We start from the raw sequence: 67,070 nt of genomic DNA, 5'->3' as shown, positions 1-67,070 counted from the left end.
CCTATAATGTGAGTGAACTCTGATGCTGGAAAGAAATTTTTTTTGGTCTGGATATTCTGTCCATTGATGCTGGCGGGATGCTACAGTCTCCCACTATTTCTCTTAGTCTTTCTCCTTGCAGATATGAGTATATAAATTTGGGTGCTGACATCAACTGCACATGCACTTATATTTAATTCACTTTATTGATCTCTTTGATTATATATCATGTTCTCTTTTTACAATTTTTATTTTAAAGTGTATTGTTCCTTTCTGCTTGCTTTTGGTTTCCATAGGCATGGAAAATCTTCCTGTGCTAGCACTTAATTAATGTGTGCCTTTATGGAAATGAGTTTTTTTTTTTTTAAAGATTTATTATTGGAAAGCCGGATATACAGAGAGGAGGAGAGAGAGAGAGGAAGATCTTCCGTCCGATGATTCACTCCCCAAGTGAGCCGCAACAGGCCGGTGCGCGCCGATCCGAAGCCGGGAACCAGGAACCTCCTCCGGGTCTCCCACGTGGGTGCAGTGTCCCAATGCATTGGGCCGTCCTCGACTGCCTTCCCAGGCCACAAGCAGGGAGCTGGATGGGAAGTGGAGCTGCCGGGATTAGAACCGGCACCCATATGGGATCCCGGGGCGTTCAAGGCGAGGACTTTAGCCGCTAGGCCATGCGCCAGGCCTAAGTGAGTTTTCTTGTAGGCAACAGGATTTACTTATTTCTACTCAGCTAGTTCTCTTTTCAATACTGTGCTTGGCCCATACCTTGTCTTTTAAAAAGAACTTTTTTATCGGGCCAGCACAAAGGCCCAATTGGTAAATCTTCACCTTGAAAGCACAGAGATCCCATATGGGTCCTGGTTTGTGTCCCGGCGGCCCCACTTCCCATCCAGCTCCCTGCTTGTGGTCTGGGAAAGCAGTCAAGGGTGGCTCAAAGCCTTGGGACCCTGCACCTGCATGGGAGACCCGGAAGAGGCTCCTGGCTTCAGATCAGCTCAGCTGTGGCCGCTGCGGCTAGTTTGGAAGTTCTGTCTGTTCTGCTTTCTGTAAATCTGATCTGTCTTTCCAGTAAAAATAAATACATCTTTTTTTTTTTTAATTGGAAAGGCAGAGTTACATAATGAAGGAGATCTTCCTCCACTAGTTGACTACCCAAATAAGTACAAGAACTGGAGTTGTGCTCACTTGAAGCCAGGAGCTTCTTCTAGGTCTCCAATGTGGCACAGTGGCACAAGCACTTGAGCTATCTTCTGCTGCTTTTCCCAGACAAGGGAGCTGAATTAGAAGTAGAGCAGCGGGGACTCAAACTGGTGCCCATTGGTATGCTGGGGCACAGGCACACACTTAGCCACACTGCCAGCCCCAAATGCATCTTTTGTTACTGTACTAAAACTAGGCACTGCCATCTCTAACCTGGCTTCCTTTGCTGTTGAGAAGTAGCTTAGTATGTGACACAGAGTTCAAATCGGTATTTGTAATTGCTGGAGTGTTTAACTTATTTTGCTATTTTGCTCTGCTCTCTGACTAATCAGAATAGCTTCCACACTGTAGGGGAGCTAGGATAATTAGATGTATGAGTATATGTAATCATTTAATACCAGCAGTTAATACTATCACTTGGTCAAAATGTATGCCAGGCTGGGGCTGGCACCATGGCATATTGTATAAAGCCACCGTCTGCAGTTGTGACATTCTCTACAGACAGACTCAAGTGCTGGCAGCAGCACTTCTGATCCAGCTCCCTGCTCCTGGCCTGGGAAAGCAACAGCAGATGGCCTACATGTTCGGGCCAAGTCCAGCTGAGCCCCATCCGTTGCAGCCACATTTGGAGGTGAACCAGCAGATGCAAAATCAATCTATCTCATTCTCTAACTCTGCCTTAAAGTAAGTATATCAGGAGAAATAAAAAGAATGTAAACTGGTCTGTTGTTTGTCAGGCAGAGAAAATGTTAACTTTGGAAACAGAAACATTTCCATTAAGTACTGGTACGTGGCCTTTCACTGCACGTCTCACTCCCCCGTTTTTTGTGTTTTTTTGAGATAATATTTTAATTGGAAAGTCAGGATAGACAGGAAGATCCTCCATCCGATGATTCACTCCCCAAGTGTCTGGAACTGTGCTGATCCAAAGCCAGGAGCCAGGAGCTTCTTTCTGGTCTCCCAAGTGGGTGCAGGGTCTCAAGGCACTGGACTGTCCTCGACTGCTTTCCCAGGTCATGAGAAGCGGGGCTGCCAGGATTAGAACTGGCACCTATACTGGATCCCAGCGCGTACAAGATGAGGATTTTATCTGCTAGGCTACTGCACTGGGCCCTCCCCACTCTGGGAGGTATGTTTCATGGAAGCAGAATAAAAAAGATTACAAAGAGACTCCTAATTGGTGAAGAAGGCCTGTGTGGTAGAGCTGTATGGGCACAGACTTCTGCCTTCCTAAGCGCCTGTAGTGAACCGCTGACAACCAGGAGATGGAGCCTGTAACTTGTGCAAACTATGGAACATCTATTGCTAAATAAGTGAATGTTCCTTACTCAGCTAAAATTCAGTATAGATTGACTTGTTTCTATCTGCTTGTCCAGATAAAAGCAATTCCTGCAGGGCTAATCTGAGGGCTCCCCAATCCTCACAGCACAGACAGCTCCCCAAGAAATGGATGGCCTCCTTCCAGAGATCATCTTCCCAACGTGAGCATCTGTAGCTTCCAGGTAGAGTCCTGCTGGGAGGAGGGCTGGGTTCTGCCGAGATCTAGCACCCAGTGTCCTCAGGTCTTTGTGCAAGAGACCGATTCTACTTGAATATGTAGCTGTGTGGTCTCGAACCAAGTCTGTTTGATTCAACAACAGGAGTTCTGCCTGCTCTCTTTCTAGTACTCCACAAATCATATTTCAGGCACTATATGTAACTAATGTAACAGCCACAGCAGAGTAGCGCCTGGATATTCAGAGTGGGGCATTTGTTTTTCAATTTAGTACAATTTGCAACTTCACCATACAATATAATGAGACAATATTCCTAGAAAAGTAGCACTGTTCAAGAGCAATTAATATTTTTTCTCTCAATCTACTGTTCTAAATACCTGAGGAGGCTGAAGGGTGTTGACACTGTGATGTAATTTCTCAGACATGAAAAAGAATTCCTTAAATATCAAGCCTCTTAGAAGATGGATTTGTTACACTGCACAAAGGCTAAAGAGAATAGCTCTATGAAACATTAAGTAAGGAAATTTTAAATTAAAAAAATAATGCAATTTACAAAGGCCTTCTTCACATATGCACCGTCTCATGCAGTTGTTGCAGAAACAAGTATTCTCATTTAACAGATTAATATCTGCCCCTTGTCCCAGGTGATAGTACTGGATTGTGGAGAACCAGGACTACAACTTGGTTCTTTTGAGTCCACTGCCCTTTCTCATGTATAGCAGACCACACCTGAAGTATAAGATTTTGTTCCAAAGCATTTCTGTTACTTTTCTTTGAAGTGAAAAAAAATTTTTTTTTAATCTTGCACAAAAGTTCACAAAAGATAAAATTACTTGCTATCAAAGTCTTACCAGTAGTCTACCTGATTTCTGGAGCCACAATGTCATGTCTCTGCATGTTCAGCGCAGTACAGGTGTATTCTACACCCCATACAATTGCTGCCCCACAGCTTCCTGACCAAATCAAGAACATTATGAGAGAGGCAGGATAATACATTACCAGAGACCTGAATAAGTGACCTCACAAAGTGAGACAGACCTTTCAGAAAGCACACCCGGGTGCAAGCTGTTCCATCCTCTGACTGGGAACTGGTAATGGAATATTAAGAAGCAAAAACTGAGACTCCTGCTATGAAACTAACAACACAAAATACTGTAATTTTATAAAAGTTTGTAAAAGATTGCTGATTTGCTATGTTGAAACTATCAGTGCCAAGAAGCTACATATTGAAAACTTAAAATACCTGACATCCACTTCAACTTTCAGAAGTTAGGGAATTCTGAATGTGGGGGAGGCAAAAAGAAAACCCAGACACCTACAGCCCGAAGTCTAACAGGTCTGAGCACACCGGCCTTTTTTGAGCAGCCTGGCAACATAGGACGATGCAGTCTTGCAGCAGACATCTGGTGAGAAAGGGAGGATCTTTTGGTTTCCTACATAAGAAGTGCAATTGGAAGTTATGATACTATACAAACTATCAGCTGGGGGCAAATAGAGTAAAATAAATTAAAAGATTGTTCCTACACCAGGCATGGTAGTCCAGTGTCTAAAGTCCTCACGTTGCATGTGCTATCTCATATGGATGCCAGTTAATGTCCCAGCTGCTCTAATTCCTAACCAGCTGCCTGTTTGTGGGCTGGGAAAGCAGGAGAGGATGGCCAAAGCCTTGGGACCCTGCACCCGCATGGGAGACCCAGAGGAAGCTCAAGGCTCCTGGCTCCGGATTGGCTCAGCTGTAGCCATTACAGCCATTTGTAGTGCACCAGTGGCCAGAATATCTTCCTGTCTCCTCTTCTCTCTGTAAAACTGACTTTCAAATAAAAACAAAATGTTTCATTTACTTATTTTTAAAATTGGAATGTTAGATTTACACAGGAGAAAGATCTTTTACATACCATATCTCAAGCAAATCATCTTCTAACTAATAATTTTTAATGAGTCAAAAATCTATGCATCTATAGCCAACTAATTCTCAACAAGATAACTGAAACATACACTGGATAAAATACTGTCTTGAGTACGTGGTGTTGGGAAAACTCAATATACCCAGGCAAAAGACTGAAACTTAACTACTATCTTTCTAAATACAAAAATCAACACAGGGCCAGGCACAATGGCTTGACTGGTTAATCCTCCCCCTTCCAGTGCTGATATCCTGTATGTGTGGTGGCTCATGTCCTGGCTGCTCCACGTCCTATCCAGCTCCCTGCTTGTGGCCTGGGAGAGCAGCAAAGGATGGCCCAAAGCATGGGAGACCTGGAGGAAGCTCCTGGCTCTGATTGGCTCAGCTCCAGCTGTTGTGACCACTTGGGGAGCCAGTGGATGAAAGATCTTTCTCTGTGTTTCCTCTATATCTGCATTCCACGCCCCCCCAAAAAAAGCTAGTCTATTTTGTGTTGATTTTTTTGTTAAAAGAACTAAAGACCTGAGGTTGTGACACCACTAAGAAAACATAGGTGAGACACTGGAGTAGGTGACAAAGGCCTCTAAAAGCAAAGAAGTAGATTATCACACTAGGATGTTTCTGCACAGTGAAGATGGTCTACAGAATGGCAGAAAACATTCGCAAAGTATTCATCTGACAAATTTATAGGGCACCAAAAGAGCTCAGCAAATTGAATGAAAAAATGGGCAAATGATATAGATACTTCTCAAAAGAAGAAATTCCAGAGACAATAAATTTATGAAAAAAATATTAGCCAAAGCCATAACTAATGCAAACCAAAACCATAATAAAACCTTATCTCACCCCATTTAGAATGGCTAACATCAAAAAGACAAAATAAATACTAGTGAAGGTATTTGAGTAAAGGAACTGTTGTGTACCATCGTTATTATTCACACATTGTGGAGAACACCATGGAAGAGTTCCTCAAAAAATGAAACATAATGTAACTACCCTCTTCTGATTACATATCCAAGGCCTTGCATTTGGTGTATCAGATACCTGTATTCCCACGTTACCGCTGTACTGTTCACACTAGCCAAGAAATGGAATCAACCCTGATGCCAACCCACCCACCACAAAAGGAAATATTATGAAGACATAAAAAAATATTCACAGCAAAAAGGATGGAACTGGAAGTCACCATGTCAAGTGAAATAATTCAGATACACAAGGACATGTATGCTTAAAACAAGGTTGCTCTGAATGTGGAACAGTGGCTGATCAGAGGCAGAGTGACAGGACAGGCAGACAGAGGGGCTGCATAACACATCAGATAGAAGGAGTAGGTCCTAGTATTCCAGAGTAGGGGGACGTAGTTCAGAGTAGCCTATATACGTCTTATATGGAGAACTGGAAGAGAGCAACACAAAGCCTCTGAAACTGTGTGATAAGGAGCTAGAAATACTAACTATCCTGGTTTGATCAGTAGCCACCCGTGTATGTGCTGAAGTATACTAAATCCTGTAAATATATACAATTATTACAGGCTAATAAAGATTATAAAGCTCTGGGGCTGGGGCACAGTGGGTTGAGCTGCTATGGATTTGAGTTCTACCTGCTCGATTTCCCATCCAGCTCCCTAATGGCCTGGGAAAGCAGCAGATGGTCCAAGAACTTGGACCGCCGCTCCTGTGTGGGAGATTGGGAGGAAGCCCTGGGCACCTGGCTTCAGCCTGGCCTTTGGGGAGTGAACCAGCAGATAAAGGATCTGGTTCTACTTGGGAGTACTTTCCGCAAATCTGGAAATTCCTTTGGGTGCCCAGCAACCAACAAGGTGATAGCAGGAAGGCCAGAATGCCTTCCTTTCGTCTTGTAGTTTAGATTAAAACAAAAACCTCCATGGGAACTCCACTAGCAAAACAAGCGAAGTCCTTGGCTTGGTCACTGAACTATACCGAAGATTCAAGCAAGACACCAGCAGGCTTGGCAACAAGCACTTGGAATTGTAATTATGGTATCTTTACATACACTTATACAGCTTTTTCTGTTTAGAAAATTATGATGCCACTGCTGGAATATTGAGGTTGTGCAAGACATTTAAAAAGGTACTTCCCAATAGAAAGGATAAAAACGATACACTTCCCAGCAGTCCATTTTTTTATCCACTCATTCAAGTCCTTCCTGTCCATGTTCCAAGTGCTGGAGATCATCGTCCACCTGTTGTGGTTACAGAACAGAACGGACCAACACAGCACTGGGAACGGTTCATTCCTACCATTGGGAGTCTTCCCCTAAATTTCAAGCTACAGTACCTCGGTCATAACGGCAGCATGTCAGGTAAGACATTTCCTAAGCTTGCTTTGGAATAATCTGTAAAGGGACAGTGTCTATCAATGATTATTTGGGAAGTTACTTGATATAAGCATGATTATTTGGGAGATTTACTGCAAGTCAATATCTCTTAAAAAAAAAGTGTTTTTCCTCAACAAACAAGAGTAATGATCTTTAGCTTTCCATTCAAGAAGAGGAAACCAAGAACAGATTTTTCCCAAACAAACAAACAAACAAAAAAAAAACAAAAAAAGAAAATAAAGTGTAAAATTCTGTACATTATATGGCTTACATTTCTAAAAGTTTTAAGTCACTAGTTGTCAGTTTCATCTCATCAGAATATCTGACATCAATTTTGGCAGTATTTTCTGTTTTGATATTTTATCAATATAGCCAGCTTTAAAGATGATGCAAGAGAAATTGAATGAATAAAGCTCAGATTTACATGTTTGATGGGAGAAGTTATTTTCAGAAGGCAAAAACATTTTTGTTAAGTATCTTGCAAATACTTACCAATTTTTGTGCATTGCTTTTTTTTTTTCCACTATAGAAATCAAATACAGTATTGTATCTGTCACCATCTCTTGGTTTCCAACCTAAGTCATCATTACATTTTAATATTTATGTTTACCCTCTTTCCAGTCATTTTTACAAACTGAGGACAAAAATACAGTAACTTTAGTACAGTGAGTATATGAACTGCTTTTAAAGATTGACTTATTTCAGAGAATCTTCCGTTCCTTTTTTTTTTTTTTTTTTTTTCACTTGCCAAATGGCTGCAAAGGCTGGGATGGAGCCAGTCTGGGACTGAGACCAGAGTCCCATCCAAGCCTCCCACATGAGCGGCAGGGGCACAGGCACTTGTCCCATCATCCACTGCCTTCCCAGGTGCATTAGCAGCGAGCTGGATGGGAAACAGAACTGTCACGACTTGAACCAGCACTCACACGAAACTAGTATTGCAGGTGGTAGCTTAACCCACGTTAAAACTTGAACTTCTGACTCACAGGCATGGGTACCATGAGTTGTCCTGAGTATAAAATGGGCAATTACGGGGAATCTATTTAAGAAAACAGTATACAAAAGTGGAGCACCATCTGATGTAATTATAAATAATAATTTTAGAACTACAAGGAAATTTAGATATCATCTAATCCAAACTTAATTTCTAGACAAAAGAACAAAGCACAGACAGGCTAAAATCACACTTGTTGCAACTGCCAGAGCTAGAACTAGAGTTTTGGTCTAGTATTCCTGCTCAATTATTTCTTGCCCTATATAGTACTCAGTTAAGTTTTAAAAAAAAAGTTCAAATTCTGATTTCTAATCTTTTCCTAGTTTATATTCTTTTGAATAAAAAATAGTTAAGTTTCAGAAGAACCAAAGTTCACAATCAAGGAAATGGAAAATTTTAAGTGGTCAAAATCAAGAACTGATCATAGTCTTTGTTTTAATTGTAAAATCAGCTGACTTCAGTACTAATTCTTAGGTAATTATCACCCACCTTTCAGATCTGTAGGTGGGCTGCAGTAACAGATCTCAAGATGTGGAGTTGACTCAATGGCAAACCAAGGGTTTATTTGAGCACTCTTCCTGCATAATGACTGCAAGCATGAAGTCAGTTTCTCTTAAAGGAGGTCTTCATCTCAGCCCACATTATCTATGATCTTCACACACACAGTAATCTCCATCAATGAAAATAACTGGCAGTTTTCTATTTATTCTTTTAAGGAAGCATATATTAAATGGAAAGAAAATAAGATGGCAAAGCAAACATTAACCCAAAGGAAATTTTTTTCAGATTATCTAAGTATCAGTTAATAATGTATTAGGAGATCTATACTACACATGTATGATATATTTTAAAGTACAAAGGTTTACAGGATTTCAAGTGGCTGCTCACATAGGAGCTTAAACAACAGCAAAAAAAACCTGTATAAAAGAGATAGAAAATTTCAAATTACAAAGAATAAAATGAAATTTTGAAAACACATTTATTTTTATTTATAGATAACTACCTTATGACTTTTAATAAAGGGGGAAAGAGGTCATAATGGAACTTGGATAGCTGTGTTCATGCTATGGCTAAGCATAAACAATGTTCCTATGTATTATGGCTAATGAGAACCTCAATATTATAATAGAGAATTGTGATTATTTAAAAAATATGTAGAACTTATTTAATCTGTGCTTTAGAAATAATTGCACATAGTGTTAATATGGGAAAAAAGAATGAAAAAAGAATAATACCAGATATACACCTGTGTCAAATTCAGAAAAAACTTGCATTGTGTAAAGTTAAGCAGCTGTGTTAAAAACAACACATATCCAAAACAAGACGACATTGTGAAGAGTTGCTCGCTACATTACATCCATGGTTTAATCCACGAAATTCGCTCTTAGTAATCATTTAGACAGGAGCATGCAAATAGAGAGTCTTCCCCAAATCCACCAAAGTTACACTCTCCTTTTTAAGGAACTAAGCAGGTATTCGGGTAGCTGCTTCCTCTTCTGCATCAGCTCGATTTGCATTGATTTCTGCGAGTGTCCGGCCGAACCGCGCCCATTCATCATTGCGAGGAACAGCAATCTGCTGTTAGGAGAAAGACAACATTTGTACTCTGAACTAAGATCATTTTACTCACTATTATTCAGCTGTTTTCAAATAGTTTTTCTGTTCATTAAAAACAGTCGACCTGAATGACCTTTCGGTAATTACTGGGAATATAACAATAATTTACAACATTTCAGAACAAAGAGTAGGATTTGCAAAGTGTGTTGTGACAGTGTCAGAAACGACTTTGGTTGTATCGCCAACAGAGAGTGCTAACAATGCTGCTTTGTAAAGAAAACTGCTGTGAACCAACTCACTAATTTTGCTGGTGGACAAGAATTCCTTAAACAAATTCTCCCTTTATCCTTGTGTGTGATTTGTTTCAAGATTTATTTATTTTTTTTTTATTGGCAAGTGAGATATACAAAGAGGAGGAGAGACAGAAAGGAAGATTTTTCCATCTGTTGATTGACTCCCCAAGCAACTGCAACAGCCGGTGCTGGGCCAAGCCGAAGCCAGGAGCCCGGAGCTTCCTCCAGGTCTCCCACACAGGTGCAGGATCCCAAAGCTTTGGGCTGTCCTCAACTACTTTCCCAGGCCACAAGCAGGGAGCTGGATGGGAAGCAGGGCTGCCGGGATTAGAACCGGCGTCCATATGGGATCCTGTGGTGCGTTCAAGGTGAGGACTTCAACTGCTACTCTATCGTGCCAGGTCCTGGATTCTTCTAAATATTTCTGTGCTGATATCTTAATTTCTTCATCATAATGTACACTACTGCAAAAGGTGAAAAGCAGCTAAGGTGAGAGTAGGGGTGGGTGACACTTATACATCAAAGAGATAGTCCCATGACAAAAAGATGTCACAACTGCCATGGAAGACCACGGGTGCTGAACACTGCTTGTCAGAGCACAAGTCACTCGAGTGTGGCAAATGGGCATGCTTCCTCTAAACCAAAACTCGCCATTACCATAGCTTACAAGCCACAAGGTGACTGTTTACATGTCAAGTAACTAATACTAAATAAACTAAAAAATGCCACATAATGCTTTAATTGTCTTAACTACATTTTAAGTCTTCAGCAGCCATGTAAAGCTGGTGGCCACCTTACTGGATGATGAGGATACAGAACATCTCTAGCTGTGCAATTCTACTGGCTGTTCTAAATTCATCCTGCTTCTTTCCAAATCCACTTGGTAGAGGTTGTGGGGTACCAGACAAGATGGGGAGTCATGAGACAGAGCAAAGGAAAACACGACTAACGTATTAGTTACGGCTGAGAAGAAGGAAATCAATCCTAAGTATTATGAATATAGTCAATGAGGGCCCAAATAGGAGAGAGATACAACTCTTGTCTGAGCTACAACTCAATTAATATTGGCTTTGCACCAAAGAAAGATTTTCCATCTGCTGGTTCACTCTCCAAGTGGCTGCATCAGCTGGAGCTGAGCTGATCCAAAGCCAGGAGTCAGAACTTCTGGGTCTCCCCCATGGGCCATCCTAGACTGCTTTCCCAGGCCACAGGCAAAGAGCTGGATGGGAAGTGGAGCAGCTGGGACAAACTGGGGCCCATATGGGATCCTGGTGGATGCAAGGTGAGGACTTTAGCCACTAGGCTACTGCACCAGGCCCAATAAAATATTTTTTTAAAGAGCTTTATGAATTGTATTGCACAGCCATCGGGTAACAAAGGCTACCACTTTTGGACTGGCCTCCTGCTCTCCCTCCAGAAATTAATGTATGAAGAAAAATAAAACCTCAACATCAGTTACATAAAGCACCAAGCCTATCCGTATTTCCCAATTTCTTGTTTTGACCAAAGAACTGACTTCTAGAAACAAAGCTTCAAGAAACAACGTTTTGCCAACATACTGTTTTAACCTGCTGCCTGGGACTCAGGACATCTAGTTTAGAGAAAAAGCAAGTCTCACGAGTGGCCTCTGTGTGGGGAGTGAGGCTGACACAACCCACGGACTTCTAGAAAGAGATAAATACAAAGCTACTTCCACTACACTGCCACTGAACAGATGTGTCCAAACCGTAAGCAGTAGGCCCCGTACCTCTCCCACGTCATATACAACAATCTGTCCTTCAGAATCGCCCACGGCAATCTCTCTTCCAGAATGGGTCCATCTCACGCGATTAAGAGCAGGATTACCTTCCACAGAAATGCTGGCCGTTGGTACCTAAAGTTATTTAAAATACAGTGCAGTGTTAAAAGTTTCATCAAGATTCCTATAAACATGTGAGGCGAACGTGACAACCACTGCACTACGGAAACTAGCTAAGAGTCCTATAAACATGTAAAACAGTAATTCTTATTCCAATCTGGCTATGTTTTTTAAAACAAAGATGAAAACAGATAAAGAATTTTCCCAACTTTCTTCTGCTCAGTGATATATTCTGAATGACATTTATAGTCAATTCTTGCACAAGCTTTAGGAAAATAACTTAAGTCCTTACATAAGAAATTCTCCCACGGCTGGATACAACTGTTTGAAATGTTTCCTTTTAATAAAGGATTCTTTGTTGTTTTAACTTCTTTAAGTCATGCTGTTTGAAAACATAACCAAAATCCATTTAAAAGAAAACATTTCAAAAATCCCCGTGAACAGGTTATGTTTCGATTATGCAGGACAGAAATGACTTTTGTAGATACTGTCTCTGTTGGCTGAAATCGGTATTTGATCCACATTTGTTGGAAACAATAGTACACTGAAGGTGCAAGTATCAGTCTTTCCAAAGTCCCTCTTCCCAAGACCTAGCTGGGAGGAAGGCGGGGTCAAGGGCCAAGGCAATGGAATAAAGGCCTTTGGAATATGATAAAATGCCTCTCCTACGCTGAGGGAAAAGGTACATATTTGCCACACATTCAGCAAATAATCAGTGTCTAACTCAGACTTAAGGCACAATGCATTGCTCATTCCTAAACAACTGAGTTAACCCCCTTAAAATACCAGAATTGATATAAAAATTCTTACATACATTCTTTGAGTTCACTGTTACCAGCAATATCAACATTTAATTGCAAACATAAATCTTTAAGACCAAAATCTAAGCTAATAAAACTGGTACCATTCCTAGGTTAAGTGGGAAATGTGTAATCAAATCCAAACATCTAGCTAAGGGCTTAACACCTTTTCCAAGCCACATTTGAAGGTGACTTCCCAAACCACTTACACTGGACTAATGTTCACATTCTTACATTTTCAATGCATCATACTGACCTCATAACCTTCAAGAAATTTGGAAAGATGCCACCCAGAAATATGAAGAGATGTGAAAAGAGGCACCAAGTGACCCTCTCCTCCACAGCTGTTCAAAACAGAAACACTAACTTTATTCCCAAGAGCAACAGGGAAGTATAAGGGCATGTTAACCCTATTGATAAAAATAAATGACTAAAAAAATTGATACAGTTCACTGATAATGAGTCTAGTATAACGATTAGGAAATCGGTTGGTTTCTACATTCACTTTAAAGTGACAACACATGGATTTCAATCCTTCATTGAGATAGTTATCAAAATATATTTTTCTTTCATTGAAACACATCAGGGTAAACCTAATGTTTATGGATGATACACAGTTCTATCAAGAGCAAAAGATCATTTAGAAATTCAGAATTAATGTTAAGATACTCCCAGCAGTCTCAAAACTGCCTTCTTCCTTGCTTGTGAATGCAAATTATCCCGGCTCCAGCTGCCTGTGCCGGAGACCTTACCAGCAGGGCAGGGAAGGGATGTGGCTTTGCACAATAACACGAAAGGCCACACTGCTGTGGGCAACATTTTTTCTCCCATCAGCTCTGCACAGCTGTTATTTAGGGTACAAAACTGATCTCTTTGTGATGAAGCAACAATCATAGAGCCTTTTACATTTTATGAGATGAAAGGAATTTCACAAATTATTCAATAAAGCTGATTTATCTATTCCTCAGTTACACTTCTCATTGTTTTCCTGCTCACCTCTGTATCGTTATTGAGATTCCACAAATCCAATCTCCCCATGCCATCCACACAGGCAAACAGCGCTGGATGGGTGGGTGACCACATAACATCATAAACATAGTCTGAATTATCTTCAAATGAGTATAGAGGCTTGTTATTCTGAAAGGGAAAAGCTGGTTCTTAGTATACTGAAAATATAATGCACACACAAATCACAAATTACTTACTTTGCTAAAAAAAATACATCACATACATTCAATAGGTACATTTTATGATATGTAAATCAGTCTATAAAAAGTTCCTACAATTGATTTCACTACAGAATCACCAACAGTTATAAACTAAGAATCAACTACTGATTGTATTTCTTTTTAACTTATCAATGCTTTAACTTACAGCTTTACCTAAGAAAGAAATCATATTTTTAAAAAAATTCTCATTGCGAGCTTCTAGAAAGATAAGAGTGGTAGTGTACTTTCAGAATCATCTCTACATCTCTCCATAAACCAGAAAAAGTGAGAACAGCAAAAGCCAAAGATTCAGAGACAGTGTTTCCAACAACATGAGAAGTCAGAGGCCTCTAGCACTAAGCTGGTGGAAACCTCTACCACCAGACCCCTTCAGTGTAAGCAACTGCTGGGGAGAAGAGGCTAAGAAGGCAGGGGATTGAGAGTTGAACTGAAGAACCCTACCCTCCCCAAGCAGAAGTTCACAGGGCAGCAGCACAGCAGGCCAAATTCAGAACGGCAACAGAAATGAGGAGGAAGTATGGCACCTATAAACAAATGCGAGCAACTGCAGACAGAAGTAAAGCCTGATGGTTCAAGGTGTGCCCCAAACGCTCCAAAGGGCCAAAGCAAAGTTCCCTTCCAAGCAAGGTCTCACTGAATGAACTGTTGGGGGTCAAACCCTAGATGTGAAACAAAAGAGGGATCAAAGGGGTAAAGGAAGAGACGGCTCGAATAAAAGTAGTAGACAAGATCAGAAAGGCGTATCTGAGAAAATATAGGACATTTTATACATGAACTGCCATTCAGAAAATATGTGATATACACACCAGCACTAAGCTCTATAAAAAGCACTGATGAGTCACAACAGACTGAAACTTGGAAAGGTATCCTTGCCCATTCCCTCCTTAAAAAAAAAAAAAAGCCCATTTCACCAGTAAACAAAAAGCAAAAGAATCCCAGTCAAATTCTATATAAAATTGTGGTGTCACAAAAATTAAATGGGGAAAGCACAATCTTTCCAACAAGAATAAAGGTAGACCTCTCTCCACTCAAACCAGACACAGAAACTAACTCAAATGTATACCATCTAAACAGAAGAGTTACAATTTTAATAAGACACTTAAAAAGAAGCAAAGAAGAAAATCATTGTGATCTTGGTCTGGTCAATGGCTTCTCAAATATGAAGGAAGGGAGAGAGAGAGAGAGAGATCTGCTCACTGGAGTTCTTTTTCAAAAAAGATGAAGTCACAAGGAAGGACAGGAAAATCAGATAGACTTTAGACTTTCTGATGCTTTTTCCCTGGGGACAACAGAATAACATATTGAAGGTAAACAAGACAATTTAAAAAATTTAAATTCATTTATTCATTTGAGGGAGACAGACAATGTAGGCTGACTACCCAAGTGCGTGCAATGGTCACAGGCTGGGCTGAAGCCAGAGGCAGGGTGGTGAATTCAACCTAAGTCTTCCTTGTGGGAGGCAAGAACTCAGTTACTTGACCAGCCGCTGCTGCTTGCAGGGTCTGCACTGGCGGGAGCTGGGAAATAAACCCTGCTCCTAGCAGATGAGATGCGGATGTCTCAACTGCTCAACTAAATGCCCTCACCCAGATTTGTATAGATGACCAACTCTTCATGTATTTTCTAAGAGATAAGCAAACAATTCACCCATGAGCATCTTCTGAGGATTTATTACAGAATGAGCTTCAGGTGTCCCAAGACTGCACATCTGTCAGCATCAGGAGTTAGTGGACAGCCACGTGATTTGTGAGAGGAAGCTTCTCTTAATGCAAGTATAAACGACCTACGATTTAAAGGGATACCAACCATACAACAGGAAGGTAAAGGCCAGAGACCTTCTCTATAGCACAACCAATCAGCTTTGTTTGTTAAGAACAGAAAGGAAAAAAACCAAAAAACTAAGAAACCCTATTGTGAGAAGCCCGAAAGCTATACTAATCACCAATGCAGACTTAATTTCGAGTCTCTTTTCAATAAATTAATAGTATAAATGGAATACTGACTTGCCATTTGATGAAGGAATAATTGTTTATATTGGGGAATATAATAATAATGACAGGATAGCTTTTGTTTTTCTAAATTTTTTTTTGGAAAGGCAGATATACAGGGAGGAGGAGACACCGAAGATTTTCCGTCTACTGATTCATTCCCCAAGTGGCCACAACAGCTGGAGCTGAGTCAATCTGAAGCCAGGAGCCCAGAGCCTCCTCTGGGTCTCTCACTCAGGTGCAGGGTCCCAAGGCTTTGGGCCATACTTCATGCTTTCCTAGGTCACAAGCAAGGAGCTGGATGGGAAGCAGGGCTGCCGGGATTAGAACCAGCACCCATATGGGATCCCGGCATGTGCAAGGTGAGGACTTCAGCCACTAGCATTATTTAACAGGCTGACTGAAATCAGCCTAAACACCATTAATTGAATGGATAAATTAGGATATATTCACATGATAGAATAGAATGCAACAGAATCTGGAAAATACCTGATGGAGACGAAGCTCACAAACATAATTCCAAGCAAATGCAGCTAGAAACAAGTGAGTACACTTTGCATGGCTCCACTTTGACAGAATATAATATGGTATAAATTAAATAAAGTTGTGTTTGTAAGTTAAAAAAAACAAGAATGCCATCTAAGGAAATATATCAAATACTTAATCCACTCAGTGGACTGTCATACAGCCAGGGACAAAAACAGGATGTGTAATTCATTTAAAAAATATTGCAAAATGAAAAAGCAAAATGGCAATTTATTTCCAAACTTTTAAAATGAAACATATATGTCATATTTGAAAAGTGCAATTTTAAAATAAGTGATTGAAGGGGGCTCGGCAGCGTGGCCTAGTGGCTAAGGTCCTCGCCTTGATCACATATGGCCGCTGGTTCTAATCCCGGCAGCTCCACTTCCTCTCTATCTCTCCTCCTCTCAGTATATCTGACTTTGTAATAAAAATAAAATAAATCTTTAAAAAAAAAAGTGATTGAAGGATTAACCAATTTCCCCTCATTGAGAAACACATTTAGCATTAAATACTGATTAATAATGTATTATGAGGACAGTAAGTTAAATCCTTTAATTTAAAATGGCGTTTCTTCTGTGAAGACAGTAAGCGTTCCTTGATGGTGGAGAGGCTGGTGAGGAGAGTGGAACAAAGGTCTGGGACCTGGCATGCTGTCTCAGCACTGTGAGCAACTAGCTAGCAGCCTGAGGAAAGCCTACGACACCATTCTAAGTCCCAGCTCTCTATAAAAGTTCAGTAGTAGTGGTTCTAAACCCTAAGAAGCATAACACCTGAGATTTAAAAAAGAAAAAAAAAAAAACAAACCCACACTCTCAGTGGTTGATTGTAGCACAAGGCTTTGTAATGTTGGCATCCCATGGCATCCCATATGAGGGGGTTGGTGCAAGTCCTGGTTCCTCTATGCTTTGAATCTACCTCCCTGTTAATGCCCCTAATTAGGAGCAGAAGATGGTGCAGTGCTTGGGCCCTGGCTTACGTGGGAGACCCCTATCAATTCCAGGCTCCTGGCTTCCTCCTGGCCCAGCCATGGCTATTAGGGCCATTTGGGGAAAGAACCACTGGATGGAAGATCTGTCTTTCCTCTAACTCTGCCTTTAAAAACAAAAAGACATCTAAAAACTAAATATGTAAAAAAAAATTAACGTACGCTATTACTTGGGTCTCTCAGATATTCTTACTTAATTGGTCTAGGCTATCAAGTGGGCACTGGAATTTTTAAAATTGCTCTGGTGATTCCAATATGTGCCCAACACATAAAACCACTAAACCAGCTCTTAAGCTCTAACATCTTCACACAGAAAAGGTTTATAAAACACATCTGTCAGAAAGAATAAGTCAAAATAAAGAGCTTCTAAATTTGAAAGTTGCATCCTGCTGGAATATACAAAAATGCTCATTTTAGGTTAGTGGTAAAAACAAACATTGTGGGCCTGGCGCAGTGGTCCAGTGGCTAAAGTCCTCGCTTTACATGCACAGGATTTCCATATGGGCGCTGGTTCGTATCCTGGATGCTCCACTTCTCTTCCAGCTCCCTGCTTGTGGCCTGGGAAAGCAGTCAAGGATGGCCCAAACCCTTGGGACCCTGCACCCACGTGGGAGACTTAGGATAAGATCCTGGCTCCTGGCTTTGGATCAGCTCAGCTCCAGCCGTTGTGGCCACTTGGGGAGTGAACCAGCAGATGGAAGATCTTTCTGTCTCTTGTGCTCTCCATATATCTCACTTTCCAATAAAAATAAATCTTTAAAAACAAAAACTAAAAAAACCCATAATTTAATCAAGGGACATGCAATGTTTTCTTCTAGCTTCCTAAAGGTTTATTCAATAGATCAAATAATACCCCTCTACTTTCACCCCCCAAAATCAAGTCCACCTGGTATATGTAGATATGTTATCTGGAAAGAGGATCTTTGCAAAGGTAATCAAGTTAATAAGAGATCATACTGCATCAACATGAACCCTAAGTCATGTAAGTTGGTGTCCTAAATCAATCAAACAAAAGTGTGGATACAGAAATAAGGCACGACAAATGGCAGAATGCCATCTGACGATAACGCAGAGATGAGAGTGAAGCACCTGCAGCCATGAAACAACAAGGACTATTGGCAATGAGCACAAGTTACAAGACAATCTCCTGCAGAATCTCCAAAATCAGCCTGCCTGCCACGAACTCTACAGACTGAGACAGAACACATTTCTGCTGTTTTAAGCCACCCAGTTCATAACTTGTATGGCAGCCACAGGAAACTAACACAGATGAATTTTCAAATGTGGAGAGTGCTCAAGTAATAGTAAAGAGAGCCCCCCATAATAAATATGTGAAAATAAGAAGTGAGGAACTCCCCTTGAAACTGCCAAATAAATCTAAGTATGTCCTCTACGGGGATCAGGAGAGAAATATGCAGATTCCTTAAACACAAATGGTTCTAAGGTCACAAATAACTTCTTATAAACCTGAATAAAGATACCAATTTTTTTGAGATGAAATGCGACTGTTAAAAGCATGGGAAGAGTGGCCCTGGTGCAATGGCTCATTGGCTAAATCCTTGCCTTGCAAACACTGGCATCCCATATGGGTGCTGGTTCATGTCCCGGCTGCTCCATTTCCCATCCAGATCCTTGCTTGTGGCCTAGGAAAGCATTAGAGGATGGCCCAATTCGTTGGAACCCTGCACCAACATGGGAGATCCAGAAGAAGCTCCTGGCTCCTGGCTTCAGATTGTCTCAGCTCTGTCGACTGTAGCCACTTGGGGAGTGAATCATTGGATGGGAGATCTTTCTCTGTCTCTCCTCTTTATAAATCTGCCTTTCCAATAAAAATAAATCTTAAAAAAAAAAAAGATGTTTGCATCCTACATTCCAACTATGTGGGCTTGATTCTCACAGTTCATTCTCCTGGTTCTAGCTTGCTGCTGAAATTGATGCAGAAATGCTGGGAGGATACAGTGATGGATTAAGTAATAGGGTTCCTGATGCCCATACGGGATACCTGGATTGAGTTCTCAGCTCACAGCTTATGCTCATACTGAGACAACTGCAAGCATTTGAGGGACTGTACTAACAAATACATAAGTAATGTTTTTAAAAGCATGGAAATACAAAGTAGTCACCTCACCAGGATCATGAAGACAGTAGCCATTCAAGCACTGTCCAGGAGAGGGCAAGTACAAGCACTGCTTTTGAAAATTACTGTTCCAAGACAAAGCTTTGTCTATTCAAAGATGAATAAATCAAGCTAGCTTAGCTTGATGTCATTAAACATTCAAATAATAAAACTTCTTTTGTTCTAATTCTTTGCTCACTAAGCAATCTTCTGATTATAATTTGGCTTCCCATGAGGGTTGTCCTCAGGGAAACGATGAGCTGGTCAGGCAGTATTGAACATCTGTGCCTTCGATAGTTATGTTGCTTGCTGTAAATTAATAAAAGCACATTCTCTAACGTATCAGTGTCTTAGGAGCCTGCTAGTTCCATTTGGCACTTCCTGTCTAATCAGCTCTAGTGGACTGACAAAATTAAGTTTCTCAATATGAAGAGGAGCAGCTGAACCCTAGCAAGGAGAAAGCTGATGAGATAAACACTACTTCATAGGAATGGGCCCAGTTCACTCAGCCTTTCCCAAGAAATATGCCAACCTTAAAGCAGTCATTTAAACTTGTCTAATGTATATACTGTTGGCAAGTAATAGGATCTTTTAACTGTTTTCAGGCTGGTATCTTCAAGGAGTTACACTATTTTACAAGTGGGTTTTGGGACACCAGAGATTATAAAACATTTCAGGTACTTACAAACTGCAGAAGTTTGAAAATTACCTATTCTAAGTTGTCACATCAACTAACTTGTACTTTGAGACTAGAATATTCTATACACACATCAAAAACTTCTGTCTTCCAGATAAATAATCCTACATTTTAAGAGTAATCTGAATGAATTCATGTAGGAGACCCCTGAGCTCATTTCCCAGGCCTATCCCTACTCAAGTTCTTACAGAATCTCCAAGGCTATTCTGAAGGAACTGTCACTCCCACTCATTCGTGCTATAATTTTTCAGACTTGCCAAAGTACTTTTGTTCTGAATTTTCAAATGTGCTATTCTGAGACAACTGTGTCTTCCAAATCTTCTAAATGTATTAGAAATAATGCCTAGATTGATATAAACTTCACCCATATATGAAAAATGTTATTTGCCTAAAAGTAGCTGAGCTCCATAAGGTAGTGAAAATAATTTGATGAGCCAGAAATCCATGACTGTGTTTTTAATTCCTGAGAAAGCTGGCTACAGAAGTAGATTACTTTAAATTTGAGAAAACTACAGCTTGGAATTTCCAGGGAATTTAAAAATTTTTATTTATTATTTTTATTAGAAAGTCAGATATATAGAGAGAGGAGAGACAGAGGAAGATCTTCCATCCACTGATTCACTTCCCAAGTGGCCACAAATGGCCAAGCTGAGCCAATCTGAAGCCAGGAGCCAGGAGCCTCTTCCGGATCTCCCATGTGGGTGCAGGATCCCAAGGGTTTGGGCCGTCCTCCACTGCTTTCCCAGGCTACAAGCAAGGAGCTGGATGGGAAGCGGGGCCACTGAGATTAGAACGGGCGCCCACATGGGATGTCAGAGTATGCAAGGTGAGGACATTAGTGACTAGGCTACCATGCCAGGCCTGGAATTTCCAGGGAATTTTAACTGACATACAGATTGCAGTTTCTGAGACAGGCTGAGCTTAGCTCTTGAGATGCCTGGCTCCTTACTGGAGTACTTGGGTTTGACACCTGCACTGATTTCAGTTTCCTGGATTGAGCTCCCAGTGCCTGGCTTCAACCTTCCAGGGCCATGCGTGGTTATTTGGGGAGTGAGAGAGTGGATAGCAGCTCTTTCCATCAAGCAAATCTATAGGCAGAGGAGCAAAACACAGTTTATTAAATGTACAATGTTATTGTAGTTATTTTAAAAGTTTAGATGGAATTACAATGATTTTTACAGAAATTAATTAAAACCATTGCCTACCACTCATTAATACTCAATAATTAACACTGCCTTTTATTCATTATTATCAGACAGAGGCATCATCAGGCTTTTCATAGGGCAGAAATAAATTCCAACAACACATTTAACCAGGATGTGTAAATTCAGCAAGAATAACAGGATTTAATGACACTGGGAGCTACAGTTCAACCAAAATATAGTTGAACACATTGGTGCTGCTCTATTTTTACTCTTCACAGAGTACAACTATTTGTATCCAGGAAAGTTAGAATAAAGTAAAATTCTTCTAATAAAGTTGTACAGGGAATTTTGAGCCAAGTCTGTGCTGCTCTATCATCTCACCTCCCCCACTGGAGATGGCAGAAGAAAAGGAAAGGATGTTTCACAATTTAATGAACAAATGGATCTTCTATATGAGGTTCAAGGATGAAACCGATGCCTAGCGTAATTAGTAAGGAGAGATACCTTTGTCTGTCATTCTAATTTGGAAGGCACTTCTATGATAAAACACAGTAAGACACAGAAGCAAAGTATCAATCACTACCCAACTAGCTAAGCAGTACCACCCAAGTAGCACAAAAGCCAAGTATGGATCAGTCTATCACACAGAAATTATTTTCTTGATTGCGGACGATGAACTTCAAATGTTTAAACCCTGTGTCAATGTACATAAAGATAAAAGCTTCTACTTTAAAGCCAAAAGGAGTTTGACAAATTGAAGCTTGAAGTACTTTTTAAAAGAAACCTACCAACAATAGATTCTTTTTAATCTCTAAAAACCAGGGAAATGGCTACAAAATTTACTAAGATGCATTCTCTCCTGTGAATATATACAGGACTGGTCAGCTGAGGGCACAGCCAGCAATCTTGCAGGTTCCAAGGTTATCAAGGGACAGGAGACACCATCTTCACAGACTGTCCTGCTTTGGCTTGACCAGCATGGTTGTATGCTTTCTTTGATTGCGGTACTGACAATCTTCTTCCTCTAGCTTTGTGTATTATATAAATCTCATTAAAGAACAAAAAAATTCAACAGTTCAAAGAGAGGAAACATGATTTACTTTACTGATCCTCATTAATAATAAAAAGGGGAACTGAGCATTGGTAAGTCTATTACTTGAGGGACTCTGTTCAGTACTTTTCCACAAGGCTCCTACTTCAGAACTGATAAGCTTTGTGCCCTTTAGGTTTCAAATGCGTACTCCACCAATCCTTATTTTATAGCCTTACTGCTCAGGACTTAATTGTAAATCAGTTTCTGCCTCTTCTCCCATTTTCATCAGCTCTGTGAACTAGCACAGTCCTGAATAAGCCCCTAAACACTCTTCAAAGACCAAACACATGGTTTCTGGGCTGAGCCAAGTGACAACTGTATGAGGTGCCATGTGAAATACTCAGGAGCTTTCTCTCTAACATACCTCAGAGCAAACAGTTCTGTGCTCCAAGAGCCTGAGTGGTGGGCATACTCGTCTTTGATTACGAGCGGGGTTCTCATATTTGTCAGTACACTTTTACCAAAACTACAACGCACGGCAGCTCACCTACACTCTGTATAACTTCTAATCAGGTTGAATCTAACAGTAAACCACTCTAAGCTCGTTAAAAGGCTTTTTATCTTTCCTTTGAAGTATTAGAGCACCACCTTGTGTCAGAAACCTGAGTAAATGAGCAGACATCTATATTTTTAGATACCTTAGTTGTCCACAGTTTTACTGTCCAGTCAAATGATGAGGTGACAAAGAGATGTGAGAAGTCCAGTGCTCCAACTGCTGCATGGCAATGGATGCCAGTGATCGGCCCTTGGTGGCCCTCGAACATTTCACTGATGCCAGCCTTGCTGTGTCATAAACACAAAAACATCAGATGAATCTGTTTGAAGTAGACCACTTAAAAACATGTTTTACTACAGATTTTTATATTGATCTTGACTTAATCTCAACAAACTTAATTAGTACACTATAATAACTTATCCTGAGTATTACAGCCAGATTTTATAATCCTACTACAGCAACAACTATGCTTTGGAACCACAAACATCAGGCCACTGACAAAGAGCTCAAAAGATCAATATGCAGGTAACGGATTAGGGACAAAGGATGCTACATGAATGAGACAATCTAGGCAACTTTTAAATCAAAAGCAGTGAAGTGAAGGTGATGATCTGTATTTGAGATGAAATCCAGACACTCCATTTTTTTAAGGAAGCAACTGATAAGGTACAGCTAGACAATTTCAAAACAGATTGAACAGCAGGAGAAATACTAGTCAATTTAAAAAGTGGATGTGACATTACTGTACAGTTATCAGGAGGACCGAACTAAAGTGTGGAGTCCAAATAAATCCAAATGGAAAAACAGCAGAAAATCTTATTTACAAATTTGAGGGTATGTAACACGTGCATAGTATACATATAACTGCTGAGTTTTTTTTTTAACCAGTAACTTTGCTTAGCGTATATACATAAAAAGCCACAATATTCTACAACTCATGAAATCTAGAACACATCATGAATCCAAAGTGATTTTAAAAAAGAAAGGGTTTAAGTTTTAATTTATATGCTCGAATTCAATCTGTCACAAATAACAAGTGGCTGCTGCCCAGATTTCTACTGAAATAAGGAACAATTTGTTTCAATGAGATTATTCATACACAAGGAGAATGTTAAATAACTGCTAATTCCAGTTGGGCTTTACCTGCCATGGCGGCATGCTGTGTACACAGAACCTTCTTCACTCCCAACAACAAAGTTGTTGACGTCTCCGACAGGGAAGGACATAGATGTCACAGCTACTGCTTTGGACTGTTTATGAACCAACTCCATACTATCCTGCACAGAAAAAAATTGAGGAAGCCATTTTGTAAATTTTAAATTTTTGCAGAAAAACTTCCAGTTTTAAATGGTTAGTTAACAATTCCTTTGTTATACTACTCGCATAAATGAACCTTAAGTAAATGAAGTTAAGTCTGAAAATATTTGTAAACTGTACTTACGACACATTTAGGTTTATAAGCTATTACAAATAAACTTATAATACTACCAGAAAACAGTTAATGAAATATATAAGTTGGGGTTTATAAATACACTTAAATAGCAGCAGCCACAAAATTTCACAATTTTCCATGTTTAGCCTACCTGTGGATGAGAAAGCATGTCCAGACTCCACGAACAAATTTTTCCATCAGTAGAGATACTAATCAAATTGTGAGCATTCTGTGTTCCAACAACGTTTACACAATAGACAGGGTGCTAGAATCATTAAAGAAGGTTTTAAGAGATCATTTTACCAAAAAGTGAAACAAAATTTTCAGTCTAATAACAGAATAATGCTATTTTGCTGACTAACTAAAAGGTGGTCAGAAGATGGTCAGGAGAGAAGTTCTTGAAAAACTTTGCCATTTTTATTTCTTACAGGAAAGTCTTAGTACTTGGTTGCTAAATGCAGAATTCAGACATCAAAGGCAGCAGGTCCCGAGACTCCCCTGATTGCTGACACTAAGTAATTAACGGGCAGGTTCCCAGAGGTCCAAAGGAAACAACTCTATTTACTTACTGTGTGTGCAGCAGCTGACAGCGGAGTTCTTTGCACAGGAGTCCTTTTATTGCTACGGTTATCCCAAAGCACAATTTGGCCTGAATATGTACCACCAACAACAAGATTTGGATGAAATTTTGCAAATGTAGCAGACATCACAGCTGACTGCAAATAAGATTTTTATACTTAACTTTCAAATGGAAAAAGTCTGAGAAGTTATAAAAATAAATCTGTTCTTCAAACTAATTCCCTCTTCACTTTAGGGCATTAGGGGTTATAAAACAAATAAATTCATTAAAATTTTTCACTTTGTTTCAAACATATAAAAGCAAGTCTTTAGACTATTTTATGCTTACGAGTCAAGTATAATGGTTGTCGACATAAATAAATACAAGCAATTTATCAAACAATTATTTCCTTTGATTCCAGTATTAAAAAGATACCTGGCTCTGCTTTGACCTCTGACAGTAATCTACAGTAAGCTATATACTAGTTGTGATTCAGTTAAGTGTTTATTCAAGATTATATTATAAAAATATTTCCTATATAACCAGAAAAGGCTTGCGAATTCCAACCATCTACTAAATTCACTTAAAAGTTATTGCATCTGTTTCCTACTTCATCCATATGTTTCTACTTAAAACTATCTCATTGCAGCTCCTCAGGCCATGTGTAAGTAACTCAGTGGGCCAACCGTCAAATTGTGTATTCACCAAGTAAGTTCCTGAGAAACTCAAAATAGAAAAAACATTTTAGAAGAGATTTCTTTCATATAATCAATCACAATCGCAGAGAATCCCAACTGCAAAGGACGTTAGGTGTGATTCAGCATTTTAAGAGATGTCAGAAAAGCTACAAAAGGCAGATCATGTTGAACTAAAAAGACTGGTTTTCTGTTAACATCTGTTTGCAAATATGGAGTGGTTTAGTAAATGCCAATCCAATGAAATCATTATGTTGACAAGAAAATAAAAAAGCCACTTGTCTACATGCATTAACGTATTCCTCAACTTGAGGAAGACTGTTAGGAGACCACCTTACCTGGCAATGAAACACATACTCTGGGGTAGTTTTTTTGTATTTCATGTTCCATACCAAGGCCACACCATCGGGCTCATGGGGAGCGTCTTCGTTGTTATTATAGGAAGCCACGAGTAACTCTGGATACTGTGCACAAGCATCAAAAAGAAAAGAAATGCTAAATTACGAACTGTTGGATCATGCTTCTTCAACTACCTTTATCAGTGTATCCTGAAAATACAAATATCTAACACTTCATCAAGAAAGGCTATCTCCAAAGGTATACTCATCAGCATACCAGTGGCATTTTAAACTGGTTTCATACATTTATTTTGAGTGTTTTAACATTAAAATATCTAACTGAATTGTGTTTTAAAAAGTTTTACACAAAGGATCTGGTGAGTAACTGAAACGAGTAAAACAAGACTCGGGCACAAAAACAATTCTAAATTTTAAACGCAAAAAAGTTGTCTGTTCTTTTTTTCCATAATACACAAGACGAAACAAATATACTAACTTTAGAACCATTAGTCATTAGTATTTTAAATCACACATTTTAATTATACAAACTTGTATAACTAAAACTACCTGCTAACTGTAATACAAAACCAATTTTGTTATTTTACCTGAGAAGACCAATCCAAACAACTGACCACCCGATGCTTTGACCAACGTTCATCAAAAAACTGCCGATTTAGTGATAGCTTAGCACCTGCTTGAATCTCTCTAGTGAAAGACCAAACCCAAAAAAGATTGTTACAATTTACACGTCAGTCTTAATCTGAAAGTAGCTGAACATTGCTAAAGCTATAATCTTAGCAACTAAACATTACCCTTCTTTGTCTTCCAAATCTCTACCACTGTAGTCAAAGAAGATGTTAATCTGCTCAGAAAGAGCTCTTTCTACAATTCTTGCAGAATGGTCAAAGAAACTTAGAAATTCCTCAGAATGCAAGATTTGTTGCTTTTCTTCTTCAGTCAATTCATGAGGGGGAACTGGAAAACAATTTTTTAAAGTATGATTTATGTCAGTCAAATCATGTCCGCTCACTATAAGATAGGATTAACGAACACCACACGTTCGTTTTTAAGCAGCTTTACCTCTGACTTTGGGCACTACTACTACTTTAATATGTAAATAACAAAAGGAATTTTAGAAGGAAGCAACATAATTTTTGGATTCTTTATTCTTAAAGATTACCTTTACTCTCATTTTCTTCCTCTTTTTTTAAGGTTTTCTCTTCTTCAGGTTCAACTGGTGGTTTAGGAGCCACAACATCATCTTCTTCCTCTTCATCTAAGGAAAAAAACACAAATTTTTATGAATACAAGTGATAACTTCAGAAACAGTATTTCAGAAGGTATCAGAACTTTTAAAACAAAAGCAAAAGCAAATCAGTGATAAGACACATTGTAAAGATTTAGGTGGAAGTGCTTAGCTTATATACATGCATATGTGGTGCCTCATCAGCTGTCATACTAAATTCTGCAGCTACATCAATCGAAGGCACACAAGCAAGTAGGATGAATTCCTCATGAAAGTCTTTTAACGCTGGCAACCATTTATCACTCCAGACAGAACATGCAAACTCCTACATAGCTTTATACAGCATACTGACCCATTAACGCTGCAGAATGAAGAGAATCAAATGCCTAAAATAGCCTACAGAGATGTTTGCTTACTTGTGATCTGAAACCATCAGCGTCTAATGGGTCTTCATAAGGCATAAAGACAGCGTATATTAACTCAGGTTTGCTTACTATTTCAGAGGCAGATTTTAAAGATAATAGCTATGGGATCACATTTTCTATTCTCATTTTAAATTACAGTCTCCTTAACTGCCAAACATGATATGGCAAGAACATTAAATAATTTCTTAATTTGAGTAAAAATATATTTTGAAATACATACAGTGTTTACAAAGGTTAAAGCCTTTATCTAAATTGGTAGATCTCTTACATCCCCAAATAGAAAGTAACTTAAAATAATTTAAAAAATGATATAGGACATAAAATCATGTGTTCTCTTTCACTATATATTGAAGAGGATTTTGATGTAAAAACAAAATACAAAGAGAAAACCAAACTTAGCTTGTTTTTATTGCCTACCCAGGTGTTTTCTGTCTGTAAGGGAAAGGCAGCAGGCATCCGGAGCAGAGTGCACCTCCAGTAATGAGAGCCCATTCAACAAGGAGACCTTACTTGCTACCGTCGTTTCCCTGAGCCACGCTCAAAATGATCTAAGATACACACACAGAGGAGATACATGCACAAAAGAATGGTCGGGATGGGAACCAGCTGCCAAGTCATGGTCCCAGCAGCCAGGCCAGCTGACCAGATAGCAGCAACCAGATGGCACTGCTGGGGTTGTGTCTTTCTGCTACAAGGTGGCAATGGGATGGCATAAGATTCTTCCGCTTGACTGCTTCCAATCCTGTGTCTCTCCCCAATGGAGAGCCGGTGCAATTACCCGCTCTCCAGGAGGCCCACAGACAAGTCTTTACCCTGCAAACAAAATGCGGCTTGTAGGCCACACCAGCTGCCAAACCACACACATAGTGTTAGGTTTAGAGAGCTACAAAAATCTTTCTAACTCTATAGTATAAGCAATATAACTATAACTGTACCTGTGGAAAGCAAGCAAGCTTTAAATGACACTGTATAATGCACACAATGATACAGCCTCCAACTTAATCAAAATGATAATGACGTATGCCAATCCTACATTACTTGAAATTGAGCGATTTTTACGTTCTGACAAGTTTACAGAACTAGGATAAATGGCACGAATGATTTCAATATATGCTCATACTTTTGAACCAAATGGTGAAGGTTAAAATTTTTCCTTTCAAGGGCCTCAATCAGCCACAAAGGAAAACAGTAATCACTGTCTTTTCAGCCAGCCCAACCGCATTTGTCAGCCCTTTCCCCGTCAATGCAGCCAGAGCAATCAACCTGCCAAACATTCAGAATGGAAAAACAATCTGAAAATACAGGGTATAATGCACCTGCCAGTGAAAATGGCCATTTCAAGAAAAGCTAGTGATCTCAGTGACCCTGCTGAGGAGGCGGTGGTGCAGAGGGGAAAGAACACGTAAAAGAATTCTTGGTGATCGCCACTCTCTTGCACATTGACACTTCCTTACAAAGCATGCCAATTACAGCTTTTGTGCTACTTAAAAAAATGAAAGCTTTTTCGGGCAAAATAATCGCATACAGAAACAGAAAGACACTACTCCTTTTTAGATGAATTCTCATACAATGGCTTATTAATCTGAAAACAATATAACTAGTCGCAATTCTATATTGTATTGTCCAAACATTAGGATGAAATTTTGCCATGAAGATATCTGCAGGTATAATGTAATAAAATGATTTAATGACATTTAACTTAAAATTTGACTTCTACAACAGGACATTTATTTCAATTAAAACTCACTATGAAGATACATACTTTTTTTTAAATTTTCTATTGGTACTCTCCATTATCCTAATTTTGTTTGCTGGTAGGGTTCACTGAATGCAAATCTTAAAAATCAAGGATAGATATTTCGTATCACCTTGGACAGGTCATTCTTGAGCACTGTAAATTACAAATTACAGCCTCCTAGGCATGCTTTATTCCCTTCCCTCAGCTCTGTTGTATTATGTGGCTTCTAAGTATCATTTCCAATGACAGGTGTCAAATTCCTGTCATAATGCACATGTGTCAGTACTTTAGTGCTAAGTGATCTCTTAATCTACATACTTAACAGGAAGGATCTTAGAGATATTCTTCCTCTTGAAATTTAAAATGTAAATATGTAGGACAGTAATCTGTATCAGTTTTTATACAGCATATTCTCTGATTCTTTGCATATTTAAATTATTTTAGTGGCTGTCCAATAATGAGTAACGACTATTTAACCACATAGTCTCAGGATTTTCATTTGGCTTGACTATTCATATCACCCATTCTATACACATTAAAATTTTATTTTAAAACTATCGTTGGTACTCAAGACCAACTTTCATAAAAATGATTAAACTAAGCCATGAAAACAAATGATACAACGTTCTTAAAAACTATAGCATGTATTATTTTTGTTATAAAGCTGAACATAAGCAATTACCAACAAAAACCAAATATTTGGAAAGTGCCTAATATCAGATTACTAGGAATTTTCCTTTGAAGCAAACACACTTCTCTCATTATGATCTCATATGATAACTAATAAAAGAATATAAAAATGGGCCAAACCTTACCAATACAATTTCAAAGATTTTCTAAGCTAGTCCAAACTGTATGATAAGTTCTAAGATATTTAAATTGGAAAAGACTAAGAGTGGGAAAACTAAAAAATGCGAGTGTGATATCACAATAGTTTATTGACGCATATTCATTACAATATGCTAAGCAGTTAACTAAACTTTTTCTGGCAGGGATTCTAGGGTTATACACTGATATGTAGAGTACAGAAAAGTAAGTTACTTTTAAAATGACAAATCTCTTTTTGGTGAATGTTAAAGCTAGGCTTAATGAAACACTGAATTTTTACTTTTGTGTTAACATTAAAATTATGATGTATTTTGCTCAGATGGGAAAAAATGCTGTTCTGTAAGCTGTACCTAGATTTGAAACCAAAGAATGAAAATACAGTTGGTGGAATACTGTACTATAATGAAGGCTCATCTATTGGTTCAATCATCTGTGAATGGGTGGATTTGTTAAACTGAAGGAATTTTCAGATTAAGTTTTCCCATCTGTATGTCATATTACGTTTAACACATACTTAAGTAGTAAGATTAAGCCAAAAAGTATACTTTATCTTAAAATACAATATATTTAAAGGAAATGTGCAAGATATCAGAAGACTATTACTAAATCAATATGGCTGCTTGTGAATTTCTCACGGAACCCTCAATATGAAGTGAAAAACAAATCACATCATTAGTGCATTAAGAAATCTACTTATAATGCATCAATTCATCATGTAGTTTTATTGTAACTGTGTATGTACCATGTTTTAAGATAATTCAATATTCGATGATGAACTCTTAACTTAGAAAGCAGACTGTTTACCCACAATATAAAAGAGGTTGCCACTAAGTTCAAATAATTAGGATATTCCCTGCATGTAAAAACATTCTTTGTCAACTAAGTTGATGAATATCTATGAGAATATTAGGGGGAGGTATTTCAATCATTAAATCTGAAACACTAGTTGTAGACTTTTTCTGTCATATTCTGCAGTAATTATCTTCTGGATCAACATTTTAAATGAGTCAAGTTCAATCCATTTGTCCTTAATTTCCTGTTCTTATACCTTACTGTTTACAACCAAATGCATATGTAAGCAAAATCTCATTGGAAGTTTTACAAATGTTAGTGAAATCTATCCTTTTTCCTTTTAAGATAATATATAATCTGCAAGGTTACTAGGATTTCTCTAAAAATCTGGATCAAGGAAAATGATATAGCTGATTTTTTTCATCAGAAAATATTCTGAATACAAGTATCACTGATGTTAATAGGGAGGGGGAGATAAGAAAAAGATTAAATTAAACGGTACCATTCAGTTTGGTTTACCATAGAATTTGTCTTTATAGCCTTCTTTACTTCAAATTTGAACCTTTTTTACACTGTTAATATTGTTCCTGTGATCACAAATTTTCCTGAGGCCAGTTTCAATATGCTGATTAAAGTCTTTCAATAAAGATTAAAAAATGAATGTCAATTTTCAGTTAATTTACGGTCTTACAGTTTTTGTTTTTTAAAGTCAGAGTTACACTGAGAGAGGGAGACAGAGAGACCTACGAGCTGTTGGCTCACTCCCCAGGAGGCTACAAAGACCACCACAAGGTCAGGCCAAAGCCAGGAGTTTCATCTAGATTTCCCACATGGGTAGCAGGGGCCAAAACACCAGGATCATCTTCTGTTGCTTTTCCAGGCCATTAGCAGGGAGCTGGACTGGAAGTGGAGTACCCATTAGGGATGTTGGTGCTGCATGCAACCATGTTACCCACCACCCTAAAACACTGGCCCTTCTTCTCAAAATCAATGTATTGAATTTTATTCCAAAATTGTTTAAACCTCCACTTTAGACACGAACCAGAAGACTCACAAAGATACTATAATGGGGGCTTGTGGATTCCAAATGTAAAGATCACGCAACCAAAGATAAAAAGAAATTTACACATATAAATTTTTCTACACATGATAAATGTTAACACATACTGAGGAAAAATACCTGGCAACTAAACCAATACCAACAATAATTTAAAACCGTCTCACAGCTAATGAAGTGGAGAATAGGGAAAATGGCACTGTGCTGGAAATCAATGCCAGCTTCTGCTTGTAGCTCTTAAGTCTTGCAACTTCCCTGCAAGTCAACTGACTCAGATATAAATAAGCTCATTAGACATCCTTTAGAATTTCTTCCTCCTCTAAGAGAAAAAAAAGAAAGAAGGAAAACCTACAGGAAGAAATAGATAAGAAAAAATGTCTAAGCTTTTTAAAGGTAAGGGAAGAAACTAACTTTCAAAGTCTGTCTGTGGGCACCAGTTCTTGCCAGAAACTGTTTACCTACTGTGAAGGAAATTGACTGAGGTCACATGGTCCTAGTCAATTTCCTTCACAGTAGGTGCTTTAAGACAGCAAAGCACCTCTTCTCAGAAACAGTTCTACCCAACTTATCAAGTAAAAGTGAAAGCAAGAAGATGGCTAGAAAAACAGAAAAGAAAAAGCAAAAGTGAAATAAAATGGTCTTCTAGAGAATGAGGTTCACTCAGTTTTTTTTTTTTTCTGAAAACACACTAAAATCAGCATAATTATGGATTTCAGTATAGTAATAACAAATTCCTGGCCTTTTAAATTCTCACCATGCGAGGAACCACTCAGTTTTTAGAAAGGAATCATATTTATTTTGAAGGCAGATGATAGAGAAGGGAGATGAAGATTTCCATCTACTGGCTCACTCCCCAGATGGCTGCAACATCAAAGGCTGTGCCACACTGAAGTCAGGAATAAGAAACCCCCTCCTGGTGTCCAACTTGACTTGGGCTATCTGACACTGTCTTTCCAGGAACATTAGCAGGAAGCTGGATCAGAAGTGGAGCAGTCAGTACCCAAACTGAGACAAGATATGGGTCGTGGATGTAGCAACCAGCAGCTTAACTCACTCTGATGACACTGGGTCCAGCCATTATTTTAGGAAAAAAAGTTAAATCTAAGATCAATTTTTATATTGACTTTGGTAACTCACATTAGTTCTGTACTCATTATATTATATTTACTGCCAGTCTCCAAAGGTGATTCCTCAGGTTTTTTTCACTGTGAACTTTTTGTTAGACAATTCTTGAATGGGTGCCAACCAGACTAAGTTTGAGAACCATATTAAAGCAATGAGCTTTAAGCATTTTCATGATAAAAATTTCAATCTCTTTCCCTTTTCCAAAAACTTCCAGAAAATGAGAAAAAGAATCCTTGCAGCCTCAGATGTGAAAATAACTGCAGTGATCTAGAAAGGAAATTATTTCATTTTTGTAAATAGTTCCAAAAGGGAAGGATGGCCCCACACTAACAGAACACAATTTTCACTGTCCTTTACTTACATATCCCATTTAGCATACACTCACTACACTTACAGAATCAACCAGCTTGCCAGACTGCAAATGAACACACAAAGGTCTTTATAAAGTTAACAACTAGCTCCAGACTACCCAGGCAAACAGACGACAGAGATGCTGATGTGGACACACCCAGCGCACACTGGGCTCTGTTCACCAACCTTACGGCTTTCACCCTCTATCAGTGACGAACAGAAAAACTCCATTATACACTGAGAAAAGCTGCTTGTTCATTACCATGAGATTATCACTAAAACTATTATCCTGATACAGGTACAACAGTAAGCTAACAAATTATGTTGTTTTATCTGACAGTCAGATATACAGAGGAGGACAGAGAGGAAGATCTTCCTTCCGATGATTCACTCCCCAAGTAACTGCAACGGCCAGAGCTGCGCCAATCTGAAGTCAGGAGCCAGGAGCCTCCTCCAGGTTTCCTATGTGGGTGCAGGGTGCCAAGGCTTTGGGCCACCCTTGACTGCTTCCCCAGGCCACAAACAGGGAACTGGATGAGAAGCGGGGCATCTGCTATAAGAACCAGTGTCCATATGGGATCCCAACGCTTGTGAGGTGAGGACTTTAGCTGCCAGGCTATCGCACCAGGCCCAAATTATGTTATTCTTTAATGAAGTGCTTTTTCAAGCTACAGGTCTAACCAATAAATTTAATGTGTGCAGTCTCATACATCGAATCTACCGTACTAAAACAAATATATAAAGGAGACTAATCTATTTGTGCAGGACTGTAACAGAAGCTGAACTCCCTATTTGCCCTAGGTTACCACCATTAAGGCACAAATGTTGTTGCTTTGGTGACAGTAGAAGCAAACAGCACAGCTGAGAGCTGCAGCCGCTTGGTGTGCATCAGAGCTGCTCATAGGTGACCCCGGATGAGGCACACCAGCCTTGGCTTCTGCACGTGGATGAGAACATTAGGGATAAATCATCTCACAATACACCCGATATGCAGTGCAAACTCTTAGCAGTTTAAACAAGAACTTTGGAGAAGGGTCACAGACAAACTGAAAAACTGTCACTGGGTTTAGCTTTGTTCAAAGCACATCAAGGAAATCAGACTGCATTCAAGGTAACAATAAAGGTGAACATATAATAGTTTCAGTTCTGAACTTGAGTAAATAATGACTAAAATGTAAGTTACAATTAAAATCAAGAACTAAGACTAATCACTTTTCATCCAATTTCACCAAATCATATTACAATATTAATATTTGAAATAATCTGCCCTGGCAGGGTGGGTTAAGCCTCTACCTGCTGTGCCAGTATCTGATATGGGCACCTATTTGAGGACCAGCTGCTTCACGTCAGATCCAATGTCCTGCTAATTCCCCTGGGAAAGCAGCAGAACATGGGCTAAGTGCTTGGGTCTCATCACTCAAGTGGGAGACCCCAAGGAAGCTCCAGGTTCCCATCTTTGGCCTGGTCCAGCACTTGCTGTTGCAGCCACTTTGGAAGTGAGACCAGTAGATGAAGATCTCGTCCTCCGCCTTACCTCTCTTTCTCTGTGAATCTGCCTTTCAAATAAACAAATCTTTAAAAAAACAAATTAAAAATACATATTAAAAAATCTATTTTCCCAGTAGTTACCTCCAGAGTAGAAGCATGAAAATAAACAACCTAAGAGGGAAAATCATTGAGTAGAAAAAAGCAGTTGATTTTTTTTTACAGATTTATTTATTTTTATTGGAAAGGCAGATATACAGAGACGAGGAGAGACAGAGAGGAAGATCTTCATTTGATGGTTCACTCCCCAAGTGGCTGCAACAGCCGCAGCTGAGTCAATCTGCAGCCAGGAGCCCGGAGCCTCTTTCGGGTCTCCTATGCGGGTGCAGGGTCCCAAGGCTTTGGGCTGTCCTCGACTGCTTTCCCAGGCCACAAGCAGGGAGCTGGATGGGAAGTGGGGCCTCTGGCATTAGAACAGGCAAAGCAGTTAATTTCTTCATCAAGTATTAATTGAGTGCTTACCAGGTTCCAGACACTGTTTTAAGTCTTTAGTACTTATCAAGGCCAGGCTGTACAGTTACGAAGAATAGTTCCTGTGCCTGGTACAATGGCTCAACTGGCTAATCCTCCCCCTGAAAGTACCAGAATCCCATGAGTGCTATTTCATGTCTTGGCTGCTCCACTTCCCATTCATCCACTGCTTGTGGTCTGGGAAAGCAGTGGAGGACAGCCCAAAGTCTTGGGAGCCTGCACTCACAGGAGAAACTTAAAGGAGTCCCTGGCTCCTGGCTTCAGATTGGCTCAGGTCCAGTTGTTGCAGCCACTTGAGGAGTGAACCAGTGAATGCAACATCTTTCTCTGTCTCTCCCTCAATGTAAATTTACTTTTCCAAGAAAAATTATAATTAAAAAAAATAGTTCCTATGTGCATAAAAATTTTACAAAGAAGCAAAGTTTGATCATATGAAAAGCCTTACAGTACTTTAAGTTAGATGAGCTTATCTAACTAGTCAGGATCTTTTCAACAATTATTTGCAAAATAAAAATGGGAAAAATAATTGTCTTGAAAATGTGTCTTTTGTTACACCAGGTATACACCTTCACATTAATTAGTTCAAAGGCAATACATTATATTTTCACATCAAATTCTTTAGGCATTTCAAAACAAATTTCTAAGAGTGCATGACCATTGTAAATATTAACAACGGGTTATGCTCAGCGGGATTCAACATTGTCTCCTTCTGGTCTTTCTGTACTTTCTGGATTCTATGTGAAATACTGCTACCATAATAAAAACTAGTGTTTAAAAATGAACCATTACGCCCTCATTCTGGCTATTGCTCTCATCTTTTGAGTAAATACAACTAAAATTGTAGCTCCAAAGACAGGTATCAGAATACAAATCAAATTAATAACTGTTTAATATTTTCTGTAAATTACAGAATTCTGCTGTATTAGTATACTCTACACCTTACAGTCAATATTTATCCTATTTTCTTTTTTTTCTTCTAAAGTTGCTTAAGCTTCAAATTTATCATCAATGGCTTTGTTCACTAAGAATTTCACAATGACAAGTATCTTATAAACCTAACAATGGAACAGACAGAAGGAAAAAAAAATGTATCCATGAAAATGAATATTGGGCCCGGCGGCGAGGCCTAGTGGCTAAAGTCCTCGCCTTGAACGCCCTGGGATCGCATATGGATGCCGGTTCTAATCCTGGCAGCTCCACTTCCCATCCAGCTCCCTGCTTGTGGGCTGGGAAAGCAGTCGAGGACGGCCCAAAGCTTTGGGACCCTGCACCCATGGGTAGACCCGGAAGAGGTTCCTGGTTCCCAGCTTCAGATCGGCGCAGTACCGGCCGTTGCGGCTCACTTGGGGAGTGAACCATTGGACGGAAGATCTTCCTCTATCTCTCCTCTCTGTATATCTGACTTTGTAATAAATCTTAAAAAAAAAGAATATTTACAATCCAAACGAAAAAAAATGTTTTGGGATAAAAATGTTGCACTAGCATCTCGCATTATGGTACGATGGGCAGAACTGCCTGCCACCTGAGATGCCGGGATCCCATACAGGTGCCAGTTCATGTCCTGGCTGCTCCACTACCAATGAAGCCCCTGCAAATGGTCTAGCAAAGACAGCAGCAGATGGTCCAAGTGCTTGGTATCTACACCCAAGTGGGACGCCCAGATGAAGCACCTGCCTCCTGGTTTTGGCCTGGCCCAGACCCAGTTATCTGTGGCCACCTAGAGGGTAAACCAGCAGACCAAGATCCTTCCCTCCCTCTCCCCCTCTCAATCTGTTTCTTCCTTTCTTTCTCTCTGTAACTCTTGTAGTAAACAAACCTTAAATCAAAGAAAAATATTACCTTGATTTCGTAAAAAAAAAAATTTAAAGTATTTTACTATTTGATATCAACTCCTTTATGGGATCAAAAGAAAAGAAGTTTAAGGTATTTATTTCAGTTCTGAGAGGAGAAGAAAAGAAGCTACAAATGTTACGATTCATTATTCAGTCAAAAGGTTATATTTGTAAATGTAACTTTTTCTAGGTTCATATAAATATGAATATTGACAAATTCACTACTATTCACCTTTTGCTTATCCATATTTCCTTGATTTTCTGCAATGAACCCAAACTGTCTCTTAAATAATAACTTATTGAAATTTTCAAAACATTTGATAACAAATATTTATGTTGGATTTTCTATAATTGAATAAGAACAAACTTACCAAGACAAGTGGGGAAAAATGCTCCTTATGCACAGACTATTAGAAACCTCATTTATACTGGGTCCATAAAACTTTAACACAGCTCCAAAGTGTCAATGTTTCTAGAACCTGAAACTCATTTGATGGTAAATCCTGACCATGACATGATTAGAAATAAAGCAATTTGCAATTGTTTTCTCACTTGTATGTTCATATTTTTGCTGCCAAAATATGAATGTCTAAGATTTGCTGAATCATTAATATATGGCATATACCTTATTGCTATTCTAAAGCCTTTGAAAAACTAAAACTCATACATAAATGAAGTCAGAGATAATAAACTGTGGACCTATACCAGGAATAACATGGAAATGTTTTTTATGTAATATAAATTCATTAGCCTTGTTGCAAAAAATCTGAACATATTACTTTATGCTTTTAACATCGTTATTTAACCATATTTAAAAAATTTAATCCTTGGTGCTGGCGAGCAGGCACAGCAAGTTAATCTTTTGCCTGCAGTGCTTTCCTTCCATATGGGCTCGAGTCCTAGCCCTGGCTACAGCACTTCCCATCCTGCACTTCCCTCTGCTCCCTAGAAAGCAGCAGAGGATGGCCCAAAGGCTTAGGTCATTGTACCCACATGGGAGACCCAGAAGAAGCTCCTAGCTCCCAGCTTCAGACTGGCCCTGCTCTGGCCATTGTGACAACTGGGGGAGTGAACCAGCAGACTGAAGAGCTCTCTCTGTCCCTCCCTCTCTGTAACTCTGGCTTTCAAATAAAACAAATATATCTTTTTAAAAAAATTAATCCACAGACTAAATGATAAGAATTAAAGGGCTCCTCATTCAATAAAATGTCCATGCATTCTTTCCTGAATCACACAAATGGCCACTATATTAACATAATCTTTATGTCCTAAAGGGGAAAGCTTGAATTAGATCTAATTTGTTCATTAGCATGAAAAACTACAATAGCTTATGAGAAGACAGTACAATCTCTAGAAAGAAATTAATATTATTTCATTTACTCTGGGATACCTTCTCATTTGGAAAAAAAACTATACACAATGATAGGAACAAAATATCTGTAGTTGCTCCACTTCTAAAACCAGTAGATATCAATGATAAAATGCAGATTAAAAGTCTTTGTATCAACAAAATTAAAGGCCATATATAGAGTTAACACTGCTAACTTTTAAAGGAAAAAAAATTAAAATTCTAGGAAAAAAAGGTATAAATATAGAGCTCTGACATCATTTTAATGTTTTTCTAAGAAAACGTGCCAAGGGGGGGAAAAAAAAAACCAAGGAGATATAGAAAAGAGAAAGAATCCATTTCCTTGACACAAAGGTTTAATGACAAGCATCATGGACGATACCTTCTTTTGGTTGAGCCATCACTGGAGTCTGAGTTTCCTTGGTGTAAGTCACAATTTCTCGAGGAGGAAAGTCAACTTGAGTAATTTTGGCCATTCCAAGCTTAATAGGTCCCCGTCTAATTTAAAGACACAAATGTTTTTAAGTACAACAAATGAAACATTCTGCATACATCAATAAGAACTAAAACACTGATGTGTAGCTAACATTGTAATTTAAATCCCTGCTTTCTTCAAGACATCTTTAGAGAAATAATAAAATGGATTTATTTTAACAATTAAAAGGTAGCAAAACCAAGGTATTTCTATTGCATGCGCAGTAACAGTGAGAAGACAAATTTTACAGTGGACTGCTGAATGAGGCTAGTAATGAGAACTATTGTTAGTAAAGATTGGATTCTGGACTTTTGAAGATTCAGATATTTGGATCTCATATCACATTCATATCCTTTTACCCTTAGAAGATTTCAGCTTTACGCCTTTCTTCTAAAAGCACTTCTACTACTGTTTTACATCTGCAGAAATTTAGACTCAAACAGTAAATTTGGCTTTTACAACGAATTATCTAAAATGTTTAAATGCCTATTCTCCACAGACTTAATACTATCCTTGTCTCACACTGGATGAACTAAGTCTAGGCATTCTGTGTCTAACCTAACATGACAGACCTTTTGAATATCATAAAATCACTAAAGTCACTTCTGTTTCAGTTGTATGGAAGACATATTCTTCTTGACAAACAGAAGAGTGTTATGGTTCAGGAAAATGAACCAAAATAATATCTTTTATTGGCTAGAGAGAATTTTTATTTGGCAACTGTATTAGATAATTAAATTATAAACCAAATAAAATATGCTTCCAAATTGCCAAACAAGTTCTCAATTATGAGGCTGTCTTAAAAGGATGTCCAAAAGACATTGCTACAACTTCTAGAATATCAAGCAGAATGTGAAACACACAGATGTACCACTGATAAAGTAATAATTTTAAATATATATTCTTTTCAAATGTTTAGTAACTAAACCCAAATCCTGTACAAATTATAATATAGTGAGCATATTTAAGCATTTGTTCTCCAAAATTTATGGTCCCAAATTGGAACAAAAACTTTAATTATGCTTTCAAAATTAAGAACATTTTATCCTTAAACAAAAAAAGCATAATCAATCAATGAGAAAATTTAAGCATATTTAAAGCAATCTAGAATTATACAAATAAAATCTAAAATAAGAACTTTATATTTTGGTTGCAAAATTAAAATCATATGAAAAAATAAAGCATTCATACATATGGATAAAAATGGTCAAGCCAACAATATTAGGAAGAAGTTACTAACGTGGTATCCAGAATCTAACAGACAAAAACCACATTAAAATCAAATATCCTAAAAGTAAATGAAAAAGAGGGTAGGAAGGTAATACCTCACTTATCCAAAAGTCATTCAAGTAAGGAAATATTGGGAGGGGGTAGGAGAAAACCTCAATAAATTCAATACAGAGGCCTTCCCTAGAAGAAGCTCATATATTTTTCTTACAAGCCCTAATTCAAGGCATGTTTTCTCTTACTTTAGACACAATTCCAAAAGATATAGTCATATGTTTCAGAAGCTAAAAAATAGCAGGGAAATAAGCAATAAAATACTTATAATATGCATTAAATGAGCAGTAATCTGGGGCAATAATATAGGAATCAACATTTCTGCTCTTATCAATGTTAGAAATCATCAGCTGATTGAATACAGGAAAATATATTTGCACATCAATCAAGCCAGAAGAGGCTTAATTACATGTAATGTATAGAAGCTCGAGAAGACTTCATTGTATCTTAAACACACACACACACACACACACAAATGAAGAACTAATAAAAGCAACTGGGACATTGAAGAGAACAGACTTAGGGTACCGGGAAAATCACATACCCAGAATATTTCTTTGACTACTGATACAGAATAAATGAGGTGCCAAGGTAAAATATGTCTTGTCCTAACTATGTATTAAAATATTAGAAGCTTAGCCAGAATCATATTAGGGCAACTTCACAATGAATACAAATAATTATAAAAGAGGGTAGGTAATAAATCTATTCAATACCCCAAATCGGAATCTGAGTGAAGCTGAAGAACTGATGGATCTGTATCCCAATGCAGCGTCCTAAATGGTTGTTGGACAACCATGAAGCATTAGTAAAAAAGGCCATAAGTTAGTGAAGCAAACACAGTGTATGAATAGCTAAAGCTAAAGTACTGTTCACAATTAAAAACCTTATTTTCTGGTTAGTGCAGAAAAATCCCACAAAAATACAAAGGATCATTCAGTGACCTAGTGTATTCAATAAGCATAAAAATGGTTAAAGATGCAAGCATATAAAACCTGAACAGTTTAAAATATTTTCACATTGTGAGAAATAACAGTGCACCATAATGGATAGGAACAACTAAAGCAGACACAATCCAAATATTACTTATGGATAACAAGCTGGGCTATGAAAGTGTTAACACTGTATGATTCCTAATGAAAAAATTCAGTAGAAACATCTCAGTTAACATGTTTTAATTTTGCCCAAAGCATTAAATGTGCACAGGAAATTGTCATATTGGTAAAGGAAATGAGTCAACACATAAGCCTTCTGGAAAGAAAACCAAAGACTATCCCATTGGGATACAAAACAGCTAAAGTTTCCAAAATGTGACCCTTCTGTAATTTGTGGGTTAAGCACTGCCTTGGGCTTACATGTCATCTGCTTCAGAGAACAACTGAAGATTTCTACCTCCAGGAAAAAAAAAAGGTATGTTTAAAGGATTTATTTAATATTTGGAAAATGTCAATCTTTATTAATAAATATTTGGCAACAGTTTGGAATTGTCTATTAGGTAAATAACTTGCATGGGATCTTTTACACTTAAACTATATCTAGTCATTATTAAAACAAAAGGTACTTTATAACACTGGCATTCATATAGGTTAGCAACATATAGGTACATATAGTACTGTATAATACAGTCCTTACAAAAACATCGAGCACATCTAAAAAACAGTCATATTTGTCAAATGTTTCTCACATTTGATACAGCAAAACTAGTCCTAATTACTATAATATTTTAACACAATAAGAAATTCTCTATTTCTCCTGCTTAAAAAACTTTTAAACTAAAAGAATCTGATGAATCCAACTAGAAAAACATCCTATTTTAAAAATACAAAGAGTGATCTCTCAGAATTCAAATAGGGTTGTGTCCATGCAATGAAAGAATGGGCCATCGTGAAGATCTACTCTGTACTAGGCAACACACTGTGACAAGCTTAGGCTTTGTTAACCCAAAAGGGTTCTTATGAGATGGTCTCCAAGGAATGTTCTCTCAACAGCCCTTACATTACGTAAGAGCTGTAGCTGGTAGCCATGACATAAAGCTCCTTGTTGAAGATATTTAGTCTAACATTAAGTTAGACTTTATTTCAAAATAAAGCCAATACTGAATGCACATTTGAAAATACATATGATTATACTTGTTACAGACATCTTCTAACACAATACAATTCCAATGTAATCAAAAAACCCTAAGAAATAAACTGACCAGGAACAAGAAAATGAAATAAGAAGAATGGATTATCCTGCTGAATAACTATCACCTAAGTTTTAGGGATAACAGAACTAATTGAGATAGTGAAGCAGAAACTTTATGAAACGTAATTTCCTAGACTGAAAAGTTAGAGAAGCATCACTTCCCATGGCTTTTGGTATTTATTTACCAATACCCATCAGCCTCAATGGAAATTCTTCACATTTAGAGCGATAGACATCTTGTATAATGTCTCATCTATCTTACTTTTGATCCTTGAGTATGCTAATCTAAGGTCATCTTGGCTAAATGGTGGACGTAAGCAGACAGGATCACAGGTCTTACACTGTTCATGCATTTTCTGTGATTTTTCCAACTATTTGTTATTAACAGCATGCCTATTCAATATTAGCTCACTCTGCTTCATTCTCATACTTGAGCATTCTTTTCTAAATGCTACACATTTGGAAATGCACTAGTTTACTACCAATATCACCATCAATAATATTAATTACTTCTCCACGATGGAATCCAGAGATGATGTAGAATTTGTTTTTCTGTCAGTGTCTGTGTGTATAAAATACGTATACTTGGCCCTCTTGAAATTCAGTGTTTCAAAGTGACTCTGTACTCTCAAAGGAGACAATGCAAGTATTCAGATTAAAAATCTGAAGGGTCATCTGGTTGAAGGATTACTTTCCCTACACTGTTAAAAGAAACTAACTTTGATTTAATTTTTCTAATAAGAACAAATATTCCTTGAAATACTATATTACCCATTTTCCTATTTTACAATCAATAATTTAAAAAACTGTACTCGACACAGGTAAAGTTAGCACACTAGCCTTAGAGCTTTTCAATAAAGCGGGCAGCATCTTTAAGTTAATGCACTAGAGTGCAAGCAATGGGCCACGAACATGTTCTTTCCTGAAGTTAGCCCAGAGTGCTTAACCCAAAGTTGGCAATTTGTTGAATATTTGTTCCAAAATGAATAAATATTTTTGCTAGTATTTATTCCCTGCACTAATCTAAAAGTTCTCTAACAATCTCGATTCTCTATGAAATGTAAAAGAGCACATCATAACATATACTAATTTCAAAAACCAGATAGATGTTACATACTACTTTTGAAAGCAAACTTGCTGACAATACGTTAAAAAGAACAACAATGTGCTCATAAAGTATCTACAAAAATAATGAATACCAAAGAAAAATTTAATATAGTATAATTTTAACTTTGAAAATACTTTTATTTTACAAATGCTTGCTAAAAAAGGTTAAACAACTCTTGACAAGAAAATGCCAATTGTTTATAAGCTATTTAAAGGAATATAGCTCTATAAAAATACAAAAGTATGAAACAAATAAATCTAGCCATAAGAATGAATTTATAGTAGTCTTTACTGTGTAATGCATACTATTTAACAGGTATTTTATACTATTTCTGAAAAGGAAGTTTTAATTTCTCTCAAATGAAACAGTTATGTCATTTAGCTCCAAAGCCATTGTGTTCAGATTTGCAATTTTGCTACTGGAGGCAGAACATCTTTGGAAAGCCCACTTTAAATTCTAATTGGCCATCTTTCCGTACCTTTTCATTGTTAACAATAACATGATTCTTTAGACACTGACTGAATATTGAGCTTACGGATCATCCAGTCCCCTTGTTCCTTTTCTCCTGCACTCCCTACTTGTTTCTAACTTAGCTCAAGAGGACCAAGTACAAAAAAAACGAAACTGCTAACTTGTAACCTCATGAAAGTCACAGAGCGGATCAAGAATAAAGGAGATAAATGAAAAATGTAAAACTGCAGTCTGAAAAGGTTTAGCAGTAATTATACCTGTTTAAAAAAAAGATACATTAATCTAGCTAGCTCTGAAATAAAAGTTTCAGAAAGTAAATCAAGAGGGTGATACTGTCAAATTATCAGTTAACTTGGCAAACAGAGGCAAAATAAACTACAGTTACCTCAAGTTGACAATTATTTCTAAGATGGAGATTTATCTATATTCTTCTTAACTTTTAATTACATATTGTTTCTGGTTAAAAGTTAAGAGATTTTCCTAGACAGGAGATTTAATTTTCTAGTCCAAACTAGCTATGTTCAATTTTATTTCAGTTGTTAAGTCAAAAAGTAAAACGCTCCTAAAGAGAGGTACTGAGGGAGAGAAGGCGGGAGGGATAAGAATAGTAATAAAGCTTCATCCAATATGATCTTTGAACAAAAGCTGAATCTTACTGAATTTTTGAAAATTTTTAAAGCACAATGAAAACTCAGAAAAATTTGGCAATAAACACTCTCAATATTTTCTTTGCAGTTCTTTCTTATTTTTTATGCTTTATGAATGAAAATTTCAACTAGCAGAATTAACGATGTAAGAGAACAGAATTGGGCTATTTACCTGAATTGCTTAGATTTTTTTTTTATTATTTAATGGGGTATGGGAGAGTAATAACAGCAGAGTGCTTTTATATAATTTACACCTAAGATAGTCAAACATAATAATCAGTGCAAAGATGTTGAAACAAAAAATTAAGGCAATGACATTTTAAAAATATATAATTGGTGTAAAATCAGTCAACAACGCAGTATTAAGTTAACTGTGAGAGTTAAAATATTGTAAGTCACCTATCCCCTCCATTTAAAATAAAGAATTTCTGAGGGCATTTAGATTATTACGATGTAGGACCATGCCAACACAAGGATTTAGACTTCCTCCAAAGCACTAGCAGCAGACTTGTACTTGCTGCATTCTACAATGAAACCCACAACAGAACGTGCGGTACCTGGATCCCACAGCGCCATCTCCAGAGTCCTGGCTTCCAGCTTCGCTCGGCGTGCTCACAGATTTGGAGGACGGAGACATGGGAGGAGGGACTAAATAGTGAAATAGACAGGTATCCGCTGTTACTACACGGAGAGGCTGTGCAGCTTAGGACGTTTTCAAAAATAATTTAACATGAAATAATCAACAAAAAAGAAGAAAATAATGACAAACCAAAAAATGAAAACACATGGATGAAAATGAACAGCAGAAAGAAAGGGGGAAAAGACAAAGTTAACAACGCATGCTAAAGTTTCATGCAATTTTTCTGGCAAAATGCATTTGGGTTTATGTTAAAAAAAAAAAAAGAGGGTATGATTATGAAAGGATGCATCTTTACTTCATCCATCACCAAACATGGCCACTAATTTTCAAAGGAGAGCATTCCTTCTCCCTTTTCTAACTTTTTACTTTTATGATCAGACTACAAGCATTATTTACAATTACTGACAAAATTAACCCCAAAACATGCTTCATTAAAGCATTTAATTTCTGGTTTCTTGGGCCCGGCGGCCGTGGCCTAGCGGCTAAAGTCCTCGCCTTGAAAGCCCCGGGATCCCATATGGGCGCCGGTTCTAATCCCGGCAGCTCCACTTCCCATCCAGCTCCCTGCTTGTGGCCTGGGAAAGCAGGAGAGGACAGCCCAATGCATTGGGACCCTGCACCCGCGTGGGAGACCTGGAAGAGGTTCCAGGTTCCCGGCATCGGATCGGCGCGCACCGGCCCGTTGCGGCTCACTTGGGGAGTGAATCATCGGACGGAAGATCTTCCTCTCTGTCTCTCCTCCTCTGTGTATATCTGGCTGTAATAAAACGAATAAATCTTTAAAAAAAAAAAATAAATAAAATAAAAAATAAAAAAAAAATTTCTGGTTTCTTAAGATTTAATATTAATTTTAAATCTTAATTTTTGTCTAAAAATTTTTCCTTCAAAAACTAATGTCTCAAATGGTCTTACTGTCCTCCATCCCCCAAAGGAAAGAAAGAGCAATTTAGACAATGACTACAGCTAAAGGAATGGCTCCTTTAAAATGCCCATTAGTTTCCATCAATTTGGGTGAAAAATGCAAACAGGCCATAAAACAGCATGCCTTCTAGACATGATGCACAACATAAAGTGATGCATGCAAATTAAACAAGGCAAGACTTATGGTAACGTCCTTACCCCAGTATTCAGAAAAAACTGAAGTGTACAGACAAAGATACAGACACCCAAAATATTCTTAATCCCTTCTTATAGGAAAATGCACATTTTTCATAGTATATAAAATAAACAGCAAATGCTTTCCCATAACTTGTCAACTTCTAGTATTACAGAACAGCTAAACGTGCACCTGTCATGCTATGACATTTATAAAACTTTTTGATTTCCATCACAGGGCACATGGGAGGATCATTACTGCCATCTTCTGGTTAAACTTTACCATCTATGCCCCCAGTTCCAAGTACGTTTTTTAAAACAATTTCTCAATGTGCAATATAAAGTAACTAATGCATCTTATGTTTTTAATACGAACACTAAATCTATCGAAATCAATGAGACCAAAGAGCTTCACATAGTTTATGCAGGGATGGCACTGAATGCCTAATTCAAAATGCCATTAAATTACAATTGTAATTTAAAGTATGTCATTATAAAAATTAAGAAAAAAAAAAGGAAGCAAGGAAGGAAGAGGGCGAGTGGGAATGCAGATGAAACAGGTGGGAGCATGGGAGGTATCCCTATGCTCCTAAATCTGTGAGAGCTACATTGTAAAATACTTGTTCACCTTACCTAAATAAATTTTTAAAATGACACATGTCTGCACTAAAAGAACGTTAATGTCCCTAACATTTTCTTAAATTTCCCCAACCCTTTGTCCACATCTCTGGAAGGCCTCCCTTAGACCAACATCCAGCTACAGTAATAAAAAAAGCAATATCTAACAGCTGTTTGTTGTGCTCTAAATATAAATAAATGTATATTGATTTACAGTGAAACTCATTTTCATACTAAGAAAATTCAAAGGAATTTGATTCTTTATATTATATACTTGATTTCATACTCGAAAATATAATTTTCTAGTTTATATATTACAGATGAGGAAACAGTAAAATTCCTAACAATCTAATCATTTTTGATGAACTACACAATTCTCCAGTTTAATGTTTTCATCCTTTCTGATGACTTTAAGTACCAAAATTTCTACTAAACAAGCTCCAAAGTGTCTTGCTTGGTAAAGACCACATTAAAAAAATTAATTAAACAGGTTAAACAGTAATTATGCATATACAAAAATAAAATACACTAACCTAGCTCTGAAATTAAGACTTAAGAAATAAATCAAGAGTGATTTTATCTAATTATCAATTGCTCAGCCAGATACAAAGTAAATCACTAAGATTCCAAAATAATAATTAAATATATAACTTCACCCTAGAGCTGTTCTTTTCTGTCACTATATTGTTTCAAGTCAGCTAATAAAGGAAACTAAGAACTCTTGGTTATTATCTGGTCTATCAACTCTATTTTACAATAATATCATATATACTACACAAGGGACAAACTCAGTAACAGAAAATCACTTCTACTGCAAAAAGATGAATACTAATTTCTAGAAAAGAGAACAGTATTATTTGGTGGCTACCACATTTTAACCCAATTTCGTCCAGAAAAATCAAAGAACATAGTAATTACAAAGCAATGCCACTCTATATATTTTAGACTTCAACAAACCTTAACAACAAATGAAAGCCTAATTTAAGGAGATTAAAAAACTGAAGTCATAGGCTTCCAAATCTAAGACTTGCTCTGAAATTCATTTGCAGAACAATCTGCGAATTTCATCAGCTTTGAAAACAACATAAGCCATTAATGGCTTTTATCAAGTATTTTAGATATGATTTGCTCAGTAAGAACAGTGATAGAAATTAACTTTACTTCACAATTCTGAATATAAAATAGTCTAAAACGGGCTTTAAATAGTATACAATAAAGGAATTAATACAAACATAGGTGAGTATGTTAATAAATTTAAACCCTGTAACTTGAGAGTCAAAGCCACTTAACCCATCGAGAACCAAGGGAGCAACATGAAGCAACCCAGCAGGGGTGAGGGGACCCTACACCACAACAGACACACATCAGGTAAGGGCTGGGGAACATCCAGGCGCAGGCTTGCAAAATCATTTGGCCCTGCCAAGGCGACTGCAAACAGAACTTGAAATTCACTAAGTCTGTAACAGGTTAGCGATGATTAAGTATCGTCCACGAATGATGTTATAAATATCCACGTGGCCCTTGGCAGAAGAAAGGTTCCCTCACCCCTGAGGTGTCAGTGATGTTCAAAGACTGTGACTTCAATTCTCTAGAGGAAGTCAATGGTAAAGCCCTCTGCTGCCAGCTAAGATCTTGCCCTCTAAGGACATAAAATTACATTGTTGCCTTTTGGCTTGTGAGAAAGCCAGAATATTGTAAAATAATGGCCTTAAGACTGAGATCTAGACTCTGAATTAGCATCACATCTGGGTCAGCCACTCAGAACAGCAAGGACATCTCCAGGACGCAGTGCTGCACAAAGCCCAGCTACTTCAGGGAGAGGGAGTCTGGCAGGAAGAGAAATTTGCCCAGAGGAAGGACTCACTGAGGGGAGGAAGCCAAGGAAAGTGATTGTAGAGAATGGAACTATTGGCAGTTGTCAATAAAAAGGAATGAGCTTCAGGAACAACTCAAAAAAGTTCTGAGGACTTTGCTAGTGCAACAAAGACAGAGGCCTACACAGCCTGCAATACATTAAGGTAACGCCCCCTTGTGGATGTAAGCATTACTAGTCTGGAATTAATGTTTAAAGAACTGCTTCTCACACCTTGTGACCTCTTTAAAGATTCATTTAAACCTTACCTCCCTGAAACAACAATCTCTCCCCTTCCTATGCTTTTAAATACCCTACACTTATCTCCCCTATATGTATGCTTCCTTCATTCTCTTCCTCAACGTAATTCAATGCAGAATTCTATCAAGCTTTTTTTTTTTCAAGACTTACTTATTTTTATAGGAGGCAGATTTAGAGATGAGGACAGACACAGAGAGAAGGTCTTCCATCCACTAGCACAGGCTCCAAAAGGCCACAACAGCCAGAGATGAGCCAATCCAAAACCAGGGGCTTCTTCCGGGTCTCCCAAGTGGGTGCAGGGTCCCAAGGCTTTGGGGCTGTCATCTACTGCTTTTCCAGGCAACAAGCAGGGAACCGGATGGGAAGTGGCACAGGCAAGACAAGAACTGGCACCCATATGGCATTCTGGTGTTTGCTAGAGGGAGAAGTAGCCAACTGAGCCACTCTGCTGGGCCCAGAATTCTACGGAATTTTTTTCCCTACCAAGTTTAAAATATTAAAAATAATAATAAAATAAAAGGTAACACACATATCTTTTTTTAAAAGTAGCTTCTGATTCTCTTCCTACTTTAAAAAAATTTATTTATTTTTATTGCAAAGTCAGACATACAGAGAGGAGGAGACAGAAAGGAATATCTACCGTCCGATGATTCACTCCCCAAGTGACGGCAACGGCCAATGCTATGCCGATCCGAAGCCAGGAGCCTCCTCTGAGTCTCCCACACAGCTGTAGGGTCCCAAGGCTTTGGGTTGTCCTCGACTGCTTTCCCATGCCACAAGCAGGGAGCTGCATGGCAAGTGGGGCAGCTGGGATTAGCACTGGCGGCCATATGGGATCCCGGTGCATGCAAGGAGAGGACTTTAGCCACTAAGATACTGCGCCCGGGCCCCAACACCACCTATCTTTTACAAATTATTCTACAAACTAGCAAAAGAGAAAGCTCCTCAATTTTAAAACCATTACCATGATGTCCACTGAACATGAATAGTTCAAGAAAATTACAAAAAAAATTCAAGTATGAGTATACACACAGAACGCTTAAATATTAGCTAATCTGTTTTTAAAATACTTGCAGAAAACTATCTGCCAAGTCCTGGCAGTTACTACTAGGATTATACCTCCTGATTTTCTAGTAAGAAATTTGATTAGGGTAATTAAATAGTCCTTCAGGTATTAAAGGAATGCTCCCTGTTACAGAAGAACCTCAGCTAATAAATGTAAAAGGAATAATGAAATTACAAAAGTGATTTTTGTAACTCCTAACTAAATGAGTTAGATAAGGTTCAGGTTCATCAATGGCTATTAACTCTACCAGGAGCATAGCTGGTGGAGAAATGAATGGTCCTATGTTGCCAAAGTATCACTTATCAGTTACCAGGGGTAACTATAATGGAGGGACTTGGATTTCACAGTCACAGTGCAGTAATAAGTCTCAGCCTCATTAATAGCTCAATCTCCAGATATATGCATTACTGATTTAATTCATCATGAAGGAGACAGCATTACCTATGTGCTATTCTTGCCAAAAATGCTCAGCTTGAAGTGAATTGTTTTCTTTAAATATTTACATTAAAAATGAAATGACAGAAAGAGGAGATGGATACACACACAGAGCAAGAGAGAAAAAGAGGTATCTCCTGCTGGTTTACTCCCCAAATGCCCCAAGAAAGGGCAGGACAAAACCAGGAGCCAGAAACTCCACCTGAATCTCCAGAGGGGTGGCAGGGCCCCAAGCACTTGGGCCCTCACTCACTGGCTTCCCTGGTATGTTAGCAGGTAGAAGGATGAGAAACGATGGAACGGAGGCAACTGGGAAACCGGTGCCAGCTTAATTTGCGGCACTGCGATGCCAGTTTTTAAAGTTTTTAATCCAATTTCCATTTTAGAAGAAATACCAGGGACAGAGGAATAAAGTTAAAGGTGAGAAAACCATCAGACAAACCCAGAAAGCAGAAGCTGCTATAGAATAAATGGCCTAGGGCTCAGTGCAATGACTCAGTGGCTAAATCCTCGCCTTGCATGGGCCAGGATCCCAGGTGCCAGTTCGTGTCTTGGCTGCTCCACTTCCCATCCAGCTCCCTGCTTGTGGCCTGGGAAGGCTTTGGATGATGGCCTGAAGTCTTGGGACCCTGAACCTGCGTGGGAGACCCAAAGGAAGGGCCTGGCTCTTGGGTTTGGACTGGCTCAGCTCCAGCCATTGTGGCCACTTAAGTAGTGAGTCAGTGGATGAAAGTCCTTCTCTCTGTCTCTCCTTCTGTGTATCTGCCTTTCCAAAATAATAATAATAATAATAATAATAATAATAATAATAATAATAATAGAATTGTCCTGCTCTTTTCAACAAGTGGGTATACTGGGATTGAAAGCAGTGTGCATGTGAATTACGTTCTAGGTTTAGAAAAATTAAAACTAAATGTATAGTCCAGCAAGATTATGGCGGAATAAGCATTGTTTGAGGCTAACAAAAATGTTTGTGAAGGTAGGTTGATTTTAAAAGATTAAAGTAGAAGGAATGATTTTCTACACCAAAAATTGGGATGTAATACAAAGCCCAAGTAATGCAACCTGGGATAACTGCCAAGAATCAGAAGAATAGATCCACAGTTAACATAGCCTCAAATCCCCATGAATATAGGGAACTTATTACAGACGAAGTTAGCAACAGACATGAGGGAAAAGACAAACTAAAAGTGAGAAAATTAGTATGTAAAAAAATTAGTGAATTATAGGGAGAAAAGTTGCATCCTACAGTACACTATTTATTTAAAACAAAAGTAACAAGTAGCAAAATGCAGAGTAAAATGATAAAAATAATTTTTAAAAATGAAGACTTAGCTCATCAACATAGGATAGGATTTGTTTTTGAAAAAGACCTAGATGCACCAGAAAGGGTTACAAATAGTACATCTGACCATATCAAAATTAAGAATTTTATTTAATGAAAGATATTTAATAGGTAATATACCAGTCAAGAAGAGTATTTTTAAAAGACTAAAACAGAAATCATGCCTGAAATATACAAAATATTAAGATTTATCTCATGGTTTATTTTTTTTATTGGAAAGGCAGATTTACAGAGAGGAGAGACAGAGAGAAAGATCTTCCATCCACTGGTTCATTCCCCAATTGACTGCAATGGCCAGAGCTGATCAGATCTGAAGCCAGAAGCCACAGCCTCTTCCAGGTCTCCCATACAGGTGCAGGGTCCCAAGGCTTTGGGCCGTCCTCAACTGCTTTCCCAGGCCACAAGCAGGGAGCTGGATGGGAAGTGGAGCAACCAGGACACAGCAGTGCCAGTTTTTTAAGTTTTTTATACAAAATATAACATGAAGATCTACAAATCAGTAAAATAAAGAATCTCAACAGGATATGGAGAAGATGTGATAGCAATTCCCACAAAGAAAAGCCTGGATGGTTAATAGATATATGAAAATATCTTAGCTGTAATCATAGAAAAGTATGTGAGATATTTTGAAAAAAAAAGTATATATCATGTAAAATACTGTATTTACGCTAATGTATACTAAGATATTCTTGGATTCAACTTTATACCTAGCCAATGGGAAAAACCAGAAAGTTCAATAATCACCAGTGATTAAGCAGACAGGGCACACTCCTTAGTTGCCCTGGGGACTCTTTCACATTCCTCATGGGAAAAAAACAGACAATAAGGCAAAGAGAGCAATCCAAGCACACTACACAGGTGCAATGGATATGTAAAACATGGCATCTGATAGCATGTTACCCGTCAGTCAAGAATAGACAACATAGGGCCCGGCCGCGTGGCCTAGCGGCTAAAGTCCTCGCCTTGAAAGCCCCGGGATCCCATATGGGCGCCGGTTCTAATCCCGGCAGCTCCACTTCCCATCCAGCTCCCTGCTTGTGGCCTGGGAAAGCAGTCGAGGACGGCCCAATGCATTGGGACCCTGCACCCGCGTGGGAGACCCGGAAGAGGTTCCAGGTTCCCGGCATCGGATCGGCGCGCATCGGCCCGTTGCGGCTCACTTGGGGAATGAATCATCGGACGGAAGATCTTCCTCTCTGTCTCTCCTCTGTATATATCTGGCTGTAATAAAATGAATAAATCTTTAAAAAAAAAAAAAAAAAAAAAAGAATAGACGACATACACGCAGCCACACTGAATAAACAGTGTAAGACACCACACGATGCCACTTATGTATATAAACTAGATACACATGTAAAGGTATAAAACCTAGAGAAATACAAACCCGTGGAGTTTAGACTAAAAAGATGTGTACCTTCACAATTTCAAGAATGAGTATTAGAGTGGATAGGAGTCTGGAATTTCAGATGACAAGAAGAAACACATACCCCTATCCCACAAACTCAGGAACAGTATTTCAAGAATCGATGATTGAGGGGCTGAGGTGTGTGCAGCAAGTCGGGCTGCTGCATGCAGCCGGCATCCCACGTGAGGAGCCGTGCCCTTCTGATCCAACTCGCCACTAATGATCCTGGGAAAGCACCATTAGATGACTCAAGTTCTTGGGCCGCTTCCCATGACAGATCTGGATGGATTCTAGGCTCCTGGCTAGCCCAGTCACTCTAGCCATAGGGGAATGAATCAACAAATCAAAGATTTCTATTTTTCTTTCTCTCTTTCTCTGTAACGTTGCCTTTTATAAATAAGCAAATAGATAGATAAATATAAATGACTGAGGTTGGTCATTAAGAAATAAAAGTAAAGGGTTTCAGTTAAAGACCCAGAAAGGACCACCAAAAAATCCCATAAAAGCCAATGACAGATATAATATGAGCACTCAAAAATCAATACAACTAACAATCAACTTGGTTTAGTTAAAGTAACAAGAAAAAAAGGATTCTATTAAAATTGCAATACACAATATAAGCTTTTTGAAGACATAAAACTTAATACGTCAGTCTTCAAATTCTACCAACAAGGAAAAGCCAAAGGAGCTGAAAGTAGCAGCAATGAAGCAGGCGGTGAGAGTGACCAGCATTTTAATCTCATGCCATCTACACATATCTGTGGTAAAGGCAGACAGTACAATAGTTACTGTATCTAGCATTTGTCCCAGGACTATATGAAATAACTCCACAAATTAACACTGAAATTTTACATCCCTAAAGGACAAAAGCCATGCCAAACCCAGAGTGCAACAGCAACCACAGAGAAGTATTTTAAGCAAGCATTTAAATAATTTCTTATATGCAACTAAACTGTCCTCAATACCTCTGTTACCTCAGATTTTTTAGTACAGCTACCACAATGAAATCAGATCACTGTCAAAATAAGGTATCAATATTCTTTCCCTTACTGGCATTAAGCGGAAAGCTAATAAACTTCTCCTACTCCCATACCTTTCAAATACTAACAATGTAACCCATTCATTACATGTGTCCCTAACCTACAGAATGCAATACAAAGATTAGGAATCACAGTTATCTTTGTGCTTAATATAGTATGGATCATAAAGCCCACTCACAGGCTTAATAAAATTGACTATTGATTTAAGAGAATTCAGTTGGTTTGGAATATGTTAGCATTAATCTTACAGGCCTCTTTAACAAATAAAATAATCATGCACCAACACATCTGAAAAAAAGGCAATCCCAAGTAACTTACAAGATTCATGATTTTTGAGGGATACAAATAAGAAAAAAATGCAAAATATCAGATCAACTTGCTCATCTCAGCTATGTCTGAGTGGCGCCGGCAGCGGCCCGTCTCTCCTATAAACACACACATTCTCACCCTTACCGATGGGGGCTTCTGGAGTCAGCCCCATGCTCTGAAGCAGGGCTTCAGCCTCCCTCCTTTTTTTTTCAAGATCCGATTCTTCTTGCACAGGAGCAGCAGCTTCCTTCTTCTGATCAGTCTACAATTTTTAAATTAGAAAGTTACCTTTAGAAGCAGGCATCTGGCCTAGCAGGTAAGAGACTGGTTAACACACCCACATGGCGTATCAGAGAAGCTGAGTGATTCTCAGCTGCAACCTGCAATTCCAGCTCCCTGCCAATGCTAACACTGGAAAGCTGCAAATGATACCTTTAACTTCTTAAATCAAATCTTTCTCATGTCACCCACATGAGAAACCCAGGCTGCGTTCCTGGCTCCTGGCCGGGACATGTGAAGAGTGAACCAGGGCATGGGATCACACGTAAACTCACTTGTAGCTGACTGCTCATGCGCTCGCTCTCTCAAAAAGAAGTCTGTATGTGATATGAAACACTAACAAAAAAAATCCGATAATATGCTAATACTATATTTTGCTGTAGACTAGCAAAATTTTCAGAAAAACAAGTTCAGATTATATGTCTTAGAAGCTAACACAATATTGATTTTACATAATTTTTTAAAGTTATTACTATATATCTATTTAATCTGAAAGAAAGACAGCTAGACACAGAAAGGGATCTTCCATCTACTGGTTCACTCCCTAAATGGCTGTAACAGCCAGCGATGGGCCAGCCCAAAGCTAGGAGTCAAGAACTCTATCACATGGGAGGCAGAGTCCCTGTATCTGGGCCATCTTCTGCTTGTCAGGCACATCAGCAGGAAGCTGGATTGGAAGTCCAGCAACCAGACTCACACTGGTAGCCTTATATGTCGCAAGCAGTAGCTAAATCTATTGTGCCACAACACTAGCTCAATAATACAGATTAAAAGGAATGGAGGCAGTCCTCAAAAAGTTCATGAATAATGTCTATTAGGACAGTTACACACACTGACTTCAAGAACTTTTATTACACCAAAATAAACTTACCTTTTCATTTTTCCATAAATTTTTAGTACCCTCATAAAACAAATATATTCACAGATTAAATACGTAAACTGAACTTCTTAAATCTTAGAAACGCAATCTATATGCAATATTCTTATTCAGTTAAAAATAAAAATCAGGGCCTGCAGAATAGCTCAACTGGTTAATCTTCTGCCTGCCAGTGGCTGGGATCCCATACATGCCTTGGTTCACTTCCCAGCTGCTCTACTTCCCATTCAGCTCCCAGCTTATGGCCTGGAAAGGCAGCAGAGGATGGCCCAAAGCCTTGGGATCCTGCATCCGCATGGGAGACCTGGAAGAGGCTCCGGGCTCCTGGCTTCAGAACAGCTTAGCTCCAGCCACTGCAGCCATTCAGGTAGTGAATCAGCAGGTGGAAGACCTTTTCTGTCTCTCCTCTCAGTAAATCTGCCCTTCCAATAAAAATACATCTTTAAATAAAAATCACATCTTAACTTACCAGTTGTCATCTTCACATATCTGTCCTTTTTATTTAACTGATTATATTACAAGTGCTAGATTTGTATCTATCTTGCAACTATTACATAAACATTTGTATCAGAAATAAGACCCTATTTTATAGTCATTTATTGTTTTAAAAATTAAACATACTTCTTTCTTTTTCCTTTCTTCTTCTTTTCTCTTTTTCTCCTCTCTGATTTGCGCCAACCGCTGCTTCTTTCGTTCCAGTTCAGCCTTTAATTCACTTTTGTCCGACATGTTTGTGACCTAAACAAACATAAAATAATTTACAAAAATAAATACACTGGCAAAGGCAGCCCACTCCAAAACACGGATGCTTAACAAAGATCACTATTGCCTACAGAGGCCCTGCAGTTCAATATTATCTAAACACAACATATAATCTCCACTTTATAAATGGAAACACAAGGGTCATGTTGTAGCCCAACAGGTTAAACTGTCCCCTGCAGTGCTGGCAGATTGTATGGACACTGTTTCAAGTCACGGCTGCTACACTGGGAAAGTGACTAGAGAAGCAAAAATGGTCTGAGCGCTAAGGCTCCTAGCTTGGACCTGGCCCGGCCCTGGTTATTGTAGCCTTCCAGACGTGAACTAACAGGTGGAAGATCTCTAGTTGCACCTTTTAAAGAGTCTTTGTTTAAAAAAATGGACTTATCCTGTGTGTGTGTGTGTGTGTACATATATATATATATATATACAAACATGTATGGAAAAGACAAATATAGCACATGAATCAGAATGCAGCATACTAGCTGGCACATGGTAAGTGCTTTATTACTTACATACATAAAATTTTTAAAACATTTATTTGAAAGAATTATAGGTTCACTTCAGCAATACCAGTACTAAAATTCCCCAGCCTCTGGAGCCAGGTCTGGGCCTGGGTAGCCCAAACACACGAACCTGGAACTCCATCTAAATTTCCCATGTGGATGCAGGGGCTCAAGAAGTCAGGCTATCTTTGGTTGTTTTCACAGGTATGTTAACAAGGAGCTAGATCAGAAGTGGCACAGCTGGTACTTGAACCAGTGCCCACATGGGATGCCTACCTTATAGGCAGCAGCTTAACGTGCTACACAACACTGCCCCTCCTCTGTTCGCTGTCCTGCAGTGATGAACTTGGTGCACGAAGCCAATAATAACGTGCAGGGACTATCGTGATGGTCAGATAGCCGAAGTTCATTGCCAGCATCAGACTTTTAAAAGAAAGCTGTCATTTTGGTACCAGGGAAGGAAAGTTCGAGCCATTTACATTTCAACAGCAAGAGTCAGCTCCCTAATACACAATCTGCCTAGCAGATTCCTTTATCCAAACTGTGGACCAGGGCATTTCCTGTCTACTCACTTCCACATTAACTGCTCCTGGGGCCTTCCAGAGGAATCACAGGTAGCTCTTGGCTCTGTATGGCGAAAGATTCACAATGTTCTTCCAACACTCCTCTCCTGAAGTAATTTTATTTTCACTTTGTTTGAAGCATGTGGGAAATGGAGGGGGTAGTGTGTGTACAATCTTCCATTCACTGACTTACTGCCGAAGTGCACCCCAGTAGCCAGGGCTGGGGCAGGCTGAAGTGAGAACTGGGAAAATCTATCTAGTTCTGAAATGTGCGTGCTCAATTCATGACCCGCTGCCTCCCAGAATGTGCATTAGCAGGAAGCTGGTGCTAGGGAAAATCCAGACATTCTTACATATGATGCAGGGAGCCCAAGAGGGGTCTTAACCACTGTGCCAAGGACCCACTCCCACATGTGCAAGTGTTCACGACAATACATTATTAGAGCAACAAAGACCAAAGTCACAACTGGCTCTTAGACGCTGGTGCAGTGGCTCAACTGGCTAGTTTTCTGCCTTTAAGGGACAGCACCCTTTTTGGGTGTTGGTTTGTGTCCCAGCTGCACACTCCTGATTCAGCTCCCTGCTATGGCCTGGGAGCGCAGAGGAGGACGGCCCAAAGCCTAGAGACCCTGCACCCGTTTGGGAGATCTGGAAAAAGTTACTGGCTCCGGACGGACTCAGCTCTGGCTGTTACAGCCACTTGGTAAGTGAACCAGTGGATGGAAGATCAATCTCTCTGTCTCTCTCTCTGTAAATCTGCCTTTCCAAAAAAAAAAAAAAAAAAAAAAAACATAGTAATAATAAACAAACTGGCTCTTAAAACAGAGAATATGCATTATCATTCAGAACAATCCAGTAACGTGACACAGATCTAAGGTATTACCGGAGCTTTGCACTCTTAGAAATGTGAGAAAAACCATACAAGCAAAAAATGCCTCCAAATTCTTGAGGCACCACGGTAACAGTACTATTAAAGACAGCAAAGTACAAAAGGCACCATCAGTAACACCAGATCAGCTGACTTTATTTTCCACCATCACGCCTAACCTTATACCTCAAGCCACATTTAACACCATTACTTGTGAACACCTGACATATTCTACAGATGATAATCTACCTAAAATCAGGGGTTGTGTTTTAGTCATTTTTGCCTTTGCAGTTACAGCGCAGTGACCTTAACATAAAATTGACACTGGCTAAATGAATAATGAATATGGCAGATAGTTACACATAGGGCTTTCAAAAACAATTACACCAACATTACTTTCTCTTCAGATTTAGGAATAAGGGCCCGGCGGCGTGGCCTAGTGGCTAAAGTCCTCGCCCTGAACGCCCCGGGATCCCATAAGGCCGCCGGTTCTGGTCCGGACAGCTCCACTTCCCATCCAGCTCCCTGCTTGTGGCCTGGGAAAGCAGTTGAGGATGGCCCAAAGCCTTGGGTTCCTGCACCTGCATGGGAGACCTGGAGGAGGTTCCTGGCTCCTGGCTCCTGGCTTCAGATTGGCACAGCACCAGCCGTTGCACTCACTGGGGAGTGAATCATCGGAAGGAGGATCTTCCTCTCTGTCTCTCCTACTCTATGTATATTCGCCTTTCCATTAAAAATAAAATAAATCTTTAAAAAAATACTATTTAAAAAATGATTTAGGAATAAGTTATGAACTGAAGTTTTTGCTTTTTTAACTGAAAAAGCATCCTAGGAACAAAGCAAAAGATAGGACCCAGAAACATTACCATCTTCACACTTCTGAGTAATCACATTAAGGATCAACGCCTGTGTGTGCAACTCAAGTATCTTGAGATCAAGATCAACGTCTGTAAAAACTGCAATGTTTAAGAAAAATATCACACACACACACCAAAAAATAGAGAGCCTCAATTATCACATCTAAATAAAGGTCAGTTAATCAAGGTGCAGGGACGAGGGGAACTACCTTCCAATAAATGCTTAAAGGAAATCTGTCTTGTAATGGACGCCAGAAGCACTGACAGGTGCACGCCGGTAAGCGGCGAGTTTCAAACCCGGTGGCAGCGGCTTGGGCCGAGCCTTCCACGCGTCGTCTGCCTGGAGTCCTCCGGTCCGACACCGCCCTTCCGACCCAGCTGCACCCTGTTCGAGAACTTGCACGCACAGCCCGGCCGGCCAGGTTAAGCACCGTGTCACCTGCCGAAAGGCAGATTCTAGCAAGCCTATGTGTGTCTGCTCAGAGCCCGACAACCGCGGGTGACCTCGCGGCGTCCAGGGCCTCCGTGACGGGTGGGCTCCGGGGGAAGCAGGGCTGGAGAAGCTCCAGCCTCCGCCCTGGGGGCCGCGGCCCCGGCAAGGCGGCGGTTCCGACCTCGGGTTGTAAGATGGAGCCGGACGGTCCCGGGCAGCCGGTGGCCGAGCCGGGCGGCGCTGTCAGCGGGACCCTCCAGGCAGCCCGAGCGCCGACGAGGGGCACACCACGGGCGGGCAGGCCTTGCTCTCCGCACAGCCGGACCCACCTGCGAGGCGGCGGGATGGGCGCCAGGCTTCCCACCGGCAACTTCCCGGGAGCGTCGCTCACCCACACAGCGGCGGCCACCGGCGGCTGCGGCGGCTTCTCGGAGCACACAAAGAGGAGCTGGGCGGCGGCCGCGACGGCGAGAGCGCAGGGACAAACGTCTTCGCCCCAGCGCGCTCGCGCTCAGACACACAGGGCGGGGCCCGGCCACGGAAGGGAGCCGCTCCTCGACTTACCGGCCGCAAAGCACGAGCCGACGCACGAGACAGCCCAGAGGCCCGGAGCGTTTCCGCTTTGCCAGTCACCGGGACACGAGGCCTCCCGGCCGAGTCGGTCACCACCGTCCCAATGGACGCCGCCGGGGAGAACTACAAGACCCAGCTCAGAAGGAAACCGCCGTGCGGGGAGCAATGCCTTCTGGGAGTTGTGGCCGCTAACACTCGCAAGGTCCGATGGGATATGTAGTCTGCATCAGCGTTTTGGGTTTCCACTTGAAGGCCTTTGGAGACACCAAGCAGTTCTGGCGCTTCTTCTTCTTCTTCTTCTTCTTTTCTTTCTTTCTTTCTTTCTTTCTTTTTTTTAAATTGTATTCCCGTCCCCGGTCCAAGGCGCCCAACCATTGCTGTGCAATGTCGTGTCTTAGAGGTTTGATCCAAAGCGGCAGAATTTTAAGCAGGACCATTTTCCAGTAGATTAGCATGTATGAAGCACACACTTTCAGAAAAGTCTTACTGAAGCTTCCTAAGACGTTTTTTGGGAAAAAAAATTCTAACTAAAAACATGTTCATCGCAGCGCCCATCCAACATGCGTGAGAACCAGGAAGGGAAGGGGCAGAGCCGGCAGGGGAGTAAGGGGTGGTTCCCTTGCTGAACAGCTACTCCCACTGGAGAGCGCGAGCTGGGATGGGGACAGACCAGCCTAAGCAGGGCTACAACACCTGTGCGCCTCATGTGGAAGAGATCAGGGAAAAGCCAGGCTGGGCTGATTATTCCTACTGGTGCAAACTACAATTAGAGTGGGTGAGGGTTGTTTGGGCTTAGCCGCAGCATCAGCTGGCAGAAGCTGGCACTGGGGGCTAATTCTGTCAAGTCAAACCACAGAACCACCTGGAGAGTGCATGATCTGGGAGTGGGAGTGGCCTGGGAGGGAAATAGTGGACTCCTCCCTCTTGGATTACCACTCCCATGGGAGGGCATGAAAACCAGGACAGGGGCTGGGGTGGCTAGACAGAGAGGCACTCAACAACATCTGTGAAGGCTGGATAGTTGAGCTGGTTAGATGGAACTAAGCTTCAATACCCATTGACAAGTACAAGAGCCAACTGGGATGTGGGACAGACTGAACTAATCCGCTACACAGACTGGCGAAACAGGGTAGGGGGCCTGGTGGAGGTTATTGTGGGTCGCTCTGACTGGGCTGAAGCTCCCACTGGTTTGTGTGAGGGCAGAGTATGTGCTGGGCAGAACCAGGCTGGACTGCAACACCCATTGGTTCCACTGGAAGTCAGGGCTGAAAACAAAACCAACCCAGCAATTGCAACCACCAGCTGATCGGGGCGATGGGCTGTGCTGGGCCCTGTACTTGCTAGAACATACAAGAATCTGGTCTGGGAACACCTCAGACAAAGTTTCTTTGGGGATCTCCCCAATCGAAATGCTGGACTCAGAATCCTAACCAAGAAAAGACAGAAGACAGAACAGGTCAATCAACCACCTCAGCTATATGTTGGCAGTGAAGTGCTGGGCAAATGGAGACTCTATGATGGACTATGTCAATCAGTGGATTCTTTAATGACCTCATTGTGCTTGGAGTGGCGAGATTTGCAGCGATCCATAACTGGTGAACTATCAAAACCACTTCAGCAAGTATCTCAGAGCATGCTCCAGATCCGGGACCTGGGGTCCCCCTTTACCTCAGATACATGAAGGAAACAATATGAAAATAATAGTTTTACCCACTTTCCTATAGCCCTTGAACCTTTTTACCGTAATTAACTATGTAAAGATTGTCCCAAATAAAATTTAAAAATAAATAAATAAATTTGTTTAAAAAATATAATAACAAAAGTATTGGATGTAAAAAAACGTGTTCATCGTAACAGTCTTCTATTTTGTTGCATGGTGGGAGCATTTTGCTTTTCTCTCAACGGATTTTTGGTAAGAAAGCAGTTTTTCTTTTCTGTTTATTTTTATTGGAAAATCAGATATACAGAGAGGAGGAGAGACAGAGAGGAAGATCTTCTACCAGATGATTCATTCCCCAAGTGAGCGTAATGGCTGGAGATGAGCCGATCCAAAGCCAGGAACCCGGAGCTTCTTCTGGGTCTTAAACAGGTGCAGGGTTCCAAGGTTTTAGGCCTCCTTGACTGCTTTCCCAGGTGGCAAGCAGGGAGCTGGATGGGAAAGGAGTAGCCGGGATTAGAACTGGTGCCCATAGGAGATCCTGACATGTGCAAGGCGAGGACTTTAGCCACTAGGCTACTGCACCCGGCGCTAAGAAAAGTATTTTACACTGTCGGAATTAAATCAAGGGAGAATATTTTACACTACAGTTCGTATCTTTAATATACAAAGCGAGAGTTGTCAAAACATGAAGTTTCCAGAATTTTTTTAAAATTATAATTTAGAGGCTGCTGAGCTTTCTATGAAAGTATTTTCATGTATCTTGGCTGAATTCTGTTTCTTGCCTAGACCCTTACTGATATAATTTGCTTAGGGGGTTGAGAGATGGAGATAAGAAACAGTGACCAGAGATAGAAGCAGGCATGTTGCAGGAAGGCTCTGGAATGGAGCCAGGAATGGTAAGTACACGAGCCAACACATCCATGGAAGGAAGTAAATTACATGGAGAGATGGGAAGGTGGTGCAAGATTTTTATGGTAGTAAAGAAGCCTGAGTGCCCTGCTGACTTTCCCAATGATTATGAAAACTGCTGCATAAGACGCTTTCCTTGCTATCGCTTCTCGGCGTTTTGGCTAAGATCAAGTGTGGACACTTTCCTTCTTGCTTCAAGGAGCTGGCAAGAAAGTGAGAACTGTTTAGGACAAAAGAAGATGGGCCCTGAGGGAGCACTTCCTGCCATGTCGGAAGGTCAGACCACAAAAGAAAGATCTCCAGCCTATCCAGAACTTGATTTTGTAGCGCGGTGTGGAGCTGAGGTTGGAGAGTTCTTTAGGACTGAAGTTAGAAGTCAGCTCCCGCCGTACCGTTGTCTGAATATTGCAGGGAAGATCTCCACGTGTGCGTAATTTTTTAATTCAAGTCTGGCCTTTGTCAATGTAGGAGGATGAAATGTATTTTACCTAATTTGGTCTCACCTTGACTTCTAACTTCTTAGTATATTTATACAGTTTCTGACCTTCCATTTGTACTCATGCCCAGGATATCCAGAAATATTAGGAGTAAGAATAGAAGAGAAAATTAGTATATTAGAAGACCAAATTAAGGACATTATCCAGAATGTAGTATATCTAGAAAAAAAAAGATAATATATAAGAAATATTCAGAGAACTGCAGGATGGAAAGAGAAGGTATGATGATAGCAAAAAAAAAAAAAAATCTCGGTGACTGGAGCCCATGGGCATTGGGAGGGCGACATCATCCTCGGATCGGTGAAATCAGCATTTCAGAACTATCCAAACCATTTGGCCAGAATCCCTGGATATGCACACATTGAGACTCTGGGGTGATACGAGGTGACGGTTCCCCATCCCTGAGTACTGGGATGTGTGGAAAGTCGTCAGTGGTTTTCCCCTTTGTCTCTCCCCTTCCCCCAGGAACAACAAGAAGAAATAGCAAATTTGCAAGCAATGAATACACCCAATTCTCCATAAATCTTGATCCTTCCTACCCTGATCCACCAGGTAATCAGTATAAAAAAACAAAATTTATTAAAAAATTAAAAAACAAGGTAGAGAAAAAAAAGATCAAAACACAATTAAAAATAAAACAGTTAAAGTGGGGGGGAAAAAAAAGAGTTTAGGGCCTGGAACAGTAGCCTACAGGCTAAAATCCTCACCTTTCATGCTCCAGGATCCCATATGGGTGCCAGTTTGGGTACCGGCCACCCATTCAGCTCCCTGCTTGCCGCCTGGGAAAGCCATGGAGAGACATGTTAAAGCCTTGGGACTCTGCACCTGTGTGGGAGACCCAGAAGAAGCTCCAGGCTCCTGGCTTTGTGTCAGTTCAGCTCCAGCTGTTCCAGCCACTTGGGGAATACATCATCAACTGAAAGATCTTTCTCTCTGTCTCTCCTCCTCTCTGTTTATCTGACTTTCCAATAAAAATAAAATAAAATAAAATAAAATAAACAGAATGTAATGTAGCTGGGATTTAAATCAGCTTTCATATGCAATGGGAGTGTCACAGATCGGGCTACAACGCTGACTCCATGTCTTTCCTGCCTCTTAGCTGGCAGAGCAGCCATGGCAAACATTAGTGCTGAAGGTTTTGGGGGATGGGAATAGTTCACATCTTTAAATTTCTTAGGTTTGTAGATAGAATGGCATTTGAACAACTTCATGTCTAGAATTATAATTGACATCAATATGCCAACTTTAATGTGCAAAATTTGGCAGAAGTAAAATGAGACCAAGCCTGCTGAAATCTTAGGCAGACCTTGAAGTGGGTGGCACAAGCATTGCCCAGCCATTTCCTGACTGGTTAAGAGACCACCAATGGGACACCTTTTACTTGTAGGTTCCTGCCTAACAAGGAGGGGTCAGGAAAGGCTTAAAATCCCAAGACCCTTCATCAAATCTTTGGTGTCTCTCCCTTTCTCCTTTCAAAAAGCACCCCGCCTCCCAGCCCTCTCCCGGGAGGTGATTTCCCTTTCCCTTTTCTTCCCACGGTCACCTGGTCTCTCGCAATAAAAACTTCTGTCTGCAATCACTTCCCAGCTTTTTGTTTCTATATTAAGCTAAGGAAAGAACCCACTGAGCTTTTCTGGTACATAAAATATTGACCTGCTGCAGGATTTACCAGCTACTCCTCAGATATCTTTTTTTTTTTAAGATTTATTTATTTTTATTACAAAGTCAGATATACAAAGAGGAGGAGAGAGAGAGGAAGATCCTCTGTCAGATGATTCACTCCCCAAGTGACTGCAACGGCCGGCTCTGTGCCGATCTGCAGCCAGGAACCAGGAGCTTCTTCCAGGTCTCCCACATGGGCTCAGGGTCCTAAAGCATTGGGCTGTCCTCGACTGCTTCCCCAGGCCACAAGCAGGGAGCTGGATGGGTTGCGGAGCTGCAGGGACCAGAACCGGCGCCCACATGGGATCCTGGCGCGTTCAAGGCGAGGACCTCAGCCGCTAGGCCACGCCGCCGGGCCCTACTCCTCAGATTTCAAAGCAGTCCCATTTTGATAAATCCATCCGAAGTTGAAAATATTGGGCATCAAAAGTGCGTCTACTGCCGTAACCTCCCCACCATCCGCACGTAGCAACATGGCCCACCAGAGAGCATGGCTGGCTGCTCGCATGGTCTCAGATTGCTGTTGCCACTGTCACGCATCGTGCCACTGCATGTTGGCCATCTGGGATAGGATCCACATTCCAAATTCCAAGTACGGTTTCCACTGCACGCCTATTGCTTCCCCAGCATGGTAAAGCTGATCCATCACTGCAGAAAGGCAGTCAAAGCTGGCAGAACTAGTTGGAGGACAGGTCAGACTTGGGTGGTAAGGGACCTGGGGGAGTTTCTTGGGGAGGGGGATGGAATGATCAGGTGGGGATGCCATAAATTTATATAGCTGCATAAAATTCATTGAATTGTATCCTTAAATGGGTCCTTTTTACTAAGCATAAATATTTACCATTTAAGAAGAAAAAATAAGGTTTTAAACTATGCTACTTAACCAAACATACCAATCACCCAAGAGCTGTAATACACAGCCCAGAAAAGGGAAGAATCTGTGTAAGTGTGGATTCTGTTACCCAGTGATTCCCATATCTCAGAATATTCAGAGGACTCTAGCAGTTAGCTCCAGCACTTACATTGATTGACAACCTTCGGACATGCACCCTCTGCCGACAAAGCTTTTAATGAGTTTACTTGCTAACATAGAAAGCTGCAGCCCTGCGGCAAGGCACAAAGCCTTCTCATAATTAGACTTTCAGCAGTCTTATGTAAAACTCACTCTATGGGTTGTAACTTTACTACCATGAAAATGGACTACAATTCAAAATATATGCTCCTCACCAACCCCGAAACCTGTTTCTCTCTAATTGTTCTCTATGTGTCAGTCTGAGCTCCTTCCAGAATTTGCTTCTATTACTGAATTCTGAGATTTCTAACACCTGGCTCTGGGCCCCTCACACTGTTCATCCTTTGCCTGTTAACGATTTCCAAGCCACCTGTTGATTTGTTTTGTTTTGCTTTGCTTTGGTGTGTAAGTGTGTGTGTTTAATTTTTTTCTAAATATTTCCATTTCACCTTTAAGAAATGTGTTTGGCTCTCAAAAATGCAGGCACAAGGAATTCTTTGTTCCAACTTTGAAAACCATCTTCACTTTCCCATTTTCTCTTTAAGAACCAACCTTCACTCAGGGGAGTGTCAGTGAGCTGGCCAGCCAATCTCTCCTAATTTAACAGCATTATTTCTCTATTATCCTTATTATTGTTCTAGTCTGTATTTTTCCCTTTGGAGTGTTTGCCGCATTGTTAACTTAATATAGGTTTTTTTTTTCATTATTTCCTCTACTTGTCTTGATACACATATTTTCTCTCTTAGTGTCAAAATAAGGTGATGGCAAATTATGAGTCCCTTCTGAGCCCAGAATAGTTTTGTAATCTGGTAACCTTTGGCATGAAGTACATATCCGAGCAAATGATGGCGCACTTAAGAGTGATTCACCACTGAGCATTACAGAAAATAGGCTGAGGGGCTTA

General features: G+C 39.6%; 1 protein-coding gene across 8 annotated transcripts; it reads right to left on the bottom strand.

Moving 5' to 3' along the window:
* Positions 1-8,594: 8,594 nt before the first annotated feature.
* Positions 8,595-60,586, bottom strand: DYNC1I2 (dynein cytoplasmic 1 intermediate chain 2). Of its 8 annotated transcripts, none has more exons than XM_058664624.1 (17): positions 60,418-60,586; positions 56,489-56,605; positions 54,850-54,973; positions 45,203-45,293; positions 40,949-41,008; positions 38,859-38,974; positions 26,899-26,994; positions 26,531-26,693; positions 26,324-26,423; positions 25,719-25,844; positions 24,696-24,842; positions 24,278-24,391; positions 23,838-23,971; positions 22,837-22,981; positions 13,414-13,554; positions 11,507-11,632; positions 8,595-9,487 (listed from the first exon to the last, which is right to left on the bottom strand). In XM_058664624.1, the coding sequence occupies exons 2-17, from the start codon at positions 56,594-56,596 to the stop codon at positions 9,374-9,376; spliced, it is 1,905 nt and encodes a 634-aa protein (XP_058520607.1). In that variant the 5' UTR covers positions 56,597-56,605; positions 60,418-60,586; the 3' UTR covers positions 8,595-9,373. The 8 variants fall into 8 exon arrangements, with proteins under 8 accessions (XP_058520607.1, XP_058520606.1, XP_058520608.1 ...); XM_058664623.1 differs by lacking the exon at positions 60,418-60,586 and adding an exon at positions 60,183-60,338; XM_058664625.1 differs by lacking the exon at positions 60,418-60,586 and adding an exon at positions 60,183-60,338 and having other exon boundaries at positions 8,595-9,484.
* Between the last annotated feature and the right edge of the window lie 6,484 nt (positions 60,587-67,070).

Source organism: Ochotona princeps, chromosome 5 (assembly GCF_030435755.1).
Source record: "Ochotona princeps isolate mOchPri1 chromosome 5, mOchPri1.hap1, whole genome shotgun sequence".
NCBI classification, from domain to species: Eukaryota; Metazoa; Chordata; class Mammalia; order Lagomorpha; family Ochotonidae; genus Ochotona; species Ochotona princeps.
Note: the sequence above shows the minus strand (reverse complement) of the source record. Positions and strands in the feature narration are given on the sequence as shown.

What these genes read in the sequence shown, in the direction of transcription:
- DYNC1I2 (XM_058664624.1), bottom strand. Translation starts at nt 56,596, where the DNA reads ATGTCGGACAAAAGTGAATTAAAGGCTGAACTGGAACGAAAGAAGCAG. An exon ending in CACTCAGATTCCGATTTGGG is followed by an intron (nt 38,975 to 40,948) that starts GTATTGAATAGA and finishes TCTTTAAATTAG; the next exon opens with ACGGGGACCTATTAAGCTTG. An exon ending in GGAAGAAAATGAGAGTAAAG is followed by an intron (nt 26,694 to 26,898) that starts GTAATCTTTAAG and finishes ATTGTTTTCCAG; the next exon opens with TTCCCCCTCATGAATTGACT.